Source organism: Prionailurus viverrinus, chromosome A1 (genome assembly GCF_022837055.1).
Source record: "Prionailurus viverrinus isolate Anna chromosome A1, UM_Priviv_1.0, whole genome shotgun sequence".
In the NCBI taxonomy this organism is placed as follows: Eukaryota; Metazoa; Chordata; class Mammalia; order Carnivora; family Felidae; genus Prionailurus; species Prionailurus viverrinus.
Genome location: NC_062561.1, coordinates 83,542,641 through 83,614,729, shown reverse-complemented (window position 1 = coordinate 83,614,729; position 72,089 = coordinate 83,542,641). Strand labels below are relative to the sequence as shown.

General features: G+C 33.9%; 2 protein-coding genes and 2 pseudogenes across 2 annotated transcripts; all 4 read right to left on the bottom strand.

Moving 5' to 3' along the window:
* Nucleotides 1-2,554: 2,554 nt before the first annotated feature.
* LOC125163788 (olfactory receptor 2M3-like) lies at nt 2,555-3,587 on the bottom strand. The gene is given in 2 exon segments (XM_047855975.1): nt 2,555-2,662; nt 2,664-3,587. Coding segments are annotated over 2 exon segments (1,032 nt in total).
* Nucleotides 3,588-16,447: 12,860 nt separating this feature from the next.
* On the bottom strand, nt 16,448-17,281 carry LOC125173521 (olfactory receptor 2M5-like; annotated as a pseudogene).
* A 22,909-nt stretch (nt 17,282-40,190) lies between these two features.
* LOC125170089 (olfactory receptor 2M3-like) lies at nt 40,191-41,141 on the bottom strand. The gene has a single exon (XM_047866261.1). The coding sequence runs from the start codon at nt 41,139-41,141 to the stop codon at nt 40,191-40,193; it is 951 nt and encodes a 316-aa protein (XP_047722217.1).
* Nucleotides 41,142-57,937: 16,796 nt separating this feature from the next.
* On the bottom strand, nt 57,938-58,770 carry LOC125163784 (olfactory receptor 14C36-like; annotated as a pseudogene).
* Nucleotides 58,771-72,089: the final 13,319 nt, after the last annotated feature.

Here is a 72,089-nt window from a genome sequence, read left to right as displayed (position 1 = left end):
GAAGTCACCAAAATCCTCGAGGAGAAAGCACACAAAAACCTCTTTGATCTTGGCCACAGCAACTTCTTACTCAACATGTCTCCGGAGGCAAGGGAAACAAAAGTAAAAAATGAACTACCGGGACCTCATCAAAACAAAAAGCTTCTGCACAGTGAAGGGAACAATCAGCAAAACTAAAAGGCAACCAACAGAATGGGAGAAGATATTTGCAAATGACACATCAGATAAAGGGTTAGTATCAAAAATCTATAAAGAACTTATAAAACTCAACACCCAAAAAACAAATAATTCAGTGAAGAAATGGGCAAAACATGAATAGACACTTCACCAAGAAGACACCCAAATGACCAATCGACACACGAAAAAATGCTCAACATCACTCATCATCAGAGAAATGCAAATCAAAACCACAATGAGATTCCACCTTACCCCTGTCAGAATGGCTAACATTAACAACTCAGGCAATAACAGATGTTGGTGAGGATGTGGAGAAAGAGGATCTCTTTGAATTGTCGGTGGGAATGCAAGCTGATGCAGCCACTCTTGAAAAAAGTATGGAGGTTCCCCAAAAAACTAAAAATAGAACTACCCTACGACCCAGCCATTGCACTACTAGGCATTTATCCATGGGATACAGGTGTGCTGTTTCGAAGGGACACATGCACCCCCATGTTTATAGCAGCACTATCAACAATAGCCAAAGTATGGAAAGAGCCCAAATGTCCATCGATGGATGAATGGGTAAAGAAGAAGTGATATATATATATATATATATACACATATATATGTATATACATACACACACACATACACACATAATGGAGTGAATCAAAAAGAGTGAAATCTTGCTATTTGCAAATACATGGATGGAACTGGAGGGTATTATGCTATGTGAAATTAGTCAGAGAAAGACAAAACTCATGACTTCACTCATATGAGGACTTTAAGAGACAAAACATATGAAAATAATGGAAGTGAAACAAAAATAATATAAAAACAGGGAGGGGGACAAAATATAAGAGACTCATAAATATAGAGAACAAACTGAGGGTTATGGGAGGGATTGTGGGAGAGGGATGGGCTAAATGGGTAAGGAGCACTAAGGAATCTACTCCTGAAATCATTGTTGCACTATATGCTAGCTAATTTGCATGTAAATTAAAAAAATAAAGTTAAAAAAATAAAAGCAATATATTATTTAAAAAATTACTCATTTCAACAAACGCATGAGCTTTGAAGGTGACCTTAAGTTTCAGATAAAACCGCAGCTCCAACCAGCACATGGATCTTACATTCTGATATCAGAAGCAGAATATCTATGTTAGGCACGCTGGAAACTCTGACAAATATAAACTCTGACATAAACGGTTGCTATTCACAGCTGCTAAATTTGTGTTAATTTGTTGTATACAGTGGGGATGTTACCACACAGTTTTAATGAAACAGTTCATATTCATATTACGGTATAAAGATTTTTCTGTTTAAGCCACAAGAATCTCCAGAATTATATATCTATATCATCTATATCTAAATGATGATCTACATATACGTATTTTATACATATATCTAGATAAATAAAAATATCATTATGAACTTATATTTGGGGATGTCACACATGAGACTTAAGGAAAATATGCAGCCTAAAGAAAACCAATACTTCTTCATTAAACAAAAATTATTATGTTTTCATACAATAACAGTACACAATCCATATAAAGAGGAAAATATCTAAGAATGAGAAAAACCATGTTTTAGGATTCATATTTACATTTTAGTTTCCCATGTATAAGACTGTTTGATTTCTATAGGAAAATAAAATAAATGATAACACCCCAGTTATCTACTATCCCGAAGAAGGACAATTTCTTTTTTTTTTAATTTTTTTTAACGTTTATTTATTTTTGAGACAGAGAGAGACAGAGCATGAACAGGGGAGGGGCAGAGAGAGAGGGAGACACAGAATCTGAAATAGGCTCCAGGCTCTGAGCTGTCAGCACAGAGCCCGACGTGGGGCTCGAACTCACGGACCGTGAGATCATGACCTGAGCCAAAGTCGGACGCTCAACCGACCAAGCCACCCATGCGCCCCTAAGAAGGACAATTTCTAGAACAATTAAAGCTCAATGTGGCTATATCACAATACAATACTCCTTATTTCCCATCCAGTTATGACAAATTCATTTACATAATAATCTTATATTCATTCCCATAAATTGCTTCGTCATTCACTTTTTTAAAAAAATTGATCACTCCAAATTAAGATTTTTGGATTTCATAAAAAGCATTTTTTCTCCAAGGTTAAGCTTATGACATGTTATAAAAAAATAATTTTAAACAATGCAACCAAACAATGGGATGTAGTCATGGCAAAAAATTTTTAAATTGGTATAATACAATGGAATAAATTGCGGATTTTTTTGTACTAAATAATCTCCTTATAGCCATAGCTTCAAACTACCATAAAAATGTAAACTATTTGAAGAAAAAATGAAAACAATTTTTCAATTTCTAAAATCTTTGTTGTTGCCTATAAATCTACAAAGATCAGGAAATATTAGTTACTTAATTGGATTGATTGAATACATAAACTTAAGCATAAAGCAAAGAAGGTACTGGGAAAAAACAAAGCGTAAAGATTATCAGGCAATTTGCTCTCCAGACTTACCCCTTCCTAACACCTTCATGAATGCTCTGGCCACATCCTTGTTGCGGAGGCTATAGATGAGAGGATTCAGCATGGGAGTAAGGATAGTGTAGAAGACAGACACGAATTTGTCCTGGGTGGGGGTACGATCTGAACTGGGCCTCATGAATATGAACATGGCTGCTCCGTAATACATTCCTACTACCATGAGGTGAGAAGAACAGGTGCCAAAAGCTTTACGTGGGCCCTCTCCAGATCCCATGTGAATGACAGCCACAATAACATGAACATAGGAAGCAATGATTACTGCTACAGGGAAAAGAAGCATAATAATACAGCATATAAATATCATCCTTTCAAATAACAATGTGTTAGTGCATGAGAGAGTGAGAAGGGCAGGGACATCACAGAAAAAGTGGGGTATTTCTCGGGCACCACAATATGAGAAAGACAATGCAACTGCAGCTTCAATTATACCATCAAGTGAGCCAAGAATCCATGAAAAAGCTCCCATGAGACCACATATTTTCTGGTTCATGAGAATTGAGTATCTTAATGGGTGGCAAATGGCAACATAACGGTCATAAGCCATTGAAGCCAACAGGAAACATTCTGCTCCAAGCAGAGACACATATAAGAATATCTGGGCTCCACAACCAGCCAGAGAGATAGACTTTCTGCCAGACAAATAGTTGAAAACCATCTTGGGTACAGTGGTGCAGATGAGCATGAGGTCCATGAGGGAGAGTTGGCTGAGAAGGAAGTACATGGGGGTGTGGAGTTGGTTGTCCAGGCAGATGAGGAGAACCATAACAGTGTTTCCCATGAAGGCCACTGTGAAGATGCCCAAGACCAGTGAGAAAAGGAAGATGTGAGTGGGGCTGTCATTGAAGATTCCTACCAGGATAAAGTCTGAGTTGAAAGTCTGATTCTCCCATGCCATGATAAATGTTTACTGCAAGGAATACAAGAAGTGACAAATGGCTGTGATTGTGTTATAGAAACATCAAGCACTTCTTTCCCTAAGTCACCACTTCTACCAAATTGCCTAAGCAAGAGGCAATTGTTTCTCTGGTCATAATTTCATTTTTAGACTGGATATATTAAAGCAGTGTTTTATCTTGATATGATTATTTTATGTTAGATGAATTATTTTCGTTTAAAAATTTATTTATTTAAATTCAAGTTTGTTGTTAATGAAGAATGTGTGGTTCACAGACATAGTAAGTTACATGTTAAAAATATGAGAGTTTTCTCAGGGCACCTGGGTGGCTCAGTCAGTTAAGCATCCGACTTCAGCTCAGGTCAGGATCTCACAGTTTGTGGGCTCCAGCCCGGCGTCAGGCTCTGTGTTGACAGTTCAGAGCCTGGAGCCTGTTTCGGATTCTGTGTCTCCCTCTCTCTCTGCCCCTCCCCTGCTCAGTCTCTGTCTCTGTCTCAAAAATAAATAAACATTAAAAAAATAAAAATATGAGAACTTTCTCAAGTCATATAATGAGGTTAGAGAAACTAGTTAGCTCATATGCGTAGTGTAGATTATCCATTCATAAAAACTTTATGATCATGGAAGACATAAATTTCTGAGAAGTCAATGAGATTTTATTTATGGTTCTTTTTTGTTTTCCATGAAATTTTGCATAAAATTTCTATCAAAGTGTAGAGAAAATCATGTATTGATGGAAATGAGACAAGATTAATTACATGTCAGGTAAACAGAAGAGATTGAGAAATCAGCAATCTGCTGTCCATTATGTAATATTTATTCTAATAATGGTGGGTTATAGTGTAAATAGTTCCTCATAAATATACCGTTTCCTCACTCATCCCTAAAAGTGACATGTGTCCACAAGGCAGTCAAGTATTGATCTCAAGATACAGGATAAAGGAGAGTACAAAGGCAAAGGCATGTCTGGTACAGATTACTTCAGCTGTGTGATTTTAAGTAATTAATTCCTACAATCTTTATTTTATAGTATATTAACCTGAATATTTATAATATCTATATTACAGTGTGTTATTAAAATCAAATTAGATCATATTTTTAAAGTGTGAATATTATCTGGAGTGAAGTTTGTATGATATATATATTTTAAAATAAATATATACTACTAAAAGTAAGAGAGACCACACTTACTTACCTCCACACTATTCTAGCTTACATAAAATTAATCTCTTCCATGTCCTTAGCAAAACCTTTTAAGATTTCTTTGGCTATACAATAGCATACATATAATTCTTTATTTTCATATTCATTTTTTCCCTTCTTTATCCCCTTTCCAAGAGACAAGAAATTCTTTACTTTCTTTCTTCCCTAACACTCCCTGGACAGATTATTAATATTCATTTTCTTCACCACTTTGGGTCCTTCTAAACTCTTTATCTCTGTAGCATTCAACAATTCAGTGTATATAATATTTCAATCATAACTCAGGTATTTAATACATCCTAAATTTCTGACCAGTTATAAATTCTCTTAGCATTATTCCTTATATTTATAATACTTGTCAAGAAACTCAACCCACACTGTGTAAATAAGCATAGCTCATGCTATTTAAATTTTCAAGTATTTTTACTTTTTCACTCCTCTTACACACAATTGTTTATTAAATATTTCTAACACAATCTTTTAACCTTATTCAAACTGTGATTCAAAAGTGATTATGCATGCTACAGAAAAAACTTCAAACATTACTACTGAAAAATAACATGTTTTCAAGCCTCTGATTAAAATTTATTGACCAACAGAAAATTAAAACATCACTTGGTTTACTATCATTTCTGTGCTTCTAAAAAGCAATATATCCTTTCTACTTCAAGTTTGCTCATGTTATACCTGGTGAAAGTCTCTCTCTTTATGTTTTGAAACATAAATATCAGTACCTATGGAACATTCAGCATATATCTAGTCATTTCCTGACAATTTGCCACTTTTTCCCCTTAATAGGTAATCTTTCAATCAATTGTACATCCTGGAATAATACCCAAAACAACAGATTTATCAGTATTCCCAATTTGGACATTAATTGCATAAATAACAATTCTATAAATTTGGAAAGTGGAAGTGCCTTGAAAGCTGCACAGGCTGAAGAACTCCATGGGCCAGGTTTTCTTTGGCCTGCATTTGTCTTCTTGTCTATCTTTCTGCTTAATCAAGGCCATATAATGCTATCTAGACTGAATACAGCTTACATAGGTGGCATTATGTAGGGAAGTAAATGTCCTTGACATTCTGCAGTTCACTCTATGTACAAACTTCCAAATCAAATTTCTATGGAGTAATTTATAAAAATAAATTGCTAAAGGGGTGTTGTAATAATTTTTCACTATGCTTTCCTTGTCTCCATTATTTAAAAGTGACAGGACCTGACTCTATATTTAGATCTTATTTTGCTCATGGCTGCTTTTTACAATCTCTGTGTTAACAGCAAACACCATCACATTTTAAATCTATTCCCCTTCACATTATGTCATTATGTGAAAACAATCCATGAATTTTAGCCCATAAAAGGAACGAATGGAAGAATTGCAATGGAGATAGTTAGAACTGTTCAAAACTAACTGGCTTCTATAAAAGTCAGTTAGAAGAATCTTTAATAATTTGAGATGAGAAACAGTTTTAAGTTGTCCATTTTCAGTAGATAAATGTAAAATTTACTTTGTAGTAGGTAAGGAGGTTCTGCCTATATATTCCTGTATTTTTTTTATGTTTCTTATTTCTTCAATGTGGGCATACATAGAATGATATATTATTATATTATATTAATTATATGTTATGTTATGTTATGTTATGTTATGTTACATTATTGCATGATCTTTTATTTTGGCAAACCAATCTCACAAAGTCTCATTTCCTTTACTTTCCTAGGAGAGGAAGCTATAGTAAACGTTTCACATTGGTGGTCAAGACACTTATTTCTGAATACTGTCAGCTCAAGGTCCTCCACATCATCTCTCTGAAGCAATGTCTTAGTTAAAATGTGTTATTTTATATTAATAAGTGCATTTAGTTATAGCTATAATAACATGAGGAATTTATATAAGCATTACAGCTATAAAGTTAACAACATAATGTACATTAATCCATTGCTTCATCAAATTTTATCCACATAATTTCTCAGCAAATCCCTCATAGTGTGGAATTAATAGACTTTGTCTATACATACTTAAAAAATAGACTATGACACAACTTTAGCTAAATATAATTTGTTTTTATTAATTATGCTCACCAGCTTCAAGAAATGTATTTTGAAGAAAGATAATTTTAAAAATTGTTATAGGAAGAGGAGAGAAAAAGAGTCAGGTTGACTAAACAAAGACAGTTGACATTCAGTGGAATGTTGAAAGACCTTGTGTGTTTTGAATGACCAAATGAGTTGGAAAGAAATTTGAGGGGGATAGTGAATGAGGGAGAGAAAATTGAGAAAAGGAGAGTTTAGTTGAATACATATTAGGATAACTGAGCATTCATCTCTGCTCTATATATGCTGCATAATGTCAATGGAGAAGTCATGCTCTCCCTCCTAATAAAGACACAAAAAATAAATAGTATGTTATAGATAAAATGGTATGCAAAAAATGTCCTTATGGAAACTTAAGAATTGTTCACCTAAATCCATCCTCTGTTTACTTATAAAATTTTCAAGTTACATTTCTCAAAAGTGAGTTGTGATACCTTTTGGAAAGGCTTATCAGTATTTCTAAAAAGCCCATCTATTTGCATCATATCTAAATATTACAGATAAAACTAAGTTTCTATTTTTCACTTTACCCAACACTCTAATTTTGGATTTTCCCAAAGAATAAGTGGATTGTATCACTCCTCTTATAAGTTCAATTCTCAAATGGCTCAAATTAGCTGCAGAGCATATTTCACCATCTTGCTGACCTTGATTTGAGACACTGAAGAAAGTCATTGAAGCCTCTATTTTAAAATTTCTTCTCCATTTTCCAAAACAAACTCTATGTATTTCTACTTCCGGATCCCAAAGATACAACTGAGATAAGTAGGAGCTTTTAGGAGGTGTCTCTTACTTGATGTCTGCTGTTCCACAATCTTTCACATTTGTAAATCACACCTCCTTTCAAATTCCAAAACAGGACTATCTTTCTTCATGCCTCCTTCTTCATTCCTTAGCTAGCAATATCTGCATATAAAAAACTTTCAGAAGATGTGTGGTGTCTACCTCTGTTCTATGTAAAGGCAATATTATGGACCTTCAGATCAGACAGTTTACTGAGTTTATAGTCTTGATCTACCACCAACTCCTATGTCAACAGACAGGTTAGCTAATGTCTCTGAGATTTTATTTTAATTCCCTCCATTCCTCTAAGGATTGTTAAAAAGTAGAATAGGTTAATTCTTTAAATACATGTATCACAACATGAATTCATCAGATGAGCATTACTATCATTACTTACATCCAAATCACATCTCCCCACCCTAATTTGCAATAACCTTAATTTATTCCTCTTGATTATTTTTGAAAATAATCTATTTTTCTTATTAGATTATTTGTTCCTGATTGGTAAGCTATATGCTTATTTTATGTGTTTAGTTCAACTAAAGAAAATTGCACAAAAATGAAGCCTATATGATCCTCACAGTGATTGGAAACAAGAACAAATAGACTAGATCTACTGGAGAGTCTTGCAATGATTCTGAATTTAGCATTTATAACATTGTTCTAAATAATGTCTTGTATTTAATATCTTCACAGGTATTATTTAATTTAACCTTCGAAAAGATCTGTGACAAATATAAGAAATACATTTATTTTACAGAGACTATAAAGGGGTAAGTTAGAGATCAGCATGAAAAAGTGGTCCGTAAAGAACTTCAAAATATCAAAATTTCTAATACATATAGCTTTTGAATAAAATTCTATTCCCTTTGACTGAACATCAGAATGCTTTAGATATTTTGGAATGTACAGTCTCATTCAAACTTACCTTCCAGGTGTTATCAAGAATGATACTATTTACGGAGTAACTGAAATCCTTTAACTTTTCAGAGAAAATATATGTAACACAATTTTAGTAAGTCATCTGTGATTTAATTTCATAATCCATCCAGGGAATTCAGTCCCTGTTCTTCAATTATAATAATTTATTTTAGCACCCATTTTTTCTCTTAGGACTTCATACATAATTAGTTTTCCACCTGAAAATAAGAAAAATAGTTTAGACATTGTTTAATTATGAATAACTGTTTTTGAACATGTGACTTCATATGTGACAGAAAAACAAAACAATTTCTAAACTGTTTGAATGATTTCCTAAATCCAGGTCAAATTAAAATTTGCTTAGTATTAATAGCCATTAACTTCTACTTTATATGCAAATATAAATAAACTAGCTATCAGCAGATGAATATTTATGTAAAAAATATCAAGGAATTCACAATATAAAAAGATGTAAAATGTGACAATATGTACCTAAAATGTAAGGAAGAGTAAAGAATGGGTTCAAACTTAAATGACCAAGAATTAAATAAAGACTGCTGTATGCAAAAGAGGTAATATGGTAATAGTGACTATATACAAATACTCACTAATAAATATGCAAAGAATAAAGTATATCACTAAATAAAATCAGCAAAACATGAAAAGGGGAATGACAAGAAAGGATCATAAAAAATCGTCAGCAACAACAACAAAACAAATAATAATAAGCCAGTAAACATATATCATTAATAATTACTTTGAATATAAATAAGCTAGATGCTCCAATCAAAAGATATAAGGTGACAGAATGGATTGATAAGAAAAAAAGTTCCATGTCATGCTGCTGACAAGGGACTCATTTTAGACCTAAATATGTTATCATTACCTGTTCTAGTTCTGCAAAATGTGTGTGTGTGTGTGTGTGTGTGTATATGCTATTGGTATTTCAACAGGAATTACAATAAATCTTTATATTGCATTAGATACTATAAACATGATAATGATATTTGTTCTTCCAGTCCAGAAACATCGCATATTCTGTCCTTTATTCCTGTCATCTTCAACTTCCTTCATCAATGGTTTGTAGATTTCAGAGTACAGCCCTTTCACCTCATTTGTTAAGTCTATTTCTAGATATTTTATTATTTTGGTGAAATTCTAAATGGGCAGTTTCTTAAATTCCTTTTCTACTACTTTGTGATAGTGTATATAAATGATAAATCTGTATATTGATTTTGTATACTGAAAATCTAATAAATTCATTTATCAGCTATAGTAGTTTCTGGGTGGAGTCTTTGGGTTTGCTATATATAGTATCATGTAATCTGCAAATAGTGAAAGTTATACTTCCTCTTTACAAATTTCTCTTTGTGGGGGTGCCTGGCTGGCTTAGTCAGTTGGGCGTCAGACTTGGGCTCAGGTCATGATCTCACGGTTTGTGAGTTCAAACCCCGCGTTGGGCTCTGTGCTGACAGCTCAGAGCCTGGAACCTACTTTGGATTCTGTGTGTGTCTCTCTCTGCGCCTCCCCTGCTCATGCTCTGTCTCTATCTTTCAATAATGAATAAACGACAAAAAAAATTAATAAAAAAACATTTCTCTTTGTGTTTTTCTTGTCTGCCTATGTAGCTACAACATTCAGTAGTTATGTTGAATAAAATCAGTGATAATGCACATCCTTGTCTTCATCCTGACCATAGAGGAAAAGCTCTCAGTATTTCATACTGAGTATGATGTTATCTCAGGTTTTATAATTCATGGCCTTTATTATGTTCAAGTATGTTTCTTCTAAACCTAATTTGTTGAATGTTTCTATCATGAATGAAGTTTTGCTTTGCCAAATGGATTTTTTTACTCTATTTAAATGATCACATGGTTCTTATCCTTTCTGTTATTGATATGATGTATCATGTTGATTGATTGGGAATTTTGAACTACCCTTGCAACTCAGTAAAAAACAAATCCCACTTGATCATGGTGAATGGTTTTTAAATGTATTGTTATACTTGGTTTGCAAGTAGTTTTGAGGGCTTTTGGATCTATGTTTGTCCAAGATGTTGGCCTGTAGTATTCTTTTCTAGCCATGTCTTTATATGTTTATGGTATCAGGGTAATGCTTGCTTCAAAGAATGAATTTGAAAGTTTGCCTTCCTTGTCTGTGTTTTGGAATAGTTTGAGAACAATAGGTACTAATTATTTTTGAAATGTTTGGTAGTATTTGCCTTTAAAGTCATCTGGCTCTGGACTTCTGTTTGTTGGGAATTTTTTGATTACTAATTCAATGTCTTTGATGGTTATCAGACTGTTCAAATTTTTTATTTATTCCTGTATCGCTTTGGTAGTTTGTATGTTTCCAGGAAATCTACTTCTAGGTTGTCCTATTTGTTGGTGTATGATTTTTCATAATATTTTCTTATATCTTATAAGTGATGAATCACTGGGTTCTACTCCTGAAACCAATACTACACAGTATGTTAACTAACTTGAATGTAAATAAATAAATTACAAAAAATAGATTGAATGTGGAGAAATTGGAGCCCTCATGCATTGATAGCAGAGAATGTAAAATGGTGCAAAACCATTGGAAAACATTTGGCAGTTCTTTGAAAATTTAAACACAGTGGTGTGCCTGAATGTCCCAGTCATTTGAGCACCCAACTCTTGATTTCAGCTCAGGTCATAATCTCATGTTTCATGTGGTTAAGCCCCATGTCATGGGATTCTTACTCTCCCTCTCTCTCTGCCCCTTTGCCACTCACATTCATTCTCTCTCTCTCTGTCTCTCTCTCAAAATAAATAAATAAACTAAAAAAAAAGGTTAAACACAGAATTACTATATGATGTAGTGATTGCACTCTTAGGTATTTAACCTGAGAAAAATTTAAATGTATGGTCCCACAAAAAAATGTGTAAAAATATTCCAAGCAGCGTTATTCATAATAGTCAAAAGTTAAAATAACCTAAATGCACATCAACTGATGAAATAAATAAAATGTAATATTCTAACATCCAATATTATTCACCAATGAAAAGAAATTAAGTACTAATACATGCTACAAATTGGGATGAAATTTTAAAATGTTATGCTAAGTGAAGGAAACCAGTCACAAAAAGCCACATACTGTATGATTCCATTCATATAAAATGTGCCAAATAGGCAAATTTATAGAGCTTTAAAGTAGACTTGTCGTTGCTCAAGATGTTGTAGGTGCAGGTAGAGAATTAGAATTGACTGGTAATGTGTATGGGGTTTATTTTAGTGGGGATGGAAATATTTTAAAGTTAAATTGTGGTGATGGTTGAACACACTGCAAATTTGCTAAAAATTAAAATATATATATATATTAAACAGGTGAATTTATGGTATGTGAAGTACATCATAAGAAATCTGTTCTTAAAAGAAAAGAAGAATGATGTGGAGAAATATAAACCCTCAAGAGATGATATTGTTAATGCATACTGCTATAACCATTGTGGAAAACAGTATGGAATTTCCTCAAAAATTAGAAATAGGACTACCATATGATTCAGTGTTTCCAACTGGTATTTATCCAAAGAAAATAACACTTATTCAAAAAGATATATGCATTCCTATGTTTATTTCAGTATTGTTTACAATAGTCCATATATAGAAGGAACCCGTGTCCATCATTAGATCAAATAAGATATATATAATCTTTTCTTTTTTACTCATCCATAAAAAATGAAATGCTACCATTGGCAACAACATGGATGTAACTAGAGAGTACAATGCTAAGTGAAATACATCAGTCAGAGAAAGGCAAATACCATATGATTTCAATCATGTGTGGAATTTAAGAAACAAAACAAACCAACAAAGGAGAAAAAAAGAGACAAACTGAATCCAAAACCAAAACTGAAACTCAACAAAACAAAACAGAACAGAAGAAAACAAAAACCCAATCTCTTAATTATACAGAACAAAAAGATGTTTACCAGACTGGAGGTGGGTCAGGTAATGGGTGAAATAGGTGAAAGTGATTAAGAGTACACTTATCATGATGAACACTGAGTAATATGCAGAATTGTGAATCACTATATTATACACTTGAAAGTAATATAACACCGTATGTTAAATCTACTGGAATTAAAATTAAAAAAAACCCCACTTACTAGGGGGATATAAGAATGGAGTCAATCTCAAAAAAAGATATTGTGAACTTCAAGATAGGTTACTTAAAATTGTTCATACTAAACAGAAAAAAAGATAAGTAAATTAAGAAAAAGTTCAGAACTTAAAGGACTTCTTGGACTTTCATCAAGAACATCATTTTGGAGCATCTGGGTGGCTCAGTTGGATGGGTGTCCAACTTCAGCTCAGGTCATGATCTCACTGTTCGTGGGTTTGAGCCCCACGTCAGGCTCTGTGCTGAGCTCAGAGCCTGGATCCTGCTTCCCATTCTGTGTATCCCTCTCTCTGCCCCTCTCTTGCTCATTCTCTCTCTCTCTCAAAAATAAATAAACATTAAAAAGAATATCATTAACACTTACAGAAGTCTCCGAAGGATAAGAGAATGCAAAATATATTCATTTGCATTTCCCTGATGATGAGTGATGTTGAGCATCTTTTCATGTGTATATTGGCCATTTGTATGTATTCACTTGAAAAGTATCGATTTAGGTACATTTTCTATATTTTAATTGACTTATTTGTTGTTTTAGCTATGAAGTTGTATAGCATTTTTTATACAGATTTTATAGCGAGCCCTTATAAGGTACAAAATTTGTAAATATTTTGTACAATTTCATAGGTTGCCTCTTTATCTTGTTGCTTGTTGTCCAGCTTTTGAATTTGATGTAGTTCAACACGTCTGTTTTTGCTTATATTGCCTCTGACTTTGGTGTGAAATCAATATATATTTGCAAAGAATGTCAACAAAGTTTTTCCTTATATTTACGTCTACAAGTTGTAAATTTTCGTATTTTATGTTTTTATGTTAAATGTGTATTTCTTTTATTTTTGGTATGATCTAAGGTAAGGGTCTTATTTATTTATTTATTTATTTTTGCACATGGCTGACCAGTTTTCCCAGCATCAATTATTGAAGAAACTTTTTTTCTCATTGTGTATTCTTGGTGTCTTTGTTGAAGATTAATTGAACACATATACTTGGGCTTATTTCTGGTCTCTATTGCATTCTGTAGGAAGTGATTACATTGAATCTGAAGATCACTTTGGGTAGTGTAGCCATTTTAACAAAGGTATTCTTCCAATTCATATACACAGGTTATCTTTCCATTTCAGTGTGTTTCCATTTCCAATTCATTTCATTAGTGTTACAGTGTAAGTGCAAAGGTCTTTTACCACCATGGTAAAATTTATTTCTAAGTGTTTAATTCTTTTTTGATTGATATTGTAAATGGGATTGTTCCTTCAATGTTAATATATGTTGATTTACATACTTAAACTTAAAATAATTCATTTATTCCTTCTACCAAAATTATTTTAAAGTTTACTTATATATTTTTAGTAATCTCTACACCCAATGTGGGGCTTCAACTCACAAGCCTGAGATCAAGACTCACACTCTCTTCTGACGGAGCCAGCCAGGTGCCCCCTCATTGTATCAGTAATTTTAATGGAGTCTTTAGTTTTTTCTAAATACGGTCATCCAGTCTGCCAATAGGGATATTTTACATTCTTTTAAAATTAGGTGACCTTTAATTTTTTTTTCTATTTCTTAATATTCTAGTTGGGGCTTTCAGTACTCAAATAGAGGAGAAGCAGAGGACATTCTGGTCTTGTTCTTTGTTTTAGAGGGAAAACTTTCAGCCTAACACCAGTGAGTATGATGTTAGCCATGGGGCTGTCATATATGGCCTTTCTTACATTGAGTTAGCTGCCTTCCCTCTAAACCCACTTTGCTGAGAGTTTTTACTTATAAAAGGATGCTGAATTTTGTCATAGTTTTTTTTCTCTGCATCTATTGAGAGGACTGTGTTATTTTGTTTTAATTTTTTATTCTGTTTATATGATGCATCAGATTAATTAATTCATGTATCTTGAACCACACTTGCATCTCAGAAATAAATCCTACTTGGTCGTGTGTAATAATAATTGAAAATAATAATTGTAATGTGCTGTTGAATTCAGCTCGCTAATAGTTCCTGAGGAATTTTACATCTGTGGTCATCATGAAATGTTGGCCTGTAATTTTTATTTTCTTTTAGAGTTCTCTTTCTTTGGTATCATATTAACACTTTTCTCATTAAAAAGTTTGGAAGCATTCCCTGTTCATCATTTTTTAAGAAGAGTTTGAGAAGGATACTTATTAATTCTTCATTAAATGTTTGGTAGAATTCACTAGTGATGGCATCTGCTCCTGGAATTTCCGTGTGGTGTGGTTTTTGTTATTGATTCAATTTTTACTTGTTAATGACCTGCCTCAATTTTCCATGTCTTCATAATTCTGTATTTTAGGTGGTATATTTACAGAAATGTATTGTTTTCTCCGAAGTTAGTTAATTCCTAGACAAATAGTTTTTCATAGATGCTTCTTATGATCATTTGTCATTCTGTGGCATAAGTTGCAATATCTCTTTCACTGATAATTTCATTAATTTTAGTCCTTTCTTTTTTTAGTTTAACTGAAGATTTGCCAATTTCGTTTATCTTCTCAAAAAATGGTTCTTTATTACATTGATTATTGATTTGGTTTTAAAATTTTTTTTTTTTCAACGTTTATTTATTTTTGGGACAGAGAGAGACAGAGCATGAACGGGGGAGGGGCAGAGAGAGAGGGAGACACAGAATCGGAAACAGGCTCCAGGCTCTGAGCCATCAGCCCACAGCCCGACGCGGGGCTCGAACTCACGGAACGCGAGATCGTGACCTGGCTGAAGTTGGATGCTTAACCGACTGCGCCACCCAGGCGCCCCATTATTGATTTGGTTTTAATAGTCTCTGTTTAATTTTTATCTACTATCTTATTTATTATTATCTACTTCTGTTAAATTTGGGCTTTATTAATTATTATTTTTAAGTTATTTTAATCAGTTAATTTAAGATCTTTTTTAAATGTTGATATGCATCACTATAAACTTTTTACTTAGAATTATTTTTGTCACATTTTATAAATTTTTCTATGTCATATTTCCATTTTTATTTTTTGCAAAATATTTATTTCCATTTTAATAAATTTTTGACTCATTGTTTGTTCAGGAGTATGCACATACATATACAATGGAATATTACTCAGCCATCAAAAATGATGAAATCTTGCCATTTGCAATAATGTGGATGAAGCTAGAGTGTATATGATAAGTGAAATAAGTCAGAGAAAAACAAATACCATACAATTTAACTAATATGTGCAATTTAAAACATGAAATAAATGAACATAGGGGAAAATGATTGAAGCGAACCATAAAACAGACTCTTAAGTATAGAGAAAAAACTGAGTATTCTTAGAGGGGCATTGGCCACTGGGATGGTTTAAATTAGTGAGGAGTATGAAGGAAGGTACTTGTTCTTTTGAGTCCTGGGTGTTATATATAAGTAATGAATCACTACATTCTGAAACCAATATTACACTATATTTTTACTTACTGGAATTCAAATATAAACTTGAAACAAAAAATTTAAAAAAATAATAAAAAATCAAATATTTGAAGAAGAAAAACAGCAGAGTTTTTAATTTTCTAAATCTTATGTTTTCCCTATAAATGTACAAAGATCAGTAAACATTAGTTATTTAATTGTATTGGTTAAATACATAAAGTAAAGCATAAGGCAAAGAATAAAGGGAAATAAAACCTAAGTATAAATATTATCAGTCTATTTACTCTCTAGACTCTGCCTCCCCTATGAAAGCTTTGGCCACTTCATTGCTGCAGAGGATCTAGATGAGGGGATTCAGCATGGGTAAGAATGGTGTAGAAGACAGACACCATTTTGCCCTGGGTGGGAGAATAATCTTAAGCGGTCCTCATGTATATGAACAAACCTGCTCCATACTACTTTCCCATCACCATGAAGTGAGAGGAACTGGTGGTAAAAGATTTCCGTTGGACCTCTCTAGACCCCATTTGAATGACAGCCACAATAACATTAACATAGGAAGCAATGATTATTGCTACAGGGGAAATAAGAATAATAACATAGAATATAAATATCAACCATTAAATAACAATATGCTGGTGCACGAGAGAGTGAGAAGGGCAGGGACATCACAGAAAAAGTGGGGCATTTCCTGGCACCACAATAAGAGAAAGACAATGCAACTACAGCTTCAATTAGACAATCAAGCGAGCCAAGAATGTATGAAGAAGCTGCCATGAGATCTTAATAGGTGGCAAATGGCAACATAATGGTCTTAGGCCATTGAAGCCAACAGGAAACATTCTGCTCCAAGCAGAGACACATATAAGAATATCTGGGCTCCACAACCAGCCAGAGAGATGGACTTTCTGCCAGACAAGCAGTTGAAAGCCATCTTGGGTACAGTGGTGCAGATGAGCATGAGGTCTATGAGGGAGAGTTGGCTGAGGAGGAAGTACATGTTGGTGTGGAGCTGGTTGTCCAGGCAGATGAGGAGAACCATAGCAGTGTTTCCCATGAAGGCCACTGTGAAGATGCCCAAGACCAGTGAGAAAAGGAAGATGTGAGTGGGGCTGTCATTGAAGATTCCCACCTGGATAAAGTCTGAGTTAAAGTTCTGATTCTCCCATGCCATGATAAATGTTTACTTCAAGGAATACAAGAAGTGACAAATGGCTGTGATTATGTTATAGAAACATCAAGCACTTCCTTCCCTAAGTCACCACTTCTACCAAATTGCCTAAGCAAGGGACAATTGTTTCTGTAGTCATGTGGTTTTTTTTTCATTTTTAGACTAAGTATATTGAAGTATACTTTTAGCTTGATATGATTTTTAATGCACAATGAATTGTTCACAGACATAGTTACATCATAAAAATATGAGAGTTTTATCAAGTGATATAATCAGGTTAGATCTAGTCAACTAATATGTGTAATATAGATTATCCATTCATAAAAACATGGTCATGAAAGGCATAAATGTCTGAAAAGTCAATGAGATTTTCTTTATGTTTCTTTAGTCTTTCCATGAAACTTGGCATAAAAATTCTATCAAAGTATAGAGAAAATCATATACTGATTTTAATGAGACAATGTTAATCACATGTCAAGTAAACAGAAGGTATTGAGAAATTAACAATCAGATGTCCATTAAGTATTTTTTTCTAATAATTGTGAATTGTAGTGGAAATAGTTTGCTCATAAATACACTCTTTCACTTGTTTGAAAGTCTCTTTCCTCATATTTTGCCATATAAATAATAGATCTTATGATAAATTCAACACACATCAAGTCATCTTCTGATAATTTGACACTTTTCACTCCCTTGTATAAAGCAATCTTTCAATCAAATGTGCATCCTGGAATAATACCAAGAACATCAACAGATTCATCACTTTTTTCAATTTGGAACTAACTTATGTAATTAACTATATAAATTGGGAAAATGGGAGTGCCTTGAAAGCTGTGCAGCCTGAGAAACTCCATGGATCAGATACTTCTTTGACCTTTATTAAATTGTCTTCTTGTTTACCTTTTTTCCTTAACCAGGGCCATATAATGCTATTGAGACTCAGTCCAACTCATATCAGTGGGATTATCTGGGGAAGTAAAATGTACCTGCCATTTTGCAGTTCATTCTATGTGCAAACCTCCAAATCAAATTTTGTTCTCGTAGCTTATGAAAAAGAAATTAAGTGGGTGCTGCAATCTTTTTTCACCTTGCTTTCATTGTCCCCATTACTTAAAATTGACAGGAGCTGGGGCACCTGGGTGGCTCAGCTGGTTGAGTGTCTGGCTTTGGCTCAGGTCATGATCTCATGGTTTGTGAGTTTGAGCCCCACATCAGGCTCTGTGCTGACAGCTCAAGAGCCTGGAGGCTGTTTCAGATTCTGTGTCTCCCTCTCTCTCTGCTTCTCCTGCTTGTGCTCTGTGTGTGTGTCTCTCTCTCTCAAAAATAAATGAACATTATAAAAATGACAAGAGCTGGAGGGGAGGAGCCAATGTGGCAGAACAGCATGGAAAAAATTGTTTTTGCATCTTGCATCCATGAAATACAGCCAGATCAACACTAAACCATCCTGCACACCTAGAAACATGATTTGAGGATTAACACAACATTCTGCACAATCTGAATTACAAAATTCAGCAGGTACATGGCACGGAGAAGTGAACTGTGAGAGAGAGAAGCCGCGGAGAGCAGGGAGTTGTTTTTGCTTGTGAAGAGAGGACGGAGATGGGAGGAGAGTTCGGAAAAAGCACCCCCCTCCCAAAAGCAGCTAGAGAGAGAGTGGAAATGTAGAAACAGCCACAGGGACTGAAATAAAAAGGGAGAAAGGAGCAAGGAGAGGGTTTACATTTCATTAAGGCTCTATAAACAGTAGAAGTGCAGAGTCTGAAACTCCACAGCTCCATACCTGGCAGTGCTCTGGTGGGAAGGCAAATCCCAAGGAGCAAAGTAGAGTCCAGGAAGTTATCGAGTCACACAGGAAGAAGCGGTTCCACTGCTGGAAAGGTAGAGGTAGAGGCTGTGCGGCTATCCGGTCCCAGCAGACCCCAGAGAACAACCATATTCTCTGGTGTTGAAACAAGGTCATTAAGGGTGAAGACTGGTGGCGATGTGTGTTGTAATTTTCCATAATCCCTGAAACACTGCTGCTACATGACCACATGAACTTTTTCTGGGGCGGGCTGGCAGCCAGCTGCAGTCTCTGGGCATAGACAGCAGCACAGTCCCGCAAACGTTCCTGGGTGCATCAGGAACTAGACTTCAAAATGAAGACAGTAACAAGAGATGAAGAAGGGCATTTTATCGCAATTAAGGAGACTATCCACCAAAAATACCTAACAATTGTGAACAATTATACTCTAAATGTGGCAACACACAAATATATAAATCAATTAATCACAAAATAAATAAACGCATTGATAATAATCCCATAATAGTAGGCGACCTCAACACCCACTTACAACAATGAACAGATCATCTAATCAGAAAATCAACAAGAAAACAAAGGCTTTGAATGATACACTGGACCAGATGGACTTAACAGACACACTCAGAACATTTCATCTTAAAGCAGCAGAATGTACATTCGTCTCCAGTGCACATGGAACGTTCCCCAAAATATACCACATACTGGGACACAAATCAGCCCTCAACAAGTACAAAATGATTGAGATCATACTGTGCACATTTTCTGACCACAACGCTATGAAACTCAAAATCAACCACAAGAAAAAATTTGGAAAGGTAACAAATACTTGGAGACTAAAGAGCATCATATCAAAGAATGAATGGACTAACAAAGAAGTTAAAGAGCCCAAAACTTCTGGGACACAGGAAAGACAGTATAAGAGGAAAGTATATACCAATCCAGGCCTTCCTAAAAAAGGAAGAAAGGTCTTAGATACACGACCTAACTTTACACCTTAAAGAGTTGGAAAAAGAACAGTGAATAAACCCAAAACCAGCATAAGACAGGAAATAGTAAAGATTAGAGCAAAAAGCAATGCTATCAAAACCAACCAACCAACCAAACAAACAAAAAACACAATGAACAGACCAATGAAATCAGAAGCTGGTTCTTTAAAAGAATTAATAAACCACTAGCCAGTTTGATCAAAAAGAAAAGGGAAAGGACCAAATATATAAAATCAAGAATGAAAGAGGAGAGATCACGACCAACACAGCAGAATTAAAGCAATAATAAGCAAATATGAGCAATTATACGCCAATAAAATGGGCAATCTGGAAGAAATGGAAAAATTTATAGAAACATATAAACTACTAAAACTGAAATAGGAAGAGATAGAAAATTATAACAGAGCCATAACCAGTAAAACAATTGAATTAGTAATCAAAAATCTCCCAAACAATGAGTCCAGGCCAGATGGCTTTCCAGGGGAATTCTACCAAACATTTAAGGGAGAGTTGACACCTACTCTCTTGAAGCTGTTCCAAAAAATAGAAATGGAAGGAAAACTTCCAAACTCGTTCTATGAAACCAGCATTAACTTATTCCAAAACCAGACAAAGACCCCACTAAAAAAGGAGAATTATATACCAATTTCCCTGATGAACATGAATGCAAAAATCCTCAACAAGGTATTAGCCAACCAGATCCAACAATACATTAAAATAATTATTCACCATGACCAAATGGGATTTATACCTGGGACACAGGGCTGGTTCAATATCTGCAAAACAATCAATGTGACTCATCACATCAATAAAAGAAAGGACAAGAACCACATGATCCTATCAATAGATGAAGAGAAAGCTTTTGACAAAATGTTGTATCCTTTCTTGATAAAAACTCTTAAGAATGTAGGGATAGAAGAAGCATACTTCAAGATAATAAAAGCCATATACAAAAGACCCCAACACTATCATCCTCAATGGGGAAAAACTTAGCACTTTCCCCCTAAGGTCAGGGACAAGACAAGATGTACACTCCCGCCACTGTTATTCAATATAGTATTGGAAATCTTAGCCTCTGCAATTAGACAACACAAAGAAACAAAAGGCACCCAAATTGTCCAAGAGGAGGTTTAACTTTCACTCTTCGTAGCTGACATGATACTCTATATGGAAAACCCAAAAGATTCCACCAAATACTGCAACAAATGATCCTGGATTCAGCAAAGTGGCAGGATATAAATTGGTTGCATTCTTATATACCAACAATAAAGCAGTAGAAAGAAAGCAAGGGATCCATCCCATTTAAAATTGCACCAAAAATTATAAATTACCTAGGAATAAATATAACCAAAGGGGTGAAAAATCTATACACTTAAAACTATAGAACACTTATGAAAGAAATAGAAGACGCAAAAAAACGGAAAAATACTACATGCTGGGTGCCTAGGTGGCTCAGGCGGTTCAGGTCATGATCTCATGGCTCATGAATTGGAGCCCTGCATTGGGCTCTGTGCTGACAGCCCGGAGCCTGGAGCCTGCTTTGGATTCTATGTCTCCCTCTCTTTCTGTCCCTAACCCACTCGCATTCTGTCTCTGTCTCTCTCAAAAATAAATAAATCTTAATTTAAAAAAAAAGAAAGAAAAATATTACATGCTCCTGAATAGGAAGAAAAAAAAATTGTTAAAATGTCAATATTACCCAAAGCAATATACATATCCAATGCAATTCCTATCAAAATAACACCAGCATTCTTCAGAGGTAGAACAATCCTAAAATTTGTATGGAACCAGAAGAGACCCCAAATAGCCAAACAGTTTTGAAAAAGAAAACCAAACCAGGAGGCATCACAATCCAGGACTTCAATCTGTATTAAAAAGCTGTAATCATCAAGACAGTATGGTACTGGCCCAAGAACAGACACTCAGATCAATGGAACCGAATAGAGAACCCAGAAATGGACCCACAAACATATGGGCAACTAATCTTTGACAAAGCAGGAAAGAATATCCATTGGAATAAACACAGTTTCTTCAGCAGGTAGTCCTGGGAAAACTGGACAGCGACATGCAGAGAAATGAACCTGGAGAACTTTGTTACACTGTACACAAAAATTAACTCTAAATGGATGAAAGACATAAATGTAAGACAGGAAGCCATCAAAAACCTCTTTGATCTTGGCTGCAGCAACTTCTTGTTCAACATGTCTCCAAAGGCAAGGGAAACAAAAGCAAAAATGAACTACTGGGACCTCATCAAGATAAAAAGTTTCTGCACAGTGAAGGAAACAATCAGTGAAACTAAAAGGCAACCAACTGAATGGGAGAAGATATTTGCAAATGACACATCAGATAAAGGGTTAGTATCCAAAATCTATAAAGAACATACTAAACTCAACACCCAAAAAACAAATAATCCAGTGAAGAAATGGGCAAAAGACATGAATAGACACTTCTCCAAAGAAGACATCCAGATGGCCAACTGACATGAAAAATGCTCAACATCACTCATCATCAGGGAAATAAAAATCAAAACCACAATGAGATACCACCTCACACCTGTCAGAATGGCTAACATTAACAACTCAGGCAACAACAGATGTTGCCAAAGAGGCACAGAAAGAGGATCTCTTTTGTACTGCTGTTGGGAATGCAAACTGGTGCAGCCACTTTTTAAAACATTATGGGGTTCCTCAAAAAATTAAAAATACAACTACCCTATGCCCCTGCTATTGCATTACTAGGTATTTATCCAAGGGACACAGGGATGCTGTTTCGAAGGGGCACATGCATTCCAATGTTTATAGTAGCACTATCAATAATAGCCAAAGTACAGAAAGAGACCAAATTTCCATCCATGGATGAATGTATAAAGAAGATGTGGTATATGCACACACACACACACACACACACACACACACTGGAGTATGACTCAGCAATCAGAAAGAATGAAATCTTGCCATTCACAACTACGTGGTATTATGCTATGTGAAATTAGTCAAAGACAAATGTATGACTTCACTCATATGAGGACTTTAAGATACAAAACAGATGAACATAAGGGAAGGGAAACAAAAATAATATAAAAACAAAGAGGGGCACAAAACATAGGAGCCTCTTAAATATGGAGAACAAGCAGAGGGTTACTGGAGGATTTCTGGTGGGGGGATCAGCTAAATGGGTAAGGGGCATTAAGGAATCTACTCCTAAAATCATTGTTGCACTATATACTAACTTGGATGTAAATTAAAAAAAAACAAATTAAATTAAATTGTTAAAAAAATTTAATTTGATGTAAGATGAAATAAGAAAAGCTTGATAGGGTTGAGTTCAAGTAAATTGTGAAGGGAAGCTTTCAACTTCCCTTTTTATTCCTCAGAATATTTTATTTTTTCTTTTTTAATGAAGTTCTATTAAGATTCAAATTCATAATGCAATTGTTTTTGTTAGTCAAGCTGGTGTCTATTAAATTTTGACCTTAGGTAAAAAATAAAAAAGAAAAGAAAAATGACAGAAACTGACTCTATAATTAGATCTTTTTTTCCTCATGGCTGCTTTTTATAATCCTTGTGTTAACAACAAATTCCATCATATTTTAAATCTATACCTTTTTGCATTATGTCCACATCTGCAATAATTATCCTCTCATTTTAGGCTCTTAGCCAGAGAAGCAATGGAAGAATTTCAGTGTAGGATAGTAGAACTGATCAAAATTGACTGGTTTCTATTAATGTAAGATAGTAACTTGTCATTTTGAGTTGAGAAACAGTTTTCAGTTGTCCATTACCAGTATAGAAATGTAATACTGTGCAGTAGGTAAAGAGGTTCACCCTTTAATTTTCTGTAAAAATTTTATGTTTTGTATTTCTTCAATGTGGACATTGTAAGATATATTACATATTATATTATATATTATTACATTACATTACATTACATTACATTACATTACATTACATTGTATCTTATTTTGGCAAACCAATCCCATAAAGTGTCGTTGCCTCATGCCCTATGACAGGAAACTACAGTGAACAATATTTTGTGGTGGTCAAGACACTTGTTTCTGAATACTGTCGTCCTGGACTCCTCCACATCACCTCCTGGAAGTAATATCTTGAATTATGTTATGTTATATTTATAAGAATGTATTTAGGTATAGATATAACGTGAGAAATTTACATAGGCATAGTGCTATAAAGTTAACATCATAATGCACATTACTCCATTGTTTTATACATTGTCTAATAAATTCATCAAAGCTTATCCATATAATTTCTCAAAAAATAATTAATGGTTTGGAGTTAATAGGTTTTCTCTATAAGTACTTAAAAATAGCCTACAGCACAACTTTAGCTAAAGATAATTTATGTTTTTATTAATTCTATTCACCAACTTCAAGAAGTCTTCTGAGGAAAGGAGATTTAAAGGATTGGGTTAGGAAGGGCAGAGCAAAGTAGTCATGTTGGCTAAATAAAGACAGTTGACATTCAGTGAAATATTGAAAGACGTGTGAATTCAAGAAACAAAATGAATTGTAGAGAAACTTAGAGGGATAGTGAATGAGGGAGAAGAAAGTGAAACAAGGAGGGTTTGGTTGAATGCATATTAGGATGACTTCACCTACATGGCTGTTCTAGATACGCTGCATAATGTCAATGGAGAAGTCATACTCTCCTTCATTATAGAAACACATAAATTAAACAGTATGTTACAGATAAAATGGTATGCGAAAAAATTGTTCTTATGGGAATTTAGAAGTTATTCACCTAAATCCATCCCCTGCTTATATATAAAAAATTCAAGTTACATTTCTCAAAAATGATTGGTGATGCCTTTTTGAAGTGCTTATCAGTATTTATAAGCCCTTCTAATACCCCAATATTACAGATCAACTAGCTTTCTATTCTTTTCTGCACCCAGCACAATAATTTTGGATTTTACAAAGAATACTGGATTCTCCTCTTCACTCCTCTTAAAGTTTCAATTCTCAAATGGCTCACACTATCTGCATAGCAGATTTTCATATCCATGCTGAACTTGTTTTGAGATATTGCAGAAAGTCATTCAAACCTCTATTCAAGATATCTTTTTTCTACTTCCCCTAACTGTATGCATTTTTCTACTTACAGATTCCAAAGATACAACTGTGATAAATATGAGTTTAGGTCTCTTAGGAAGTGTCTACAACTTGAATGTCTGCTTTTCTGCAATCTTTTACCTTTGTAATTCACAAATCCCCTCAAATTCAAACACAAGGCTATCTTGCTCCATGCCTCTTCATTCAATAGCTAGCAAGATCTGCGTATACAAAACTTTCAGAAGATGTATGGCATCTACCTCTGTTTTATGTAAAGGCAATTTTATGGACCTTTAGATCAGACAAGTGTGAGTTAACAGTCTTGCTCTACCACCAACTCCTGTGTCAATTTACAGGTTAACTAATGTCTCTAAGATTTTGTTTTAATTCTCAGGGTTTTTTATAAAGTACGATTAATTAATTCTTTAAAGATTCACATCAAAATACATGTATCACTGCATGAAATCATCAGATGAACAAATTACCATCATTACTTACTTTCTTGTCACTCCTCTTTCCCCCTAATTTGCAATAATCTCCACTACTGCTCCTTTTGACATTTTTGAAAATATTCTGTTTTTCTTACTAAATTGTTGGTTCCACACTGATAACCTATATGCTTATTTTATATGTGTTTAATCCAACTGAACGAAGGCCATATTATCCTCACAGTGATTGAAAGCAAGAATAAATAGACTAGATAAAAGGTAGACTCTTGTGGGGCACCTGGGTAGCTCAGTCCATTGAGCATCCAACTTGGCTCAGCTCATGATCTCACAGTCTGTGAGTTCGAGCCCGGTGATGGGCTCTGTGCTGACAGCTCAGAGCCTGGAGCCTGCTTCGGATTCTGTGTCTCCCTGTCTCTCTGTCCCTCCCCTGCTCAAGCTCTGTCTCTGTCTGTCTCAAAAATAAATAAAAACATTTAAAAAAATTTAAAAAGGTAGACTTTTGCAATGATTCTCAGTTTAGCATTTTAAACACTGTTTTGAATAATACCTTACATTTTTAACATCTTCACAGGTATATTTAATTTAATCTTCAAAAATACCTGGGATAAATATAAAAAAAAAAAACATTTATTTTACAGAGAATATAAAGGGGGTAAGTTGCAGATCAACATGAAGTGCTTCCCTACGTAAAGCTTCAAAATATCAAAATTTATGATACATAATGCTTTTGAATAAACTTTGATTCCCTTTGATTGAACTCCAGAGTACCTTGTATGTTTTGGAATGTACACTCTCTCTCAGGCTTACCTTCTAGGTGTTCTCAAGAAGATACTACACATAGAATAACTGAAAATTTTTTTAAGTTCCAGGGGAAATCTATGCAACACAATTTTAGTAAGTCATCTGTGATTTAACTTTATAATCCCTCTAGGGAATTGAGTCCCTGTTCTTCAATTATAGTATTTTATGTTAGCATCCACTTTTTCTCTTAGAACTTCATATGTAATTAGTTTTCAATTTGAAAATATGAGTTTTATTGATATTTAAGATCAAATTCAAGGGCCTGTCACCTTGATTGATATTTTTTCTCTGTCTCCTGATTTCTCCATATGTTAATTATGACATTTTCAATCATTTTTGTAATCTCTCATATTTTCAAACTTTCAATTAACTGAATAATGTTAAGGAATAAATAGGCAGTTGACTTTCTATTTTCAAAAAAATATATACATTCCACATTGTGTGTTCTGGCCTTAGAATTCTAAATAGAGTTCTGTTAAAGTTCACCAATAACTCATTCAACTTGAGATTCCTATGCTTAAGATTTCATCACTGTTACAAATGATTCTTTGAAAGCTTGCAATTTGTGGTTACTCTTTTTCTGATTCTACTACAGTTTCTTATCATCCTCAAATATACGGAGTTAATTTTCTCTTCATAAAATATTTTGATATCCTAAGACTTTTGGACATGTCTTTCTCATGTATTCATACCTATAATGACTCTATTTGTGTATTTTCCAGCAATATGTTTTCTTCTCTGAAATTACAGATTTCCAAATGCCAACCATTTATATTTACTTTGATATCCTTTCCTTGCCTTATATTCACTCTGTCATATTCTGAACCTTCATCCTTCAGTTAATCTACTGTTTGTTTAAACCATTTAAGCATGTAACATTTTGCTAAACACATTGTTTCTTTAGTTGTTATGTAGGAACAATATTTTGGAGGGTAAATGTCTGTTGATGGATATTTGGACACTTTGCATAATTTAGTTATTGTCAATAATGCTGCTATAAACATCAGGGTACATGTATCCCTTGAATCAGTATTTTTGTATCCTTTGGGTAAATACCTAGTAGTGAAATTGCTGGATCTTAGGGTAGTTCTAATTTAACTTTTTAAGAAAACACCATATGTGTTACACAGTAACTGTGCCAGTTTGCATTCCCACCAACAGTACAGGAAGTTTCTCCTTTCTCTGCATCTTCAACAATATCTGTTGTTTCCTGTGTTGTTAATTTTAGCTATTATCGCCAATGAGGTGATATATCATTGTAGTTTTGATTTGTATTTCCGTGTTGACAAATGATGTTGAGCATTTCTTCTGTGTCTGTTAGTCGTCTTAATTGCGTGTAAGAATTAATGGACTACTTTATGAACTCAATACCTATGTAAATGGAGAAATTTGTTTCATCATTTCTCAAAATCATTTTATATTGCTTCGTTTAAAAAAAATTGTAAGCTTTTTTTGTAAGAAATGGCTCCTCACTCTTATGTTGATATACATTTTCTTTACCAATTTGTGTAGTTGTCTCATGTTTATTGGTATTTTTATCTCTTTTCAAAGAATTTTATTTAAAAAGTGAATTACTGTTACTTTATTTTTATAAAACAAAAAATAAATATTATTTAATATATATCCAGTTTTCATACAATAATATCTTGGGTTTAATTCTCTTCTATACTGATTGATAATGCCATCTAATACCATTTTCAAATTCCCATATTCTATATTCTGATTCTGGATCTCTTATGTAAATTCCTTTTTAGTTTTTTTAATTAGAGTATTGCTTGGTTTAGATTTCTATGTCTAAAAACATTTATGTCACTGATGACATCATCTTTTGTCATTATTCTTTTTTTATGTTTATTACATATGCTTTTTTACTTCATTTTCCATATTAATTTTAGAATTATTTATTTTTCCCCAAACTGTTGTGATTTATGTTATAATTGAAGTAGATATGGTTTCCTGAAGACTTTGAGCAACAATATTATCTCCAAACTGCTGGAATCCAAATTTTAACATAATAAAATGAATATTTTTGTGTTTCCATCACATATGAAGTCACATATTCAGAAGACAGTTGTTCATAATTAAATAGTTTGTAAACTATTTGAATGATTTCCTAATCTCTGTCATAACTAGAGTGTATTCATTATTAATAGCCACAAACAAAATTGTTAATTTCTACTTTACATGCAAATATAAATTAACTAGGAAGCAGAATATTACTCTCTATATTGCCAGATCAGAACGTTTTCAAATGAAGTTCTGAACCTTTTAATTTATTCACATCCTTGTTATTATTTAGTATTATCTAGCTTTTGACATTTTCCTATTTTTAAAAAATATTAACTTCAAATTATTTAATATGCACTATAGTCTTGGTTTCAGAAGTAGTACCATGTGATTTATCTCTTACAAATGACGCCCATTGATCATCTCTAAAAGTACCCTCCTTAATGTCCATCACCCATATAACCCATTGCCCCACCCACCTCCCCTCCAGCAACTGTTAGTTTGTTCTCTGTATTTAAGAGACTCTTATGGTTTGCCTCCCTCTCTGTTTTTACCTTATTTTTCTTTCCCTTTCCCTATGTTCGTCTGTTGTGTTTCTTAAATTCCACATGAGTGAAATTATATGTGTCTTTCTCTGTCTGACTTATTTTCCTTAGCATAATGTACTCTAGTTCCATCCATGTTGAAATTTTCCTATTGAGTAAAAAGTAGTATTTTATCATTGTTAAATTTCCATTTGTCTGAATATTAATGAAACTATGTATCTTTGCAGATAAGTGTCATTTTGTTTTGTTTCATAAATTTTTAATGTGTAGTGTTTTGAATATTTTATTTTTTATTAGTTTGTTCATTTTATTCTTGGAAAATATTATCTTTCACTATGTCTCAGTGTGTTAGTTTTGCATGAATTTTTCTAGATGAATAGTCTAAATCTTTAAGTGAATAAATTACATTTATATGAATTTTCATATAAATTGTTTTATTTATCTTTATATGAAAGGTGATTTTATATTATGTTCAAATAAGTCTATAGCTTTGCATACCATATTTAAATCTTTAACAAATCTGGAGTCTATGTTGTATATACAGTTAAAAAAATCAAAATTTGTTTTTCTCCTTGGAGAGTTAAGGATTTGTGTCTTGCATTGAAATCAATGATCCATTTTGTGGTAATTTTCATGAAGAATGTTAAGTCTCTGTCTAGATGCATTTTTCAACATGTGAATGTTTATTTGTTGCAACAGTATTTATTAAGAAGATCATATTTTTTCCCTTGTATTGCTTTTTTCCTTTGTCAAAAACAGTCGCTTGCTTGTGAGTGTCTATTTCTGTCTATTGCTGCATATCTGTCTCTATTTTGCAAATATAACACTGTCTTGATTACTTTAGTTTTATAGTACAACTTGAGATTGGATAGTGTCAGCCTTCTAACTTTGTTTTTCTCATTTAACCCTTTTGGCTTTTCTAGATTCTTTGCCTTCCACATAAACTTTAATAAATGTTGATATACGCAAAATAACTCCAGGGATTTTGAATGAAATGACATTGAATATGTTCAACTTGAAAAAAGGAAAACAAAAACAAAAACAAAAACTAGCATCTTGACAATTTTAGATCTTCCTATCCATGAACACAGGGTATCTCTCCATTTACTTAGTGTTTTTTTTTTCTTTCTTTTGTATATCCCATCAGAATTTTCTAGTTTCTTCATATAAGCCTTTGTTAGATTTATGCCTAAGTATTTTATTTTGGATGGTGCTAATACAAATGGTAATGTGTTTCTAATTTTAAGTAACAATTGTTCAATGCTAGTATATAAGAAAATAATGAATTTTTGTATATTTACATGTAACTTTGCTATAATTCCTTATTACCTCCAGGAGGATATTTTCTGTTGATTCTTTGCTATTTTCTATAGAAATAATGTCCTCATGAACAAATGTAGTTTTATTTCTATTTCCAAATTTGTATTCTTTTATTTCCCTTTCTTGTCTTAGTTCACTAGGTATGACTACTAATTCAATGTTGAGTGAGAGTAGTGAAAAGGGATATTCTTTTTCTGATCTTAATAGAAATGATACTAATTTCTCACCACCAAGTATTATGTTAGTTGTAGGTGTTTTGTAGATCTTCTTTACAAGTTGAGAGAATTCTTCTGTATCCCCATTTAGCTAAGAGATTTTATCATGTAGGTTCTTGATTTTATCAAACTTTTTCTGCATATATTTATATGATTATGTTATTGTTCTTTAGTTTGTTAATGTGATGAATTATATTTATATTTGAATGTTGAACCAGGCTTACATGCATGAACTAAATCCCACTAGGTCATGATGCATAGTTAAGTTTAAACATTGTTGAATTGCATTTGATTGTATTTTATTGAGAAAAACTATTCATGAGAAATATTGGTCTATATCTTTCTTTTCTTGAAATTTTTTATGTGATTCTAGCATTAGGGAAATTCTGACCACATAGAATGAATTATGAAGTACTTTCTCTGCTTCTATAGGCTGGAGGTGACTGAATAGAATTAGCAGCTTAACTTCTTCCTTAAATGTTTAGTAGAATGTATCATTAAACCAAATCTAGGTTGTTGCTTTCTAAGTTGGGAAGTTATTAATTAGTGATTCAAATTATTTAATATATATAGACCTATTCAAATTGTCTGTCCTTGTGTGAGTTATGACACAATGTTCATTAAAGAAATTTGTTTATTTCACCTAGGTTATCAAAGCTCTTGGCATAAAATTTTTAATAGTATTACTATATTATCTTTTTAATGTGCATTGAATCTGTAGTAAAGTTTCTTGCATGTCTCATATTGTAATTTGGCTTTTATCTCTCTTTTTTTATTAGTTAGCTTGGTTAGAAGCTTGTTGGTTTTACTCTTTTTTTTCCCAAATAATCAATTCCTGCTTTTGCTGATTTTCTCTATTTATTTCCTGTTTTAAATTTCATTAATTTCTTCTCTATTTTTTTCTGATTAATTTAGATCTAATTTGTCTACTTTTTCCAGTTTCCTAAAGTAGGTTAGATTATTAGAATTTTCTTCCTTTTCAATATATGAGTTAAAAGTTAAAGATTTCTTTTAAGAAATGCTTTTACTGTAGCTCACAAATTTTCATTTGGTTAAAACTATTTTTAATTTACTTCGAATTTTTTTCCTTTGATTCATGTGTTATTACAAAGTGTGTTTTTTAATCTTCACACATTGGGGGTTTTCACCTTTATTTCTTTTATTGATTCCTAATTTAATTTCATTGTGCTCTGAGAGCAGAAATTGAATAATTTGTGTTTTTCTAAATAGTTGAATGGCTCAGAATGTGGTCTATGTTGGTGAATGTTCATGTGAGCTTGAAAAAACTTCATTCTCTGCTTTTTTTGAGTAAAGCATTTCATAGATATCTATTATATTCAGTTAATTGATAGTGCTTTCATGTTTAACTATGCTTTTACTAATTGTTCTGCTTGCTAGATCTGTCCATTTCTGATAGAAGGATTTGAAGTCTCTAACTATAATAGTATATTCATTTATGCTTCCTTGCAGTTTTATCAGTTTTTGCCTCACATATAATGATACTTTGTGAGGTGCATACACGTTAAGGGTTATTATGTCTTCTTGTAAATTGATCATTTTGTCATAGGTAATGTGACTCTTTGTCTCTGATAACTTTCCTTTCTTTGAAATTTCCTTTGCCTGAAATTGATATAAGTACTCCAGCATTGATTATTGTTGACATGGTGCATTTTTCTCCATCCCTTTTCATTTTAATTTATATGTATATTTATATACATATAATTCATCTTTACTTTTAATGTGTGTCTCTTGTAGACAACATATAATATAGAGTGCATTTTTTGATCCACTCTGACAATCAATATTTTTCAGTTGGTGTATTTAGACAACTGAGATTTAAAGAAAGTATTGATATATTTGGATTAATATCTACTTACGTGTTACTTTTTGTTTTCCTTACTCTTTTTCTTATTTTTGTCTTGTATATTTATTCTACCTTTTTTTCAATTGAGAATTATGTGTGACTCCATTTTTCTCCTTTGAAGCAAATTATACATTTTTTTAAAATTTTTTATTTCCCTAGAGTCTGCAGTATACAATTACAACTACTCTTAAATCCACTTTAAGATTACAATATAGGGGCGCCTGGGTGGCTCAGTCGGTTAAGCGTCCGACTTCAGCCAGGTCACGATCTCGCGGTCCGTGAGTTCGAGCCCCGCGTCGGGCTCTGGGCTGATGGCTCAGAGCCTGGAGCCTGTTTCTGATTCTGTGTCTCCCTCTCTCTCTGCCCCTCCCCCGTTCATGCTCTATCTCTCTCTGTCTCAAAAATAAATAAATGTTAAAAAAAAAAATTAAAAAAAAAAAAAAAGATTACAATATATATCCTCACCAATACTTCATTTATCTTATAATAGCCAAGTATTTTTCCTCCTCATCCTTGTACCACTGTTATCATGAATTTCTCTTATGGATAATCTGTAATTATCAAAACTATGTTTGCTAATAATTCAAACATGTTGGATCAAATACAAATCTTTCTTTTACCTTAATTTATGTCTTCTCTTAGTTCTTCTTTTCTTTTTTTATGTTTATTTATTTATTTTGAGAGAGAGAGAGCAGGGGAGGGATAGAGATAGGGAGAGGAAGAAAGAGAATCCTAAGCAGGTTTAATGCTCCATGTGCAGTGCAAAGCCTAATGTAAGTCTCAATCTCACCACATGGGAGACACAACCGACTAAGCCACACAGGCGACCCTCTTTTCTTTATGTTGATCTAAGTTTATTATCTGTATATTTTTTCTTCTTTCTGAATAATGACTTTCAATATTTCTTGAAAGGTGTGTACTAGTAACAAATGCCCACAGCTTTTGTCTGAGAAAGTATTTCTTTTCATTTTTGAAAGACAATTTTCCAAATGTCGTAATTCTGGAATTACATTTTTTTCTTTCAAAAATTTAAATATTTCACTCCATGATTTTCTTCCTTGCATTTTTTCCTGAGAAGTCAAATGTCATTATATTTTACATCTATAGAGTAAATCTGTATTCCTCACCCACCTTGGCTTCTTTAAATATTTATTCCTTATCTTTGATTTTTGAAGTTTGAAAATTGTAAGCCTAGATATAGGCTTGCTTTTGTTGTTCATGTTGTTGCTGTTGTTGTTTTACATTTATCCTGTTTGGTATTCTCTGAGCTTCCTGGATTGTGATTTGGTGGCTGCCACTAATTTAGAGGCAATTCTCAGTCATTATTGTTTTGGATATTTCTTCTGTTCATTCTTCCCCTTCTGCTGTTACGATTATGTGCATGTTACACATTTTGATTTTGCCTGTTTCTTGTGTCTGTTTGTTTCAATCATTTTTAGTTTCTGTTGGCACATCCTCAATCTTACAGTTCTACATCCATGCTCATTACACTAATGAGCCCATCGAAGGCATTTTTATTTATGTTACAGTGTTTTTTTTATCTCTAGCATTTATTCTTTGTTAGAATGCTAATCTACTGCTTAAGTTAGAATCTATTCTTACATTTTATATATGTTTTCTTTCCCATCAGTGCATTGAGCATTTTAACCATAGGTATTTCAAATTCCTAGTCTGAAAATTACAACATCCTTGCCATATGTAAGTCAGATTTTAGGGCTTGTTTTGTCTCCTCAAGCTGTTTTGTGACTCTTCATATGCCTTATAATTTTTGTTCAAAACTAGATATAACACTGGATAAAAGTTCAGTACTCTTTTCCTCAGAGGTTTCAACCCTGGTTTCCATAGAGTTTTCTGCACAGGCAACTTATCATTTTCTGTATCCATTTATTTTACTCTTCAATTGTTTTATAATGTTTACTTATTTGAGAGAGAGAGAGAGGCAGAGAGAGGTAGAGAGAGGAAGACACAGAATCTGAAGCAGGCTCCAAGCTCTGAGCTTTCAGAACAGAACCTGGGATGGGGCTTGAACTCACAAACCATGAGATCATGACCTGAGAGGAAGCCAGATGCTCAACCAACTGAGGCACCCAGGCGCTGCTTACTCTTCAATTTTTGATACACTAATTTGCCTAATGACCTGCATTATACAACAAAGCTAAGAGATGTTGATTTTTTCTTTGTTACTCATTTTACTTATTTTTAGGATAGAATTACATATTAAACTAGGAATCCACACAAATTACATTATATATTTAAAATGTGTTTGTGTATGTAACCATAATACAAACATTTTGAAACATAATGTTTGGAACATAAATATAAAATGTTTATTTGTGTATTTTTCCACTTTTTTCATTCATAAAGTCTAGAGTCAAGGCCAACAGAAAAAAGCACCTGTAACCTGATGACTTCAGTTGATTGATATAATTTCAGACTAAATTTACCATTGGACAAATAGCTAATGTCAGGCGTATAGCAGGGAATATGCTAGATAAGACTGGCTCATTGCACTGTGTCAGATGAATAGCAACAAATATATCTAATATTACCTGGATCATGTGTGAAGACTCAGGAGACAAATCGAAGAGACTCATGGTAGACACAAATGGAAAAATTTGAACATCAAAAATGATAATTACATCAATGAATAGAAAAAAGCCAATAAATTTAATTCCATCCACTTATTTTTTTAATTTAACCATTTTTAATGTTTATTTTTAAGATACAGAGAGACAGAGAGAGACAGAGAGAGAGAGCACAATCAGGGGAAGGGCAGAGGGAAAGGGAAACACAGAATTTGAAGCAGGATCCAGGCTCCCAGCTATCAGCACAGAGCCCGACCCAGGGCTTGAACTCAAAAACTGTGAGATCATGACTTGAGCCAAAGTTGGATGCTTAACTGACTGAACCAACCAGGTGCCCCAATTCCATCCACTTATAATAATGCCAAAATAGCAAAACAGCAGCATGCTTTTTGGTCAACTATAGCAAATACTAGGAAACAAATTTTTGATATTTGTAGAATTGAGCATAAAACAATGTTTAAAATCATATTTGAAAGTGATGGTTGCTTCACCCAAATTTTTATATTTATGTGGTAATAAGTTAGTGTTTTAGGCCACTATTATTTTTCAAACATGAACTCTTCAATAAACATTTTAGAACATTTCTTCTGGCTGATATAAAGATGAGCTCACACTCACTGATATTGAATGATTAACAATTTTGATAAGATAAAATTATACATTCAATCACTAAACATAAGATAGGTAAGTAAGTATGCATACCATAATTGGAGCCATTTTCTAAATTGTGAAAATAAAACATGAAATATATTATGGTGCTTTATTATGTGTGGAGTGCTATAGTTTATCAAAATAAACCTGTAAAGGAAATAAAAATATCCTAATTGTACAGATGTGGTAATGAGGGTTAAATAATATTAATGACATATACAAGGTCATATAGATCTTTCCTCAATTAGTTGCATAGCACAGCAAAAAGTACTTACATTCTAAATAAGTCAATTTCTGTTTTTTCTATACCTACACCTTGCGGATTTCTGTTTTTGTTTATTACTCTTAAAGCCTGTATTATTCTAAGATATTATATAATATATATATACATAATATATATTATATATAATATGCATATGGATTGTATATACATATGTTTGTGTTTATACATATATGTGTATATATATATATCTTTTTATGTTTATTTATTTTTGACAGAGAGACAGCGCGAGTGGGGGAGGGGCAGAGAAAGAGAAAGAGACACAGAATTGGAAGAAGCTCCAGACTCTGAGCTGTCAGCACAAAGCCCAGTGCAGGGCTCAAACTCATAAGCCACAAGATCATAACCTGAGCTGAGCCAAAGTCTGAAGCTTAAACAACTCAGCCAACCAGGTGGTCATATATATATATATATATGTGTGTGTGTGTGTGTATATATATATATATATATTTCTTCTATGTAATGTTGAACTTTAACCATGAAACAATTATTTTCCTTCATATGTGACCTTTTTTATTATTCTCATTAATTTTCATGATCTTTTTAAACAAATGATCTCAGATTATAACCTGAAACCTATTATATTTTAAGCAACCTTTTCTTTTGTGCCCCACAAAATTCAAACATAACATCTAAAAATAAGCTCATTACCTTCTTCACTTCTTCTATATATTCAGCCATGGAATTAGCTTCTATCCCTTCCTCCTCTTTTTCCTTCTTTCCTTATTCCTCCTAATTCTTCCTTTATTCTATATTTACTATGCTGCTCACATTTTCTCTTTTATTTTACTTTTCTTCACCAATTAAATACAGCTGCCTATGCCAACTCTAGACAATATAACTCTTGAAAATCACTAGTAAACTCTTAATCTGTGCATCATTGCCTGACTGAAAACCTCCAACAAACACTTAAAAATTATTAGATTGATTTCAAGGTATTTTTACCACTTCACCATAAGTCAACCTTGTAAAAATCTGTCTATGCTTCTTAATGAGAATTTCTTTGACAGCATGAGCAAAGATATAAAGGCAGAAAGAGGAACAACATATTGTGAATGTGGAGTAGTCAGCTAAAAGACAATGGGTAGTTGGGAGGGAAAAATAAAGTTGGGACTGAGGACAAGGAAAGATCAAGTGGAACTGATGTAACAAAAAGGATGATAGAAGGCAAAAAGGAGCAAATGAGGTAGGAAAACCAAGCATATTATAAAAAATCATCTCAATTGACATAGAACTAAAGGAGGCCATTGATACTTAAATTTATCTAGTTAATGTATGTGTTTAATGATGATAAAACAGATTTTGCCCAGTATGAAAAAAGTGATTTTCCAAGAAAATCAAAGTATGGAAATCATTAGAAGAAAAATTGTTTGGCTTAACCATACTTTTTATTGCCCATATATCTGCAAGTGAAAAAAGGTGGATAGCTCTGCTTATTTGTTGATAAGACTTTGGAGAAAATAGTACCTAATATCCATAAATAAATGCAATGGCCATGAGAAATCTCAAGATTTCTGTATTTTTTGAGGTGGGGGAGGGGAGGGAGAGAGAGAGAGAGAGAAAGAGAGAGAGAGAGAGAGAGAGAATCTTGAGCAGATTCAATGCCTAGCATGGAGACCAAGGCAGGGCTAGATCTCATGACTATGAGATGATATGAACCAAAGTCAAGAGTCAGATGGTCAGCTGACTCAGCCAGACAGGTGTTCCAAAAATTTTGTATTTTTAAATTGAAAACAGAACTAAAACCAATTACTCTCAGACACACATATTCTATTATTTAGAAAGTATGAAGTACACAATATAAATAGAAATTGATCCATTAGTTTGTGTAGTATTTAACCTTTATACAACAGGCCATACATATTGTTTTTACCTTTTCTCCTTGCCTTACTTGTGTATAAATATTTGATGACTAATTATTATTATTACTTTGCATATCTGGATGAATGCAATACAATTACATAGCTGGATGAATAAAGCTAAATTGCCTTCCTGAAAGATTTTAGTAACTCACAGTTCTACCAAGAAAAAAATGACTATTTCTCTACAATACTGCATATACTTTTTACAAAAAAAAAAAGACATAAAAATGTTACCTTTAAATTCTATATAAAGTAAAATAGGTAAATTAGAAATCTACCTGATGTTCATGAGAACTTTGCTACAGTGGAAACCTTTACATCATATCCCTACCAAAGTTTGTAAGGTTGGCCTGAATACATAAAATTTTAACACTCTTTTCGTCTTAGAAAATGTATGGCTATAGATCATATTATGTTCTTCCTAGAAGCTTTGTTTTTAAGTCATTAATAGGAAGAATGAGGTGATACATGTTACTCTGGGAATATTTTCCCATTTCACAGTAGGGAATGCACTCCTTTCCTGCCCTATATTCAACTCCCAAATCAGTCAACAATATTTGATGTCAAATATTTCTTTAATAATGGTAAATCTGTGTTTGAGGGAAATGTGATATACTAAACACAATACAAAGAAAAGACTGGCCTCCTCACTGTAGACTTGGTGCACAGCAAGTTGGAGCCAAGGATTTGACACTTATTGTCTGGTCATGCTCTGACATATTTGCCTTCCCAGTTCTAGTGGCATGTTACTTTCTAATTCTCTTTATCAGAGGTTCTTTTAAGACCTCCTTCCAGCAGGTATAAGTGAAAAATTTTAAGACACTTTCCCTACTCAATCTCAATAACAAGTACTTTTGCACTCCTAGGCTTTTACCTTTAAAAGAACCCTCAACACCAGACTCCATAAAATAATTTCTAAAGTTAAATAATTCAGTCAGTCATTAGGACATAACCAATATTTTCTCATATCACTGACAGGAAAATTTATTGTAATTGCCCTTTCATTCCTTTTTGTAAATAGGAGTCTATAAGTTATGTGGGTGTGTGTGGTAGACAGAAACCTAAACTTTCCCCATGATTTATTTCTCCTGATGTTGCTCCTATGTTTACGTTATTCTATTTGGAGAGAGTGAGGTTAATGTGCAAATGTAATTAAGATCCCAAATCAATTGACTTCAAGTTATGTAAGGTAGAGTGTCTTGTGTTGGCTTGTCTTAACCAGTTGGTAGACCTTTACAAAAGGACTTAGGCTTTCCCTTAAGTCACAGTCTCTTCTGCTGGATTGAAGAAGTAAGATAATGAGTTATTCGGGTACAAAGAAATTAATTATTTCAACAACCATATGGACTTGAAAGATGAGGCTGAGCCTTAGATATAACTGCAGTCTCAGTTGACTCATGGATTACTACCTTGTGACACCTTAAGAAGAATACCCAGGTTAGCAATGCAAGAATTCCTACCCATATATACTAGGAATTAATAATTATTATTTAGAGGTACTGTGTTTGTGTTCATTTGTCATGCAGAAAAAGAAAACTAATTCAGTTACAACAGAGTTTTAAGAAAACAAAAAAATTCAGATTAGCCGTAGTGGTTGTTTCTAACAAAACAGAAGAATACCCAGAACTACAGTGAATTTCATATATATCATTACACCACTATCTATAGTGATGTCACACATATGACATGTGATTTATTAAAAAAAATTCAGACCTTCAGTAAACCTAAAATTTTCTATTTACAAAATTGATCACTTTTCCATATAATTATAGCATACAACCCTTATAGTGATCAAGACATTTAAGGATGAAAAGACCAGACTTTGAGGATTCACATGTCAGTCTCCCATGTAAAAGGCTGACTTATGTAGAAAAAGGAAATAAATAGGAGCTCCCTAATCCTCTGATATCTTGAGAGAGAACACTGTCCATTACAATGTAGATCCCATAGACCTAATCATCAATCTAATGCCTCTTTTCTCTATCTAGGTAAAGCATGTTAGTTCTTATAATAATCTAATAAAGCTATAACTTGGTATGTAATTAACCTAACCTGATTATTCATTTTAACAAACTAATCAATCTAAAGAATGATATTTGACTCAGGATAATATTTTGATTAGCCAAATGTAAAATTACTATATGTTAAAAAAAGAATGCTAATAGTGCCCTGTTTTATCATGGCATTATGTAGTACTGTGATGGACAGCAAATACTTCTCATTTATTAACTTATAAAACAGAATGTACAATTGTGCATGTTATCTTACAGTAAATATTTACTTATGACCATAATTTGATAGTTCCATAACAAAAGAAATATAATATTTGAACAAAAAGCATGCAGTCAGTTTTTCACTTTCTAAATCTTGTGGGCTTGTCTATGAAACTTTTGATACAAAAGTGTGTAAATATTGGGTATAGAATTGTAGCAGTTGAATACATCAATTCACCATAAAGAGTACAGAATATGGTTAATTAGGCAATTTGCTATGTAGACTTCCCCTCCCTAACACCTTCATTAATCCTCTGGCCACTTCCTTGTTGCGGAGGCTATAGATGAGGGGATTCAGCATAGGAGTAAGGATAGTATAAAAGGCTGACACCATCTTGTCCTGGGTGGGGGAACGGTCAGAAACAGGCCTCATGTATATGAACATGGCTGCTCCATAATACATTCCTACCACCATGAGGTGAGAGGAACAGGTAGCAAAAGCTCTTTGGCGGCCTTCCCCAGACCCCATTTGAATGACAGCTACAATGACCTGAATGTAGGAAGCAATAATTACTGTTACAGGGAAAAGAAGCATAATTACACAGCAAATAAACATTAACCTTTCAAATAGCAATGTATTAGTGCATGAGAGAGTGAGAAGGGCAGGGACATCACAGAAAAAGTGAGGTATTTCCCGGGCACCACAATATGGGAAGGATAGTGCGACTGCAACAACAATTATACCATCAAGAGAGCCAACAATCCAGGAAGAAAGGACCATAAGATGACAGATTTTCTGGTTCATGAGAATTGAGTATCTTAATGGGTGGCAAATGGCAACATAACGGTCATAGGCCATTACAGCCAACAGGAAACATTCTGCTCCAAGCAGAGACACATATAAAAATATCTGGGTTCCACACCCAGCTAGAGAGATGCACTTCCTGCCAGACAAGTAGTTGAAGGCCATCTTGGGTACAGTGGTGCAGATGAGCATGAGGTCCATGAGGGAGAGTTGGCTGAGGAGGAAGTACATGGGGGTGTGGAGCTGGTTGTCCAGGTAGATGAGGAGAATCATGACAGTGTTTCCCATGATGGCAAATGTGAAGATTCCCAAGACCAGAGAGAAGAGGAAGATGTGGGTGGAACTGTGATTGAAGATTCCCAGGAGGATAAAGTCAAAGTTGAAAGTCTGATTCTCCCATGCCATGATAAATATATTCACTGTAGACAATATAACATGTGAACAGTGCTCAGTACTGTATCACAGAAATATCAAGGACTTCTAGCTTACATCAGCACATCCACGATATTGTCTCTCTATATTAAAAAATAATTATGCTGAGTATAACTTTTTATAAATTTATATACTAGGAATATTAAGGTTTATTGTTAGCCTGATGCGATTTTTAAATATAAAGCACATACACAACACACAGTAAGTTTTTTCATTAGAACGTAGGAGGTTTCCCGGGTGCCTGGGTGGCTCAGTCGGTTGAGCATCCGACTTTGGCTCAGGTCATGATCTTGCAGTTTGTGAGTTTGAGCCCCACGCCAGGCTCTATGCTGACAGCTTCAGAGCCTGGAGCCTGCTTCGGATTCTGTGTCTCCTCCTGTCTCTGCCCCTCCCATGTTCATGTTCTGTCTTTCTCTCTGTCTCTCAATAATAAATAAACATTTTAAAAAAGGAACATAGGAGGTTTCCAAAGAGGCATATAATCTAATTTTAGCAACTAGTTAACTAAACTGTAATATGGATTATTCAGAAACACACTGAGTCATAAGAAAACTCATGAATTGCTGAGAAGTCAATGAGATTTTCCATCACATTTTTTCATAGAATTTAACATATCACACTATAATACTAATAAAAATTCTGTTTACCAAAGTGTACAGGGAATCATGTACTAGTGGAAATTATATGGGATTAGTCAAATACCAAGTAAACAGAAGACATTGAGAAATCAAAGGTTAGAAGTACCTTAAATAATACTTATTGCTAACAATGGTAAGTTGTAGTGGAAGTAGTTCCTCACCAATATGCCCATCTCTTACTCCACCTCTTAAAATGAGGTGTACCCATGAAATATTCTGGTATAGGTCACTTTACTGGAGAAGCAGGTTAGCACATAAAGAGCATAATTCAAAAGACTCACACTGATGAATGGATAAAGAAGTTGTGGTTTATATATACAATGGAATACTACTTGGCAATGACAAAGAATGAAATATAGCCTTTTGTAGCAATGTGGATGGAACTGGAGATTGTTATGCTAAGTGAAATAAGTCATACAGAGAAGGACAGTTTCCATATGTTTTCACTCCTATGTGGATACTGAGAAACTTGACAGAAGACCATGGGGGACCGGAAGGGGGAAAAAAAAAGTTAGAGAGGGAGGGAGCCAAACCATAAGAGACTCTTAAAGACTGAGAATAAACTGAGGGTAGACGGGTAGTGGAAGGGAGGGAAAAGTGAGCGATGGGCACTGAGTAAGGCACCTGTTGGGAAGAGCACTGGGTGTTGTATGGAAACCAAAATGATAATAAATTTCATATTAAAAATTAATAATAAAAAAGACTCAAACAGATTATTTTTCTGTGTAACCTTAGATAGTTAATTTATCCAAGCCTCATTTTCCACTTAGTAAATTTTGATATTTGTTAATATTGGCATTGTAGGGTGCTATTAAGGCAAATGAGATCACATTTATGATGTACAAACATCACTTTGAATACAGTTTGTGACATATAAGTACTTTTAAAATAAATACTATTGAAGAAAAAGGATATGGCCCTTACTTTATTTTTAGACCATTTTTGTTTGTACAAAATTATTCACTTCTTAAGTGGCTGGGTGGCTCAGTTGGTTAAACATCTGACTTTTGATTTCAGTTCAGGTCATAAGCTCATAGTCCTGAGATTGAGCCCCATGTCATGAGGTGTCTCTCTCTCCCTGTCTCTCTCTTTCTGCCCCTTCCCCTCTCTCTCAGTCTCTCTCTCTCCCTAAATAAACAAATACACAACAAAAAAGAATAATCATTTCCATTTCCTTAGCAAGACTCTTCCAGGGAATTTCTTTGCCTAGACAATAGCATATATTTTATTTTCTATTTTCACACTCATTTCTTTTTCTCTTGCTGCTGTATTCAGTAATCAAGGCATTGACTTCTTTCTTTCTAATGTATGGGTTTTCCTTCTTCTGGGAGTCATTTTGAGAAGTTTGCTAGGCGTTTTAGTTCCAGGGTTTGGAAAATGAAAAATTGCCATGTGGTTCTGCCAAATTTACTAAAAATGCATATTTTATTTGAGAACATTTTTAATTTAAAGCATGATATTATGATACATTGTTTTAATGTTTTGTTTGCATGAGCAGGGGAGGGGCAGAAAAAGAGAAGGAGAGAGACAATCCCAAGCAGGCTCTCCACTGCCAGCACAGAGCCTGACTCATGAAACTGTGAGATCATGACCCGAGTGAAAACGAAGTGTCAGTCATTTAACCGACTAAGCCACCCAGAAGCCCATGTTTTGTATTTTTTTTTAACTCTACATCGAACTTTAACAGCTCAGGATGTGTTTTTGGACTTAAAGTTTGAATGATCTAGGTAGGCCACAGGGACATAAGTGAAGCAATCAGTTACCTATTTTGTATTAATGTCTAGCAAAAGCTAGATTACCATATATTCCATGCAAACATTTACAACATATTGCATGCTGCTAAATTATGTTGTTTTTGTTTTGTTTTGTTTTGTATTTTTTGCTGCTAAATTATTATTTTTTAAGTTTATTTTTGAGAGAGACAGAGCACTAGAAAGGGAGAGACAGAGATAGAGAAGGAGAGACACAGAATCTGAAACAGTCTCCAGGCTCTGAGTTGTCAGCACAGAGCCCAACACAGGGCTCAAACTCACAAGCCATGAGATCATGACCTGAACTGAAGTCAGTCACTTAACTGACTGAGATACCCAGGTGCCCTTTGGTGCTAAATTATTGATGAAAAGTTGTCCTACCATAACTTTTATGTGTGAAGAAAATATATATAATGTTTTAAAGGAATAGTAATGAAAAAATGTTTATGGCATAAAAATATTGTTGCATATTGATTTTTCATCTTTTAACATCATCAATGAATAGATATATTTTATTCATTGCTATAGCAATGGGGTAGCTTAGATATAATATGACAATATTATGCTGTCGTCTCCTTATATTTGTACCAACTTCTCATGGAAATGAAACATACATATAGAAAGACGAATTGAGTGAATTCATCTTAAATATACCACGGAAGAAATTTTATAAGTGTTCAGACTTATGTGACTACCACTCAGATCAAAATATGGATATTTTCCAAAAGATTTCCTTGTAACCTTTCCTAGCCTATCACCCCTGAGATGCAATCTATAGTTTAATAACTATCTCTGAGGCTTATGTTTTGCCTGTTCTTGCTTTCACATAAATATTAGAGCATCTTTACTTTTGTGTGCACAAAAATAGAACCTCTCACACTCCTAAGTTCATCCACTGCACCTCCGAACTCTTTGGCTCACTGAACACCAACCACGATGGCCTCCTTGTTTCTGGAGCATACTTGTAATGCAATAATCCAGTGAGTTTATACTGGTTGTTCCCGTTAACCATTCTCTATTTTTTAGACCAATCCCTCACTATTTTCAGGCTCTTGTCAAATGCTTTCTGCTTCATAAAAAAGTTTATGGCTTCTCTCTAAATATCCTGCCTACCCTGACCTGTTTTGTTTTTATTCTGCCTAGTGTCTCCCTCATCTGACATCATAGTAATTTATCTGATTGCTGTCTCTTTCTTCATTAGGATGTAAATTAAATGAATGCAGAGATTTGATGAGTCATGTACAATAGATACTTAGTGAATAAAGACATATTTATTGTAGGAAATGATTGTATTTTTTTTAATTTTGTGATTCAGATGTCTTCCTTCCTGTTCTTATCCTCTCTTGCAAGGGCATGGTGGGGTCTTAAGAGTTCTGTACTGTGTGCTTGCCTAAATGATTTATTAAACTTTATGTTGTAGCTGTGGAAATGGATTGTTGATCTGGGAAGATGAGCATCTAAATGAGAAAAAGCCTTCCTGGGCTGTTTGTATTAACTTTAGAAACCTTAGCACCCCAACCCACAAGTAGTCTGATTAATTTAATTCTAAGAGATCTTTGGTCATTTTTTTTCTTTTCTACAAGGTAAGATTTTAAGCAATTGTGCTGTAGTCTTGAATTACACACAGAATGCCAGATTCATTGTCTCTCTCAAGTTGGACCAAAATTTATAACTAGTCTTTAAGTTAGGAGATTAGGAGTGCCAAAAAATCTACCCAGCCTGAGGAACGCCATGGACCAGGTGGCTTGTTTGGCCTTTGTATTGACTTTGCTGCTTAATTAGAGCCGTAACCTGCTATTAAGCCCCAAATCCAACTCACACAGCCAGGATCATCAGAGGAACTGAAAGGTTGCTACCATCCTGCAGTTTACCCTATGTTCAAACCTATAAATCAAATTTCTTTGTAGTAGCTTATAAAAGAGAAATTACTTAAAGAAATGTAATCATTTAGCAGTGTGTTGCCCTTGTCCATATTATTATTAAATGACAGGAACTGGCTCTATAATTAGGTCTCATTTGCCATCCCTGTTTCTACTTATAACTCCATTTGATAATCCCTGTTCACTAAAAAACTCTGGAATATTTTAGTACTATGCCTCTTCAAGTCTCTTCACATAAGTAAAATAATCTTTGCATTCAGTTCATATCAGAACCCATTGAGGAATAGCAGTTTGGGTACAAGACTAGTTGATTTCTATTACTGTCAGTAGGATTTTGACCAATTTGAGACACAAGTTTGAATTGTTATTTATCAACAGAGAAATGCAATATTTAAGTTTATTAAGTGGAGAGGTGGATCCTGTATAATTTTTTATGTGTCTTTTTTTATTGCTTTCAGCTGAACGTGAATAAAAGGATACAGAAATATTATGTTTTATTATGTTATATTGTATTAACTCACTTTTTGTCAAAACCACACCACAAAGTCTCATTTCCTTTACTCCTCTCTCACAGGAAGTGAGAGTGAACAATGTTTTATGGCTAAGGCATTTATTTCTAAATAATAAACTCAGACTTCTTCAGGTGAAAGTTAAATAAACAAAGCTTTAGTCACTTATATAATATTCAGAATATCTTTTCTTTCAGTTATATAATATATAATGGTTTGATATAGATGTTAGAGGTATGCACTTAATGATGTAATGCAAATTACTTCACTGTACATCTATATCTGTTTTTATATATATGTATCTGTCTACATATTATACTTTCCTCACAAGTTTGTTAATATCATGAATTATCATCAAGTATTCATATTTTGGAATAAAAAGCCATTGTTTGTCACAAATATCTTTAAAACCATACACCACAACTGTAGCTAAGCAGTTAATTATTTTTTTGTATACTTATACTTACAGCTTAGAAGAAAAATGAAAGAAAATGGGGTGGACAGAGAAGAGGAGGGCAGCCATATTGGTTAAGTAAAGACAGAGCAAACAACAGAATAATGAAAGGCAGTGAATAATGAAGGAAGAATTCCTGGGCTGAAGAAAAACTGAGAGGAACAACGGAGAGAAAAACAAAACAAGAGACTGGGGTCACTGAGCCCAAGTATCTTCGTTAGATGAAATGCATTCAACCAATTATAATTATGATCCCACCACCAAACAGACACACAAAAAAAGGCAATATGTTATACATAAAATTACATAGCAAAAGCTTCCCTTACCTCCTGGTAGAAGATTAAACCACTACACACAAAAAGGATTATTGATGCCTTTTGGAAAAGTTCATCGTTACTTTAGGAAAATAAAAATAAAAACATGCATCTTGTTTGCGTCTGCATCCACTGACATTATGTATCATTCTGATTTTCTATTTTTTACTCATCTGAAACAATATTTTTGAATATTCCTCAAAGCACCTTCTGATTATATCACTCTCCTTCTCAAAAGCATTAAATGGATCAAATTTTCTTCAGAACAGACTTTCATGTCCTTATCGATCGTTTGTGAGGAATTGCGGAAAGCCATAAAAGTCTCTATTTCAAGTCATCTGTTCTCCATTTCCTTTTTTTTTTTTTTAATTTTTAATGTTTATTTATTTCTGAAAGAGACAGAGTGTGAGCAGGGGAGGGGCAGAGAGAGAGTGAGACAGAATCCAAACCACACTCCAGGCTCTGAGCTGCCAGCACAGAGACCTAAGTGGGGCTGGAACTCATGGACCCCGAGATCATGACCTGAAGTCGGACGCTTAACTGACTGAACCACCTAGGAGCCCCTGTTCTCCATTTTCCAATACCAACTCTGTGCAAATCCCAAAGATACAACATAAATCTGAGCTTAGTCCCTCTTCAGTAGTTTTTTTTTACTCTGAATGTCTTTTCCTTTTCCTTTTACCTTTGTAAATTATATCATATTTGTTTCAAGTTTGAATGCACATGCATTTTTCATTATATTTCTGTTCATTCTGTAGATAAAAGCTGTGTATATATTGTACTTACAAGTGGGTGGCATCTACATCTGTTCTATATAAAAAGCTAATATCATGGACCCTAAGATCAGACAAACATGAGTTTGCAACCTTGCGCTACCTCTAACTCCTATATCATCAGGCAAATTACTTAACTTCTCTGAGATTATTTTATCCCACTGCCCCCATTTGAGAGTTACTGTAAGATAGAATGTGTTAATTCTTATGAATTCCTCATCAAAGTGTCTTTCAGTGCACGTTCTTTAGAAGAACATAACCTTTTGCACACATTTTATCACACTTTTATTAGATTTTTGCAGTAATTTCCACTGTTGCTTACTTACAATTATTTTAAATAAATCAATATTCTGTTTTCCTTATTAGATTGTTGGTTTTTGATTGCTAAGGTATATATTTAAATTTTTCTTATGTAATGAGTTAACAGTAGATGTTTACACACAGGTAGAGTTCATAAGATCCCCATAAGTGATTGAAAACTTGAATAAACTAGATTCACCAGAGTCTTGCAATAGTCCATAGCTAGCATATATTTTATTGCTCTGCATAATGTCTCACATTTACTTTGCATCATCACTATTATTATTTAATTTAACATTCACAAGTCCCTGTATTAAATATAAGAAGCACATTAAGCTAATATTACAAAGAATGTAAAAATATAAGTTGCCTCTCTAGTCAGAGGACTTCAAAATAACAAAACTTTTAATGTATACCTTTTGAAGGAAATGTAGTTCCATCTTACTGAACTTCAGAAGGGCATTTTGAAATATATACCATCTTCCTTGGACTTACCATCTAGATATTTTTAGGAAGACGTGGAACTACTTACTAAGTAACTGAAAACGTTTAAATATCTAGAGAAAACTTGTGTAACACATTTTTTTTGCTAAGTCATCTGTGATTTCAACCTGTAATCCCTCCAGGTTTTCCAGTCCCTGGTCTTTAATTATAGTAATGTATGCTATCACCTACTTTTTTCTTTTAAGCCCTCATATAAAATGAGTTCTCTATTTTGAAAATGTGATCTTACTGATATTTAAGAAACAAAATAAAATTCAGTTACTTTCTAGATTAATACTATAACCCCCTGCATTTTCCCCTTGTATCTCCTGGCTTATTCATATATTAATGACTCCATTTGCACTCTCCTCTTAAAGTGTTTTTTCTAATAATTTCAAGCTATTTCCATAATATTAACTGACCAAGAGGCAGTTGGTTTCCTGATTTTAAAATAGAGATACTCATTGACATTTGGGGTTTATTACCTCTAAATAGAACTCTGTTAAAATTCATTAGCTGTTTCCAAATTGATAATTCAAGTAGTTTAATGTTGGGAGCCATTTGACTTAAGATGTCTACACTGAAGATCTCAACACAATTTTAATTTCTTCTTTGTCTTTTTATTTTGCTCTCAACTACCCACCCCCTTCTTTTTAATGTTTTTGAACACTTGCCATTGTGGTTACTCTTTCCTGATTCTAGTACTGGTTGTCTTTTTATTATTCCCAAATACTATGCACTTGGTTAACCTTTCCTCCATGGATAATTAGATTTCCCCAAATTTTCAGATTTGTTCCTCTCTTTCTCTTTGGTTCACATGTATGATCACTGTATCTATATATCTTTAATTAATATTTTTTCTAAAATCCATATGTTACCAAATGCCTGATATTATATTGTTCTGATACTTATTCCTTATCTCATGTTCAATTCTGAACCATTACCTCTGTATAAATCTACTACTCATTTAATATTCACTTCATCTTCAAAGTAACACTCCATTTTGTTAATGGTCATCCCCTCCTAGAGTTATGTAGGATAGAAACAATATCCAGAAGAAAAATGTCTAGCTTTTCAAAAATATTGACCAACTGTATACAAGAATGCTTGGAATATTTTATATTTTTACTAGCTTTGTGAACAGAAAGAGCATATTCTTTCATTACATTGTCAAAATCATTTGTTACTGCTTGATTGTTATTTTTTAAACTTTTTTGAACTTATTTGTGAGAAATGATTTCTCATTCTTATATTAATATGCATTTTTTTACTGTGTGTATTTGTCTCATGTATTTACTGCCCATCCAGATATACTCTTAAATTAATTGCAATAAACTCATTAATTTATCTCTTGTGAAAGCAAAATAATAGGAATATAATTTCATATATTTTTCCTATTGGTTTTCCAATTTTCACAAAATTATGTTTTGCATTGGACCCTCTTTCTACAGTAATTTATAATGACATTACTATTTACCAAATTTCTTTGCATGAAAGTTTATATGTGAAGTCATTACTTAATTTTATTTATTACAGTATTACTTGTTTTTTTTCCCTCTGGCTTAAAAATAATTCTTGATGACATTGAAGATATCATCACTTGTTTGTTTCATATTTACATATGGCTAAGATTTATTTAGAATTGCTTCAAGTTTACCTTCCATCACAAACTACTTCAATCCAGAGGGTTTTTTGTTTTGTTTTGTTTTTTAATAGTTTTTTGGTTAAGTCACATACTTTAAGAAGCTTGTCATTCATAACTAAAACCAAAGTTTTAGTTATTTGCATTTTTTCTCATTATTTAGATATTTCTGAAACTTTATTTTTATATAAATGGCCATGGCCACAATTTTTGAGTCTTAATTTATATGCAAATATAAATTAACTGATACCAGGAGTTTGAACCGAAAGATGCCAATATCAGACCTTGTTCCAAAAGACAATTTACAAAAAAAAAAAAAAAAGTATCTGCCCACCTTCTTTACATCACTTAACATTATTCAGCCTTCAAAATTTTGCTATTATATTGAACAGATTTTTATTTCCTGATTTTTATTTTCTGATTTTTAATTAAATTGATTTTAATTAATTTAATTAATTGATTTTAATTAAATTGATCTCTTTGATAACATATAGAAATGTCTTTTCTTTTTCACTTGGGCTATTTGAGTAACTTTACCTTTTGTTTTCCTTTTCAAATTTTTATTTAAATTCTAGTTAATTAACATAACAATGCAATGTTGGTTTAAGGAGTAGAATTCAGTGATTTATCACTTACATATGATATGTATAAGTTTCTTAGGTATTTTATTTTTTCTTCCAGCATTATTGATATATGATTGACAAGTAAAATTGTATGTATTTAAGATGTACAGCATAACTTTTTGATATATGAATATATTATGAAATGGTTACCATAATTAAGCTAATTAACATATCCACACCTTCCATAATTACTTTTTCTTTTTGTTGGTGTGAAAACACTTAAGATCTACAGTCTTAACAGATTTTAAATATACAATACAATAGCCTTAATTACAGTCACCATATGATGGTACATTACATCTCCAGAACTTGCTTATCCTTCATATCTGAAGCTTTGTACCATTTGACCAACATTTTCCCCATTTTTCCGAGCCTCTGGTAATCACCATTCTCCTTTATGCTTTAAGACTTTGACTTTTTTAACTACCACATATAAGAGAGAACATGCAGTATTTGCCTTTACATACCTAGTTTATTTTACTTAACATAATGTCCTCCAGGTTCATCCACAAAAGACAAGATTTCTTCTTATTCAAAGCTGAATAATATTCCACAGTGTGAAATATACATATACATATATGTATGTATACACACACACACACAAGCCACATTTTCTTTATTGATTCATCCATTATTCACATAGGTTGTTTCCATATCTTGGCTATTGTGAATATTGTTGCAATGAACATGGAAGTACAGTTATCTCTTTGAGATATTAATTTCAATTCCTTTGGATATTTACCAAACAGTGGGATTGCTGGGTCATATAGTAGTTTTATTTTTAATTATATGAGAATCCACCATACTGTTTTCTATAGTGGCTGCATTATTTTATATTCCCAACAGTAAGAAGCGTTCCAATTTCACAACATTACAAACACTTGTTATCTTTTATTTCTTTTTTATTTTTGATATTTATTTATGTATTTAATTAATTAATTTAAATTCAAGTAAGGTAGCATACAGTGTAGTATTTGTTTCAGGTATAGAACCCATTGATTCATCACTTACATATAACACCCAGTGCTCATCCTAACAAGTGCCCTCCTTAACATCATAAAGGTCATATATGGAAGACCCACAGTTAATATAATCCTCAATGGGGAAAAACTGAGAGCTTTTCCCCTAAGTTCAGGAACACAACAGGGATACCCACTCTCACCACAATTGTTCACAATAGTATTAGAAGTCCTAATCTCAGCAATAAGACAACAAAGAGAAATGAAATGCATACAAATGGCAAAGAAGAAGTCAAACTTTCACTCTTTGCATATGACATGATATTCTACATGGAAAACCCAAACAACCCCACCAAAACATTGTTAGAATCGATACGTGAATTCAGCAACATCACAGGATATAAAATCAATGTACAGAAATCGGTTTTATTTCTGTACACATATAATTAAACAACAGAAAGGGAAATCAAAGAATCAATTCCATTTATAATTGCACCAAGTCCCATAAAATACCTAGGTGTAAACCTAACCAAAGAGGTAAAAGATATGTACACTGAAAACTATAGAAACCTTATGAAAGAAATTGAAAAAGACACAAAGAAATGGAAAAACGTTCCATGGACATAGATTGGAAGAACAAATATTTTTAAAATGTCTTAGCTACCCAAAGCAATCTACACATTCAATGAAATCCCTATCAAAATAACACATCCAGGGGCGCCTGGGTGGCTCAGTTGGTTAAGCGTCCGACTTCAGCCAGGTCACGATCTTGCGGTCCGTGAGTTTGAGCCCCGCGTCAGGCTCTGGGCTGATGGCTCAGAGCCTGGAGCCTGTTTCCGATTCTGTGTCTCCCTCTCTCTCTGCCCCTCCCCTGTTCATGCTCTGTCTCTCTCCCCAAAAAATAAATAAATGTTGAAAAAAAAATTAAAAAAAAAAAACACATCCATTTTACACAGAGCTAGAACAAATAATCCTAAAATTTGTATAGAACCAGAAAATACCCTGAATAGTCAATGTAATGTGGAAAAAGAAAACCAAAGCTGGAAGCATCATGATTCTGTAGTTCAAGCTGTATTACAAAGCTATAATCATTAAGAGAGTATGGCACTGGCAAAAAAAAAAAAAAAAAAGAAAGAAAGAAAAGAAATAGATCAATGGAATACATAGAGAACCCAGAAATGGACCCACAAATATATGGCCAATTAATTTTAGACAAAGCAGGAAGGAGTATCCAATGGAAAAAAGACAGTCTCTTCAACAAATGGTACTGGGAAAATTGTACAACAACATGCAGAAGAATTAAACTGGACCACTATCTTACATGATACACAAAAATAAATTCAAAATGGATGGAAGACCTAAATGTGACATAGGAAACCATTAAAATACTACAGAAGAACAAAGAAAGCAACCTATTTGATTTCAAGCTCAGCAACTTTTTACTGGACATGTCTATGGAGGCAAGGGAAATAAAACAAAAATGAACTGTTGTGAGGGGCACCTGGGTGGCTCAGTGGGTTAAGCACTGGACTTCGGCTCAGGGCTAAGGTCATGATCTCACAGTTCGTGAGTCTGAGACGTAAGCCAGGCTCTGTGCTGACAGCTTGGAGCCTGGAGCCTCCTTCAGATTCTGTATCTCCATCTCTCTCTGCCCTTCCTCTGCTCATGTTCTGTCTCTCTTTCTCTCAAAAATAAATAAAATAAATTTTAAAAATTAAAAAAAAATGAACTTTTGGGGCATCATCAATATAGAATGCTTCTGCATAGTGAAGGAAACAATCAACCAAATTAATGCAAATGACACATCAGATAAAGGGTTAGTATGCAAAATCTATAAAGAACTTATCAAACACCAAGTAGTATTCCACTGTGTGTGTGTGTGTGTGTGTGTGAATATATATATATATATATAGGCTATAACCTTTAATTGATAGCATTGAATGTTGGGTTGAGTGTGCCCCTTTGAACCAGCATTTTTGTATCCTTTGGATAAATACATAGTAATGCAATTGCTGGGCTGTAGGGTATTTCTATTTTTTTGTTTTTATTTTGTTTTTAAAGTATTTATTTATTTATTTTGAGAAAGAGACTGTGTGAGTTGGGGAGGGGCAGAGAGAGAAAAGAAGAGAGAATCCCAAGCAGGCTGTGTACTGCCAGGGCAGAGCCCGAGGCAGAGCTTGAACCCACAAACTGTGAGATCATGACCTAAGCCATAATCAAGAGACTGAAGCTCAATCTATTGAGCCACCTAGGCTCCCCTAGGGTAATTCTATTTTTAACTTTTTGAGGAATCTCGCTACTATTTTCCAGAGTAGCTGCACAAGTTTGCAACCCTACCAACAGTGCAAAAGGGCTCCCCTTTCTCAGCATCCTCACCAACATCTATTGTTTCTTGAGTTGTTAATTTTAGCCATCCTGACAGGTGTGAGGTGGTATCTAATTGTGGTTTTGATTTGTATTTCTCTGATGATGAGTGTTGCTGAGCATCTTTTCATGTGTCAGTTACCTATCTTGATGTCTCTTTGGAAAAGTGTCCTTACATGTCTTCTGCCTGTTTCTCCAGTGTATTATTATTATTATTTCATTTATTTTTGGGGGGGGTGCTGAGTTTGATAAATTCTTTTGTAGATTTTTTTCTGGCCAGTATGACTAAAAGAATCTATTCAGCAATGGAGTAGCCTTTCCCAAAGGCAAGTTTGTTCTTTGTCCTCAGCCTCAGACTATTAACTTATAAGCCCTTCAAATGTCCTACCAGATAAGTGTCTTTGTTTTTCTGGGCCATTGGGACATTTGAGGTATTGTATGGCTTGGCTAATATGTATCTGTATCTTTTTTGCTGTGATAAAACATAACCATTGCTTAAAGCCTTTTCTGAATTCTGTGAATATTTCTAGCGAATTATTGAAACCGACCATGGTTTGGAATACCCACAAACTTGCAGTTGACGTCAAAAGTGAAGATGGTCTTGAGAAGTATTACACTGCAGACACAGACATATTATTCAATAAAAAAAGGCTTCCATATTACTTGGATTTTGTGGAAATTAGGCTGAAAAGTGCTGTGTTGCAAAGTCTTTTTATTTATTCCAAAGGAAGGGAGAAAACTTCAGAGATTGAAGCCATGAGCTTTTGAGAAGTATCCCCAAGCCATAATATCAAGTCCTAATAGAACATCCATACATAAAATCAGTAATTAAATTAATAACATGAATTTGAACATCACTATAGACTAAATGGACTTAATGATCATATATAGAACATTGCACCCAATGGCAGAAGAATATACACTTTTCTCAAATATATATGGAACATTCTCCAAGAATGAGCATATGTCAGGTCAAAGAAGAAGTTTTAACAAATTTTAGAACATTGAAATCTCACAAATTATACTTTTCATCCATAGTGAAATAAAACTAGAAATTAATAACAAAAGGATAATTGGAAAACGCTCAAATATCTGGCAATGTAACAACAGGTTCTTTTACCACCAATAGAACAAAAGTAATATCAAATGTGCAATCAGTAACATCTTGAGAAAGATGAAAATAAACACAAAATGGCAAAACTTATGTGATTTACCAAAAGTAGTACTTACAGGGAACTTTATAGACATAAGTGTTTATAGACATGAGTGTTTATAGACATAAGTGTTTGATAAAATGACCTAATTTTAGTCTTCAAGTACAAAAATATTTTGTAAGTACAAACTCAGCCCATGGTAGAAGGAAAACAATAGAGATTAAAGCATAAATAAACATAATAAAAAATAGACACACTCATATTTCTAAAGTAGGGCACACATCTATAAAATGTGGGAACATAATTATCAGTTACATGAGGTTATTAAAGAGTTCAATAAGGTAATGCATTAAAAGAACTTTGCACATTTCACACCACAATATGTTACATTTATTAAACTTTAAAACTTTTTGTTATCATGTGCTGGCTTAGAAAATGTGCAGTGATTATTCATGCTAATAATAATTTCATGGAAAACAAGCCTTCAGAATCTGAGTTTTCATCATTACACTCATCATTACAGTTCATCATTTCTAGTACCTAATGACATTCTTGTTCATCTCCTTTTCTTACAAGTATGAGGAGGTTGCCGACTCTCTCCCTTTAACAGCTAATGTGGCCATGTGACTTATTTGTCCAATAAAATGTGAACAGAAATGATGAGTAAAGACGTAAAAAACCCGTGTGCACTTTCTAAAGTTTTCTTTCTCTCTGTGACTGAGACTTGACTATGGAATTCTCTTTTCCCATAAAATAATTTCGTGTCATTTGAAAACAGGAAAAATTCTGGCATGAGTCCCTTTGTTTTTGTATGTACATCAAAACTTCTTTTCACATGAATGTCATATCTTTGTAATTGTGATTCTTCTTGGTGCCAAAATATATGTTTGAATCTTTTCAAAAATATTATTTTACATTGCTAACTATTAAAACTTGTTTTCAAAATGCATAGGTGGATTGACTTTTAATAATTGAGAGTTTAAGGGTCTCTCTCCACTATCAAATGCCAAAATCTTCTTGGAAGGTGTGCAGGGGCTACCTTAAATTATGCCTGTGTTTATGAAAGAACTCACAGAACTGATATTTCCATGTCAACTGTAGTTATTTAGCTTCTTATTGGTGAATGCTCCCCTTGTTCTACCTCAATTTTTTAAAATAAATGCTTAAAAATCATATTTCAATGTGACTGAGCTCTTATTTCCAATGGCTCTGTCAAATGCATCCAATTCAGAAAGCCCCCTGATGGCCTATGTTTGGCAGATACAATGAAGAAGTAAACCTTTGTTATATTAAGCTACTAAGGCTTTTGATGTTACTAATTCTTGCATTATAGTCTAGCATATAAAGGATATCATTGATGATTAAAATAAATATTTTTTAAGTTTTTTTAATGTTTTGTTTATTTTTGAGACAGGGAGAGACAGAGGATGAGCAGGGGAGGGTCAGAGAGAGAGGGAGACACAGAATCCAAATCAGGCTCCAGGCTCTGAGCTGTCAGCACAGAGCCTGACATGGGGCTTGAACTCACAAACTGTGAGATCATGACCTGAGCTGAAGTTGGACAGTTAACCGACTGAGCCACCCAGGCACCCCTAAAATAAGTATTTTAGATGACACTATAAGAAAGCAAAACAACATTTTTTTTTATTCCTCAGGGTCTTAATGGATGTATGGAGAAGCATGTGATTATAAGTGGGGGGAGAAAATTTGTACATTTCTTTAATCAACCTAACAAATAATGTTTAAATATAAACAGGTAAATGTATCCCCAAACTTGAACATATTTTTAGCAAAATTTTGGTCTGATGACAGATATAATGTATCCATATATTTTCCTTGCCATACAAAGGAATCCTCTCCTTACACATACAAGTTGTGTAAAATAATTCTGATCCTCTCATACATGATTCCCTACCCTCACCAAAGTGCAATTCAAGAAATGAAACAGATGAACATATGGGAAGTGGGGGAGAGAAGAGAGGAGTGAAACAAACCACAAAAGACTCAGTAATAGCAAAATTAGGGTTGTTGGAGGGAGGTGGGTGGAGGATGGGTTAGATGGGTGATGAGTATTAAGGAGGTTACTTGTTGGGATGAGTACTGGGTGTTGAATGTAAGTGATGAATCACTGAATTCTACTCCTGAAACAAATATTGCACTGTATGTTAACTAACTAAAACTGAAATTAAAATAAAGAACCTATAATTTTCACATTTATTTTTGAATGATTGTAACTTTATTTCTTTATAATTCTTTTCAATACTAGGTTTATAAATATTTAAATAGTGTATAAATACAAAACTGAAGTTTAACATGAAATGTTTCTAAGGATAACTTTTTTGGATTTTTAGACTAAAAATTTTAGTCTAAAGGTTTAGTCTAAAGGTTTCTTACAATATCAAAGCATGGGGGCGCCTGGGTGGCGCAGTCGGTTAAGCGTCCGACTTCAGTCAGGTCACGATCTCGCGGTCCGTGAGTTCGAGCCCCGCGTCAGGCTCTGGGCAGATGGCTGGGAGCCTGGAGCCTGTTTCTGATTCTGTGTCTCCCTCTCTCTCTGCCCCTCCCCCGTTCATGCTCTGTCTCTCTCTGTCCCAAAAATAAATAAAAACGTTGGAAAAAAAAAAACAAACAATATCAAAGCATGAATAGGGATTTCTTATTTGGAACACCAGATCCTTTACACACTGGCACATTCAGATAATCCAATGCCTTCAGAAAGGAAATTATTTTGATAAACGATATATTAATGACATTATTTATTAATTTATATAAGTTATATTGATATAAATCCAATCAATTATCTCAATTTATTATTGTAAACATGAATTTTACTCACTAATTTTTGGTGAGCCTCAGAAATTTTCTGCACATTTCCTGAGTAAACATTCTCTTTATTTTATTAATGGCACATTTATTTGTTCATTTCTAAAACTGTAGATAATAAGGTTGAAAAGTGGGGAATATGTCTTGGATGGTGGAATAGTTTTCTGATTGCCTCAGGTATACATAAACACCTGAGCTGAGGAAAACAGATACCACAAATATATTAGGGACACAGGTAGAAAAAGCCTTTTTTCTGTCTGCTCCTCTCGGAAACTTGAAAACTGTAGAAAACATGTGACTGTAAGAGCTGATGATGAAAATTAAACAGCCACCAACAATCCCTAGACCACAGACAATGAGCACCATCTCATTGCTAAAGGTGTCAGATCAGGAGAGCTTTAGCAGAGAAGGGATATCACAAAAAAAACTGATGGATAACATTGGATTGACAGAATGGCAGCCTGAATGTATTGCCAGTGTGTACAGCAGCATGGATGAGACTACTGAGTATGAAAGCCAGAGTCATTTGTATGCAGATTTTGAGAGTTCATGATTATAGGGTAGTAAAGGGGTTGGCAGATAGCCACATAATGGTCTTGGGCCATGAGAGTCAGAAACAGAAGGTCCGTATATACAAAGAAAACCACTAAGAAGACCTCAGCTTTACACCCAGCCTTTGAAATGGTGCTGCTGTCAAGTAGAGAATTGATGCATGAATTAGGAACTGTTACAGAAATGTAGCATGCAACCAAGATGGACAGATTCCTAAGGAAGAAATACATGGGTGTGTGAAGACTCCTGTCAAGGGTGGTGACAGTAACAATGACAGTGTTTCCCAACATCACAGAGAAGGTTATGGCATGCAAAACCTGCAGTTCCCATACATCAGAAAACCCTGTGAGGAGAAATCCCATCATCACATTGGAATTTGTCATCTGTGGGTAACACAATATGTACCTGAAAGTAAGAAGTGAAGTCTTGAGCCCATGAAGAATCAAATTATGGAAAGATATTTCTTAACTACTTTGGTTTTGATTCCTACCTAATTCTAATATATATTGATGTCCCTAATATTTTTGAGAGAAAATTAAGTGAACCTCCTTTAGTCTACATGATTTTATTTTTAATCCTACTGTATACTGGAGTGAAAATTACAGTCATATTGCTCATAACCAATAAGCATAAAAATTAAATGCATATTTCTACACATTTCCATTGGAAAATACAAATTTCATGGTCAAATACATACAAATATAGATACAGATTACAGAAATACAGTTGCATTTGAAAGATATTATGTAAATCATATTGTTGAACACTGGATAATTAGAATAAAATATTTTGATTGTTTTCAGTCTTATGTTTTTATTTGAGGCTACAGATGTATGGGGGAAATGATCTTATTTTTCTTGAGCTAATCTTCTATGCATAATGGTTTCAAAATTCTCTTCTGTTACCATGACAAAATATCAATGTAATTTGAAACTTTACTTACTCTAATATCTCAAATGGAATACAGCCTCAGTAGCTGATATACTTACTTGAACTGAATCTATGCCCAATTTTTGTTACATTTTTATACTTCAAGTTATTTTTCTAGTTATTCTGCTCTGCTTTTAAAGAGAGAATGAATGAGCCCAGTATTATTATTTCCTTACTGCCTCTTGAAACTACCCCTAATATTCCCTCATTGTAATCTTCAATTTTCCAAGTTTTCAAACCTTCTTTGGTTTTACTAGCTGAAAAAACAAAACAACAAAATTAAACACAAAATCTTACAACACTAATTTAGTTTTTGCTTTCTGTTAAATTATGGAGGGTGTTTTTCTCACTTTAATCTTCCATATGTTCAACAACATTTCTAGAATTTCTTCCTTTTTGATTTCTTTGATTCTGTATCACTCAACAAGTTCTTGGTCATTGCTCTCACATCTCTATAGCTCATTTTATCAGTCCTCTGTTTAGTTTATTCATCAGTGGATATATGAACCAACTTTCTTCTTAATGTGTTACTTGTATTTTCCTAGATCTCCTCTATTATTTTTTATAGCACTTTCTTTGAATTTCCTCAAAATAATAACAAACAACAGCAACAATAATAATATTGGACCATGAGCAACAACGCTGTCCACAGTTAAGTTTACTGTGATTCACACTTTATTTGAAGTTAAATTTTTCATGCTTTATTTGAAATTAATTCTGTTCAAAATCTTACAATCCAGACTCACTCACAATGATCAGTTCCCACAGACACCATTTTGTTAGTATGCTCTTTCATAAACTTATTAAACATCTTGCATATGAAGTTTTCATAGACAACCTGCACAAACCCATGACTTCTTTTTTTTATCACATCAGTCTTAAGATATGTTTCATCAACTGCTTTACATTGAAAAGAAATTGAGCTGATGTCCTTCCTGTTTTGTTGTTTATAGATTACTCAAGGATTGAATCATATACAATTTTGGCTCCAAAGGGGAAGATGGAGGCAAAGTAGGATGCTGGGCTCACCTTATCCTGCTGATCACTTTTTTCCACACACATCTGCCTAAATAACCCAGAAAACCACCCGAAGACTAGCAGAACAGACTCTCCGGAGCCAAGCATAGACAAGAGGCCCACAGAAGACTGTAAGAAGGGCTGAGAAGTGGTGCGTGCTACACGGACTGGCAGGAGGGAGCCAGGGCAGTGGAAGGACAGCCACTTGGGCAAGGCAGAGCCCCTGAAGTCTGGCTTGCAAAAGCAGAGGGGCCGGACTCCATAAGTTCTGACAGCCAGCGGGACTTAACATCTGGAATGTTAGAAGTCAACAGCTCTGCTCTCGGAGAGTGGGGAAGGCAAGAGGACGTGGGGAGGAAGAGTTATCGAAACCCGGAAAGACAGAGCTCAGAAGGGGAACAAAGGTGCTGGCCAGAGCCATTTCTCTATCCGTCTCCCAGTCAAAATTCCAAAAGGAACCAATTCCTGTAAACAAATTTTCTTCCACTGAGCAAACACCCAACACTGCTTCCATGGATCCATCCCTCTGAAGGGGCTGCCTCCCTCCCAGTGTGGCAGGGCACCTCCCCCAAGGGACCACCAATGGCAAAGGGAGCTAAGCCTGCCCCTCCCACCCATGTGCACCTCGGGGATCAACCCCAACTAATACTCCCTTGGCCAGATCTCATCAACAACACTGCAAGCCTTGCAGTGTGCAAGTAGTCCAGAAGGGGCCACACCACAGCACAGAGAGTCCTGCCCATGGGAGAGGGGATGACAAGGTACACACCAGTCTGACTGTGGCCCCGCCCACCAACACAAGATAATCAGGACAGAACAGGGGAAATACCCTTTTACCACAGGACCTACCCAAAATGATGAAACAGAATAATTCTCCTCCAAAAAAAAAACTCCAGGAATTAGCAACACCTAACGAATTGATCAAAAACGATTTAAGCAATATAACAGAACAAGAACGTAGAATAATACTCATAAAATTAATTGCTGGGCTTGAAAAAAGAATGGAAGACAGCAGAGAATCTATTGCTACAGACCCCAAGGGACTAAGAAATAGTCATGATGAACTAAAAAAATGCTGTAAATGAGGTGCAAAATAAAATGGAGGTGGGCTTAGCACGGATTGAAGAGGCAGAGGAGAGAAGAGGTGAATTAGAAGATAAAATTATGGAAAAAGAGAAAGCTGAGAAAAAGAGAGATAAAAAAAATCCAGGAGTATGAAGGGAGATTTAGAGAACTAAGTGATACAAACTAACGAAACAATATCAGTACCATAGGAACTCCAGAAAAAGAAGAGAGAGAAAGGGGCTGAAGGTGTACTTGAACAAATCATAGCTCAGAACTTCCCTGATCTGGGAAGGAAAAATGCATTGATATCGAAGATGCACAGAGAACTCCCTTCAGACGTAACTCGAATAGATCTTCTGCAAGACATATCATAGTAAAACTGGCAAAATACAAGGAAAAAGAGAAAATTCTGAAAGCAGGTAGGGATAAACAGGCCCTAAAATACAAAGGTAGACACATAATAATAGTAGCAGACCTATCTACTGAAACATGGCAGACAAGAAAGGAATGGCAGGAAATCTTCAATGTGACGAACAGAAAACTTATGCAGCCTAGAATCCTTTACCCAGCAAGTCTGTCATTCAGAATAGGAGAGATAAAGGTCTTCCCAAACAAACACTGAAGAAGTTCATCCCATTAAACCAGCCCTACAAGAGATCCTAAGGAGGATTCTGTGAGTGAAATGTTGCAAAGACCACAAAGTAACAGAGACATCAACACAAGCAAGAAACCTACAGAGATCACAATGTCTCTAAACCCATATCTTTCAATAATAACACTGTATGTAAATGGACTAAATGCTCCAACGAAAAGACATAGGGTATCAGAATGGTAAAAAAAACAAAAACAAAAAAAAACAAAAAAAAAAAAACAAGACCCATCTATTTGCTGTCCACAAGAGACATGTTTTAGACCTGAGGACATCTTAAACTGAAAGTAAGGGGATGGAGAACTATCTATAATGCTACTGAAAGTAAAAACAAAACTAGAGTAGCCATACCTATATAAGACAAACTAGACTTTAAATTAAAGGCTGTAACAAGAGATGAAGAATGGCATTATAAAATAATTACAGGGTCTATCCATCATGAAGAGCTAACAATTATAAGTGTCTATGTGCCAAATATGGGAGCCCACAAATACATAAAACAATCACAAATATAAACAACCTTATTGATAAGAATGTGGTAATTGCAGGGGACTTTAATACTCCACTTACAACATTGGATAGATCATCTAGACACAGGATCAATAAAGAAACAAGGGCCCTGAATGATACATTGGATCAGATGGACTTGACAGATATATTTAGAACTCCGCATCCCAAAGCAACAGAATATACTTTCTTCTTGAGTGCACATGGAACATTCTCCATGATAGATAACATACTGGGTCACAAAACAGCCCTTCATAAGTATAAAATAATATAGATCATACCATGCACACTTTCAGACCACAATGCTATGAAACTTGAAATCAACCACAGGAAAAAGTCTGGAAAACCTCCAAAAGCATGGAGGTTAAAGAACACGCTATTAAAGAATTAATGGGTCAACAAGGCAATGAGAAAAGTAATTAAAAAAATATATGGGGGCGCCTGGGTGGCTCAGTCGGTTGAGCGTCCGACTTCGGCTCAGGTCAGGATCTCGCGGTCCGTGGGTTCGAGCCCCGCGTCAGGCTCTGGGCTGATGGCTCGGAGCCTGGAGCCTGCTTCCGATTCTGTGTCTCCCTCTCTCTCTGCCCCTCCCCCGTTCATGCTCTGTCTCTCTCTGTCTCAAAAATAAATAAATGTTAAAAAAAAAATTTTTTTTAAAAATATATGGAAACAAATGAAAATGAAAAAACAACAATCCAAATGCTTTGGGATGCAGCGAAGGCAGTCCTGAGAGGAAAATACATTGCAATCCAGGCCTATCTCAAGACACAAGAAAAATCCCAAATACAAAATCTAAAAGCACACCTACAGGAACTAGAAGCCAAACAGCAAAGATACCCCAAACCCAGCAGCAGAAGAGAAATAGTAAAGATCAGAGAAGAAACAAACAATATAGAATCTAAAAAAACTATAGAGCAGATCAATGAAACCAAGAGCTGTTTTTTTGAAAAAATAAACAAAACTGATAAACCTCTAGACAGGCTTCTCAAAAAGAAAAGGGAGATGACCCAAATAGATAAAATCATGAATGAAAATGGAATGATTACAACCAATCCCTCAGAAATACAAGCAATTACCAGGGAATACTATGAAAAATTATATGCCAACAAACTGGACAACCTGGAAGAAATGGACAAATTCATAAGCACCCACCCACTTCCAAAACTGAAATAGGAAGAAATAGAAAGCTTGAACAGACCCATAACCAGCGAAGAAATTGAAGCAGTTATCAAAAATCTCCCAACAAATAAGAGTCCAGGACCAGATAGCTTCCCAGGGGAATTCTACCAGACATTTAAAGCAGAGAAAATACCTATCCTTTTCAAGCTCTTCCAAAAAATAGAAAGGGAAGGAAAACTTCCAGACTCATTTTATGAAGCCAGCTTTACTTTGATTCCCCAACCAGACAGAGACCCAGCAAAAAAAAAGAGAACTACAGGCCAATATCCCTGATGAATATCCATGCAAAAATTCTCAACAAGATACTAGCAATTCAAATTCAACAGCATATAAAAGGAATTATTCACCATGATCAAATTGGATTCATTCTTAGGCTGCAGAGCTGGTTCAACACCCCCAAATCAATCAGTGTGATAAATCACATTAATAAAAGAAAAGAGAAGAACCATATGATCCTGTCATTTAATGCAGAAAAGCATTTGGCAAAATTCAACATCCTTTCTTCTTAAAAACCCTCAAGAAAGTCGGGATAGAAGGAACATATTTAAGCATTATAAAAGCCATTTATGAAAAGACCAGAGCTAATATCATCCTCAAAGGGGAAAAACTGAGAGCTTTGCCCCTGAGATCAGGAACACGACAGGGATGTCCATTCTCACCGCTGTTGTAAACATAGTGTTGGAAGTCCTAGCATCAGCAATCAGACAACAAAAGGAAATCAAAGGCATCCAAATTGATAAAGATGAAGTTAAGCTTTCACTTTTTGCAGATGACATGTATGACATTATACATGGAAAACCTGATAGACTCCACCAAAAGTCTGCTAGAACTGATAGCTGAATACAGGAAAGTTGCAGGATACAAAATCAAATACAGAAATCAGTTCCATTCTTATACACTAATAATGAAGCAACAGAAAGACAAATAAAGAAACTGATCCCATTTACAATTGCACCAAGAAGCATAAAATACCTAGGAATAAACCTAACTAAAGACATAAAAGATCTGTATGCTGAAAACTATAGAAAGCTTAGGAAGGAAATGGAAGAAGACATAAAGAAATGGAAAAACATTCCATGCTCATGGGTTGGAAGAATAAATATTGTCAAAATGTCAATACTACCCAAAGCTATCTACACATTCAATGCAACCCCAATCAAAATTGCACCATCATTCTTCTTGAAGCTAGAACAAGCAATCCTAAAATTTGTATGGAACCACAAAAGACACCAAATATTCAAAGTAATATTGAAAAAGGCAACCAAAGCAGAACCATCACATTTCCAGACTTTAGCCTCTACTACAAAGCTGTAATCATCAAGACAGCATTGTATTGGCACAAAAACAGACACACAGACCAATGGAATTGAATAGAGATTCCAGAATTGGACCCACAAAAGTATGGCCAACTCATCTTTGACAAAGCAGGAAAGAACATCCAATGGAAAAAAGACAGTCTCTTTAACAAATGGTGCTGGGAGAACTGGACAGCAACTTGCACAAGAATGAAACTAGACCACTTTCTTACCCATTCACAAAAATAAACTCAAAATGGATGAAGGACCTGAATGTTAGGAAACCATCAAAACCCTAGAGGAGAAACAGGAAAAAATCTCTCTGACCTCAGCCGCAGCAATTTCTTACCTGACACATCTCCAAAGGCAAGGGAATTCAAAGCAAAATGAACTATTGGGACCTCATGAAGATAAAAAGCTTCTGCACTGCAAGGGAAACAATCAACAAAACTAAAAGGCAACCAATGGAATGGGAAAATATATTTGCAAATCACATCAGACAAAGGGCTAGTATTCAAAATCTATAAAGAACTCACCGAACTCCAGTGAAGAAATGGGCAGAAGACATGAATAGACACTTCTCTAAAGACGACATCCAGATGGCCAACAGTTCCATGAAAAGATGCTCAATGTCACCCCTCATCAGGGAAATACAAATCAAAACTACACTCAGATACAACCTCACGCCAGTCAGAGTTGCTAAAATGAACAAATCAGGAGAATATAGATGCTGGCGAGGATGTGGAGAAACGGGAACCCTCTTGCACTGTTGGTGGGAATGCAACCTGGTGCAGCCACTCTGGAAAACAGTGTGGAGGTTCCTCAAAAAATTAAAAATAGTTTTTTTAAGTATTGATTTTTGGCTAAAATTTCATTCTTTTACAGATTTTCTCAAGGTTTTTAAAAGTCTGAATTGGTTTATCTGAAAATGTTTGTATATAATTGTTTTAGAAAATGACAAAAGAAATCCCTTTTGTCATAAAATTAGCATACTTGAGAGTGTTAGAATTCTGAGAGCTTTGTAAGTTTTAAATGGAATATTCCCTTAATAAAGCCACCATTTTTATCACTGTAATAATATAATCATTTTCATTGCTCTGTTAATAGACTAGCACTTTGGGAACTTAACCTTCGTTTCATTGTGTTAGAAGCTAAAAATTTACGATTATGAATTGTCCTAATCGAAAGATTAAGAGTGAAGCCACACTTGAGTGTATGCAACTCATGATTAGTGACGAAAATCTAAGAGTTTATACAGAATTAAATTTATATTTTATTAAAATGTAATTTGAAAATATATAAACATTTGTTTCTATTTTTATTAAATTATAATTTTATATTTTACCAATCATTCCTTAATAACAAATTAAAACAATGTATATATTTTTTCTTGAACACCATTGCTTTTTAGTCAAAATCTGGATATTAAAAGCATTTGTATCACAAGTAAGACACATCACAGTTTTTCTGAGTCATTCACCACCAGTAAGCACTGTTTTTTCATAACTTCTTTAAAATACCTACATGATCACTTATTTTCAAATGAAATCACTCAACCTATAAAGGTGAATATTGTACATATTTGTCTTCTTTTATATTTAGATATTTGAGGGTTCTAAAAATGGACATCTGCTTTCAAAAATAACAGTACCTGATATCCTCATAGATAAATTAAAATTAACAAAAAACATCAGGCTGCCTCAAGTTGAAGTAATTAAATACTTAAAAAATTAAATAATTAAAAATATAAATTTTTATATAAAAAATTTATATAAAATTTATATAAAAAATTATATAAAATTTATATAAATTAATAAAATATATAAAATTATATAAAAAATTATATAAAATTTATATAAAAAATTATATAAAATTTATATAAAAAATTAAAAAATTAAAAATTAAATAATTAAAAAATCAATTATGAAACAAAATCTTGTTTAAATATGACTTTCTAAAAATGCCACAAAAAAGTGAATTTCTATGTGGCAAAGTAACATACTTCCAAGAGCAGACAGTTTTGGATTAAAATAATCTGGTTTGTCTCCTATCTAAATCACTTATTATTTCTATAAATTATCCTTAATTATTTAAGCCATAAATCATAATATGTGTTTTAAAATTATATATATATTTTTACCCAGATTCTAGTTAGTTAACATACTGTGTAATATTAGTTTCTGGACTACAATATAGTGATTCAACAGTTACATCCAACATACCTCTGCTCATTTGTTTTATTCTTGTTTTATTTCTTAATTTCCACATATGAGTAAAATCATATGGTATTTGTCTTTCTCTGACTGACTTATAACTTAGTGTAATATCCTCTAGCCCCTTCCATGTCATTGCAAAGGCTACAATTACATTCATTTTTTAGAATTCTACTGTATAGAAACATTTCCCAAACTAGTATACAATTATAAAATGATAGATGTTTTAAAAAATTCTTCAACTCATTTGTCATGTGATATGGGTAGGTGTTCCCTTACAAGTTATAATTCTTAACTCAGATTAACACAGCCATCAAATTTTATATTTAAACAATCCATTCCTTGAATTTACCAACTGTAACTTAAACTGTCTAGGTTGTCAAATATCCCCTTATGTAACAATTTAATAAGAAAAAATCAAAATAATTGGTTTAACTACTTCTTTCACCTTAAATAAATAATATATAATACATTAATATATATATTTATATAAATATATAAATAAAAATTTCTTATTTATAAAAGAGGAAATAAATAATATATAATCTTTTGTGTAGCAATGTGAAGGATGCATTTTTCTATCCTGTAGAACTTAATCCATTGATTATTGTTTTAATTAAATTACTTATGAAATTATCTATTTAGTTATATATTTGCTTATTTACTCAGTCATTGCAGACCTTAATGACTGAAACCATAAAATTCTTCAGTTCATGATTGGGCAAAAGGAACTCAATAGTGACTACAAGATTATAGTCCGTTTTTAAGCATGGTATTTTAATAATGGTGATATTCATGCAATGTAGCATATTTTAAATTTTCCCTTGATATATTATTCTAATTTATATACTTTATATTATATGAATTCTTTTCTTTCTCTTAAGTAATTACTTTTCAAGGCAGTCATAGTCTTATTCACTCCCTCTTTCATTAAGTTGCTCAATGATTTCAAAAGACTCAACAAAAATTGTTGTTATATTTTCATTTTCGATAGATAGCTATTACAAAGCACACTGCTTTTTTTTGACACTTTAACCCATTTAAATTTCCATGGTCTTTGAAGTGATAGGAATAGTGATAAATGTAGCTCATTGATTTACTGATTTTTTCTGAATTGAGACAACAAGCTGAGCTTTTTCTTTACATTACATGAACTATTCAGGTTTATATTTAGGTTTTTAAATTTAAATTATTAAATTAAAGTATTTATATTTAGTTTTTATATGTATTCAGTTCTATAATTAGTTTGAATGACTTTTCACTGAAATGCTAAACTAGATAGATAGGTTTTGTTACCACCTACAGACAATTTTGTTTTCAGCTCTAATTCATTCAAATAAGATAAGGGGGAAGTGCAAAAGAATGAGTGTGAAGCATGAAGGTGAATAATAATAATAATAAAGCAACTCACTATGTTTCTACCCTAGAGAAGAGCAATTCCTTTTATGATAATTTCTCACAACAGGTTAATCAAATGTAGCTGAACCTATTTTTCAAAGTGCTCACAAAAACATGAGTGTTCTTTCATTTAAAAACTTCAGGAGGAATTTTGTTGTCAAATGAGGGTTATCAGATTCATGTTCATATAAATATGTAACAATTACTATGTCATTCTGAGCAAGTCTTTTGGGATTGAGATCCTAAATTTCTGCAGATCACCAGAATCCCAGGAGGACCTCGGCAGAACATTGTGTCTTTAAAGTAAATGAGTTTGGTCCAGTTAAATTACATGTATGGAAGCTGACATTGCACACCTGAAAACACTAATACACACTAATACAGTTTTCACTATTAAGTGTAGTAAAAAATATATGAATCCTTGGTTATCTCATCATTCAAAAGGTTTGTAAGAGAAAAACATAGATGTTACTGGAATTTGGGGATCTAGAAAGAGCTCTGTGGCAAAAATCAGAAAAACTTCCTCAGCTACAAAATGGACAAATACCTAATGTCTCAACATATTTATCTAGAAGCATTGCTATACAGAAATGAGACAGTAATATGGGTATTCAAACTAGGAAGCATGCATCTGACCATGGACTCCATAAAGTTAGCCTGTGTAGGATGGCACAATGTGGATGGGGTTTAGATTAGAGGAATGACAAGTCTTTCCAATGCAGAATGACTGCACATATTTTACATTTTACACACTTGATGGCCATACCCCAATTCAAAAAACTTTTATTGAGCACCTAATATTTGCTATGCACTATTTAAGAAACTGTAAATAAACCAGAAATAAAATAGAAAAAAAACTCGTATGATATAATGAAACTTTAAGTTCTGTTGCCGAATGGGAGGAAATTAGGCTTTAAATTGAATAAGTAAATAAATCAAACTTTACATTGGAAGGTAACAATTGTAATTTTACAAAGAAGAGGACAGAGTGGACATGCAAAGTGTTTTTTTTTTTTCAACGTTTATTTATTTTTGGGACAGAGAGAGACAGAGCATGAATGGGGGAGGGGCAGAGAGAGAGGGAGACACAGAATCGGAAACAGGCTCCAGGCTCTGAGCCATCAGCCCAGAGCCTGACGCGGGGCTCGAACTCCCGGACCGCGAGATCATGACCTGGCTGAAGTCGGACGCTTAACCGACTGCGCCACCCAGGCACCCCCATGCAAAGTGTTTTTAAAGTCAATAGTGTTGGGGCACCTGGGTGGTTCAGTTGGCTAAGCGTCTGACTTCAGCTCAGGTCATGATCTCGCGGTCCGTGAGTTCAAGCCCCACGTTGGGCTCTGTGCTGACCGCTCAGAGCCTGGAGCCTGTTTCGGATTATGTGTCTCCCTCTCTCTCTGACCCTACCCCATTCATGCTCTGTCTCTCTCTGTCTCAAAAATAAATAAACGTTAAAAAAAATAAAAATAAAATAAAATAAAGTCAATAGTGTTAAGTATATTCACATTTTTGTGAAATAGAGCTCCAGAATTTTTTCTTACTGCAAAACTAAAACTCTACATCGATTAAACCTTACATTTCCCCCCTCTCAGTTCCTGGTAACCACATTTATACTTTTTCTGTTTCTGTAAATTTGACTACTTTAGATACCTCACATAAGTAGAAGCATACACTATTTGTGTTTTTGTGACTAGCTTATTTGATTAACATGAGGTCTTCAAAATTCATCCCTATTATACTATATAACAGGATTTTCCTCCTATTGTTTTTTTTTCATTACATAACTCTAAAATTTCTCCCTTTTTACATTTCTGTGATATCTATTATGCTTACAAAATTAAAATAATTTTCATAGTGTAATCCTATATCACATGTATAACCATATTTCTTGATCACATTATTAATTGTATGTCTCTTTAACAATGCCAATTGGTTTATTTTGATCAGGACACAAAAATACCCACATTTTGCACTGATTCCTTAGGCCAATTAAATGGTGTGTGTGTGTGTGTGTGTGTTTTATTCTTATGTAAGAATTTCCAGTCAGCACATTCAGCTCCAACCCCATCCTTTAAACCTTTATAAAAGACCACTCTATCCATGTGTACCCAGACTGGAAGAGCAAAGGAATAAGCACACCCATCAAGAAGTTCTCAACCAGTTATTGGTGCATGAGAATCTATGTCCTGTCTCACCACCAAAGGTGACTCTAAAGAGTGCATGATTACACACTTCCCCAGAAATAAACCATAGGATTAAGTTGCCCACTTTGGTAGATTACTTAATAAGGCACAGTTTATTAGCTTCCTTCTCTTCTCCACATCAATTCCTTATGTCCTTATTGTAAGTTAAACAACTTACATCAAATCTCCATCTTAGGATCTGCTTCTATGGAAAAGGTTACTCTCCCCACTGTTTGGTAATGCTCTTTATTTCTTAGAGACATTTCATCCTATATATGTCTCATATTGTGTATTTGGCTGATGGCTTCCTCAGGATGTTGTTAAATTCGGCTTAACCTTCATACTTCCTTCCTTTATGATTCTTTCCTCCTTCCTTCTTTTCTTTTCTCTTTTCTTTTCTTTTCTTTTCTTGTTTTTCTTTTCTCTTCTCTTTTCTTCTTTCTGCTGATAATTACATCCATTCTTGAGTACTTCTGGTTCAAATGTAGTGTCAAAAGTACTTCAAAGGTGATGCTGAAAAATTCCTAAGAAAGCCCATCCTAAATTTCCAATTTTCTCATTTCTATTAATGTCACATTTGATATGTGGACTCACCTAGTGTCACTCTAATCAATTCTTTATAAATCCCCCTTTCAGATTTAAACTAATAATTTATAGTCATGGATGACTGGCCTAGTTCCATGATTTCACCAGGGGAGGCAATATTATAATTTTGATATCTGTCATTCTTTTCAGAATTTTATTTTTTTAATATGAAACTTATTGTCAAATTGGTTTCCATACAACACCCAGTGCTCATCCAAACAGGTGTCCTCCTCAATACCCTTCACGCAGCAACCCCTCCCTCGCACCACCCATAAACCCTTAGATCGTTCTCAGTTTTTAGGTGTCTCTTGTGTTTTGGCTCCCTCCCTCTCTAACCATTTTTTTTCCTTCCCTTCCCACATGGTCTTCTGTTAAGTGTCTCAGGATCCACATAGGAGTGAAAACATATGGAATCTGTCCTTCTCTGTATGACTTATTTCACTTAGCATAACACTCTCCAGTTCCATCCACGTTGCTACAAAAGGCCATATTTCATTCTTTCTCATTGTCACATAGTATTCCATTGAGTATATAAACCACAATTTCTCTATCCATTCATCAGTTGATGGACATTTAGGCTCTTTTCACAATTTGGCTATTGTTGAGAGTGCTGCTATAAACATTGGGGTACAAGTGCCCTATGCATCAGTACTCCTGTATCCCTTGGATAAATTCCTAGCA

Coding starts and splice junctions, on each gene's coding strand:
- LOC125170089 (XM_047866261.1), bottom strand. CDS start 41,141: ATGGCATGGGAGAATCAGACTTTCAACTTTGACTTTATCCTCCTGGGA.